Raw genomic sequence first — 72,089 nt, 5'->3', positions numbered from 1 at the left:
TGTCAGTATTATTAACTAGTCTTAACATTGCTTGATGTTCTTCAATAGACAAATTTCTGTTAGTATTTTTAAAGATCTCAGCCTGTTTGGCCTGTAGTTCTTTCAAGACTAACTGTTCGAAAATCTTTACATTATTGTTATACATAGGTTGGAATCTGGATTTCTTAAATTTAAATCCATTTCCACTATCTGCTTGTAATGTATCCTCCTGTGTAGCAAAATGACATTTCAGGTTTAACATTCTAGTAAACTTTTTTATATCTCTAACAACATCGAAATGAGACAGATAAAATGATGGCACGTAATTTAAACCTTTGTTTAGCAATTTTAATTCACTGGAATCAACATTATGTTTGGTTAAATTCACCACTAATTGGTTAATATCATTAACATTAGCAACCCCTGTTGCTTCTATTGAGTCCAGTGTCTGTGATAACCGGTCTGTAGGGCCTGAGGCTCTCATAACAGGTTCAGATCCATGTCGCTTCTTATGCTTGCGACCCCCCCTTCTAAAGGGGATTTGGTTCTTTTAACTGCTGGTCCTTCTGGCGATAGAGTATTAATAGGTTCTACTTCAGGCTCTGTATCAGTGTTAGAGCACCCTGATGAACCTTCCGAAGTACTATAAACAGTCTTGTTTTGTCGCAATATGGATTTGACCCTTTTGCGTTTTATTCTATTTGGCTTAACCGTATCAAAACGCACCTCTTTGTTATCCTTCTTCCAAGAGAATATTCTATCATTCTCAAAGTCATTCAGGTCCCTACGATATTTTTTAATCTTTCGACCCTTTAGTTCTTGCTCATATTTATCAGTTTCCAATTTAAATTGCTCATACAAATATTGATATTCACTTGTGCCCTCAAACACTAAGGTACGTTCCTGGCATTCTTTTAGTTTACCAAACAACTCAGGTAGTTGCTTTTCATAGTATTCTATCAGCAGTAACATAAACATATTAGAAACCTTTAACTGGGTTTCTCTCCATTTATTCATAAAGTTAGTATCATCTTTCCCAAGCCCAGGTTCCAACTGCACGCGTAGCCCTCTCGGTATAATCTTGGCCTGTGCATACGCTCTAAGTAATTTGTTATGCCATACAATGGAACGTACCTTTTTAGTTATGTCCCCCAATTGACGAAATTGCTGTCTCATGTCAATGTTATCACTGGTAGTATTAATCCTAGAACTGTTCCCTTCTGTATCGTACCCCACGAACATGGAGAAATCATCCTTGTCAGCTGTTAACTGACCAATAAATGTTTTTAAATCTTGTTGCGCTGCCATCGCCAAAACGACAAAATAGCGACTGTTTCCTCCAACTAACGGCTGCCCTTGTTAACGCTAAATCATGCGTTACTCTCCACCTTGCTTCCAGTCCTGCCTAGGCCTGGTACAGCGAAATATGAAACAGCATACGACCCAAAAAGAGATTTACTGCTCCCAAACTCGTCGTTGCCCGTTTCTGCAAAGTGCTCGGACCAAATCTCAGCTATACAGCTCACATAAATCCCCAATTCTAGTCCAGCACACGAAAAAAGACCATTACAGCAGCCGTTGTGGTGTATAGGCTTTATTCAGCCTCACAGTCTGCCCCACAGACCGGTTTCGCTTTACCCAAGCGTCATCAGTGTGTCATAAAACAGCGCCTGATACACATATTTATATGCTACAAACACTTAATTGTTTAAAGTCATCACGCTACCAGGAAGTAGTTGTCATAAAAATACATACGTAAATACTTGCTTATAAGCATATTTCATATTTCGCTGTACCAGGCCTAGGCAGGACTGGAAGCAAGGTGGAGAGTAACGCATGATTTAGCGTTAACAAGGGCAGCCGTGGAGGAAACAGTCGCTATTTTGTCGTTTTGGCGATGGCAGCGCAACAAGATTTAAAAACATTTATTGGTCAGTTAACAGCTGACAAGGATGATTTCTCCATGTTCGTGGGGTACGATACAGAAGGGAACAGTTCTAGGATTAATACTACCAGTGATAACATTGACATGAGACAGCAATTTCGTCAATTGGGGGACATAACTAAAAAGGTACGTTCCATTGTATGGCATAACAAATTACTTAGAGCGTATGCACAGGCCAAGATTATACCGAGAGGGCTACGCGTGCAGTTGGAACCTGGGCTTGGGAAAGATGATACTAACTTTATGAATAAATGGAGAGAGACCCAGCTAAAGGTTTCTAACATGTTTATGTTATTATTGATTGAATACTATGAAAAGCAACTACCGGAGTTGCTAGGTAAACTAAAAGAATGCCAGGAACGTACCTTAGTGTTTGAGGGCACAAGTGAATACCAATATTTGTATGAGCAATTTAAGCTGGAAACTGACAAATATGAGCAAGAACTAAAGGGTCGAAAGATTAAAAAATATCATAGGGACCTGAATGATTTTGAGAATGATAGAATATTCTCTTGGAAGAAAGATAACAAAGAGGTGCGTTTTGATACAGTCAAGCCAAATAGAACAAAACGCAAAAGGGTCAAATCCATACTGCGACAAAATAAGACTGTTTATAGTACTTCGGAAGGCTCATCAGGGTATTCTAACACTGATACTGAGCCTGAAGTAGAACCTATTAATATTTCATCGCCAGAAGGACCAGCAGTAAAAAGAACTAAATCCCCTTTAGAAGGGGGGGTCATAAGCATAAGAAGCGACATGGATCTGAACCTGTTATGAGAGCCTCAGGCCCTACAGACCGGTTATCACAGACACTGGACTCAATAGAAGCAACAGGGGTTGCTAATGTTAATGATATTAACCAATTAGTGGTGAATTTAACCAAACATAATGTTGATTCCAGTGAATTAAAATTGCTAAACAAAGGTTTAAATTACGTGCCATCATTTTATCTGTCTCATTTCGATGTTGTTAGAGATATAAAAAAGTTTACCAGAATGTTAAACCTGAAATGTCATTTTGCTACACAGGAGGATACATTACAAGCAGATAGTGGAAATGGATTTAAATTTAAGAAACCCAGATTCCAACCTATGTATAACAATAATGTAAAGATTTTCAAACAGTTAGTCTTGAAAGAACTACAGGCCAAACAGGCTGAGATCTTTAAAAATACTAACAGAAATTTGTCTATTGAAGAACATCAAGCAATGTTAAGACTAGTTAATAATACTGACATCATTATAACTAAGGCAGATAAAGGTGGGGCTACAGTTATTTGGGATAAAGTTGAGTATGAAACTGAAGCTACTAGGCAACTGAATGATTCCAATTTTTATTGCCCCTTAAAGGTGGATCCTACCGGTGAATATAAATCTATCATTGATGGTTTTTTATTAACAGCAGTGCAAAACCAGATAATTACGAAAGAAATAGCTGCACAATTGATTATTGAGAATCCTACCTCACACTATTTCTACCTGGTACCTAAGATACATAAAACTATACTAGCTCCCCCAGGCAGACCCATAGTAGCAGGAAGAGGTTCAATAACTGAGCCTCTGTCAGAATACTTGGAATATAAGTTAAAACCTTTACTATCATTAGTGCGATCCAGAATCAAAGACACAGGACAATTTTTACTATTAATGGAAGATCTACAGATATCCACTAGGAGCTTGTTAGGAACATTGGATGTACAATCCTTATATACTAACATTCCCCATAAAGCTGGTTTAGAAGCAGTGGAATATTGGATGGGTAAATCTGGTTTATATGCACAATCAGAGATGGATTTTTTGTTAGCACTTTTGAAGTTGGTTTTAGAACATAGTGCTTTCAAGTACAATAACAACTGGTATTTGCAGATCAAAGGGACAGCTATGGGGGCCAAGTTTGCCCCCACTTATGCTGACCTATTTATGGGCTACCTGGAGGAGCGGTATATATATCTAGAATCTTTTCCATTTCCTGGACAATTGATAATGTGGCGTCGTTACTTAGACGACTGTTGGGTAGTATGGGGTGGTGAGAAAGCACAATGGGAAAATTTCAAAATTTATTTGAACTCAAATTGTTATGGGATTAAATTTATTGGAAATTTGGATTTGTTTACTGTGGACTTTCTTGATGTTCATGTAACAAAATTATTAGATGGAACAATAGCTACATCATTACATCGTAAACCATTTTCTAAGAACTCTATTCTCCATGCTAAGAGTTGTCACCCACCCCATACTATTAATAACATACCCAAAGCACAATTCCAACGGGTGAGAAAAATTTGCTCTGGAGAAAGGGAATATGTTAAGTTTTCACATGATTTAGAGAATAGATTTAATGTTAGGGGATACAAAGGTAGAAGTATAGTTGAGGCTAAGAATAAAGTGCAAAGTATAGATAGGAAAGAGCTACTGAGAGAACGTAAAGAAAGCACAGTTGATAATAGACATAAGGCCAATACGGTTAGGTTAATCACTACCTATGCCACTAATACAGTTAAGATTAGACAGACAATTGATAAATACTGGAATATATTACACAATGATCCATATCTGTCTACTATTTTGGGTACTAGATGTCAGTTTGGATATAGAAAGGGCAAATCAATAGGACAACATTTATCAGGGTATAAAAAGGGATATGTAAACAAGACTACTAGTTCTGAAATTAAAGGAAGTACCTTTTCTGGTGCTTGTAAATATTGCAACTTGATGTCAAAAACAAAGTCTTTTACATCCATCAATACGAGCAAAGTTTTTGATATAAGATGTTTTGTTACCTGTAATTCATCTTGGGTGGTGTACATGGCTATCTGCCAATGTGGGGCATTCTACATTGGGCAGACGTCATGTAAATTTAAACAAAGAATTGCAGTTCATATTAGCGACATAAAATGTAAGAGAACAAGAAGTGCGCTATACAAACATATTTTAGTACACCCCAAAGCACATTTTGTTTTCGTTGGAATTGATAAAGTAGCAGATACCATCACAAATGAGGTAGATAAGCATAACATTCTGACTACCAAGGAACGTAGATGGATAGTAAATTTGGGAGCACTGTTTAAGCCAGGTTTGAATGAACACTGGTAGATTTTGGGATTAAGTACAATATTAAAGTATTAATGGTGAATAGGGATGGCTTAAAATGTTAGTTAAATGTAACATAAATTAACTATTATATGCACTAATAATTATGGGTAGATACATTACATACAGTAATATATTGGGTACTTTTTATACGTATCTTCATTTTTTTATATGTGTATATATAATATAATACACAATATAATGTAAATTATTTGTTGGTATATGTAAAATCAACACTTGATTGAAAGGTATATTTAATATCAGATACGATTATAGGTTAAAAAATATATAATAATATATTTTTGTATGTATGATTTATATGTAATCTATTCATGCTAGTTTTTTTGTGCAATCCCTTTATGTAATTTAGGTACAATAAGCAAGTATTTACGTATGTATTTTTATGACAACTACTTCCTGGTAGCGTGATGACTTTAAACAATTCAGTGTTTGTAGCATATAAATATGTGTATCAGGCGCTGTTTTATGACACACTGATGATGCTTGGGTAAAGCGAAACCGGTCTGTGGGGCAGACTGTGAGGCTGAATAAAGCCTATACACCACAACGGCTGCTGTAATGGTCTTTTTTCGTGTGCTGGACTAGAATTGGGGATTTATATATATATATATATATATATATATATATATATGGGTCCAGGACTAATGCTCGACCGGCCGTTTCACATTCTGTGAAACGGCCGGCATGCTTACGCGAAAGTGCTTTTCACCGAAGAAGCACTTTCGCGTAAGTATGCTTGTTGTGGAGATCACACTACAGTGAGGATAAGGGAAAATTCCCTTTTCCCACTGTAGGAGTGAGAATATAAAAGTAGGGGGGTGTGGGTGTGCAGGAGGGCTTGTCCCCCTGCAAAAACGTAAATGTAATGTTTATTTATTTTTTTTTTTTAACACACTTTAACGAAAGTTCTTTTTCGGTGAAAGCACTTTCGTTAAAGTGTGTTCTCTGATAGTGGATTTGGACTGTTGAATTTTCATTCAACAGTCCTAGATCCATATATATATATATATATATATATATATATATATATATATATATACATACACATACATAGAAACACACAAACACACATACATAGTCTAATGAGAATAGAAAAACATAATTACACATTTATATTTATTTCATTTACATTTTTTCTAAATAGGTAGGACAGACCTCAAATCCATTTTTTACCCATCACTCTGCAGCACATATAGAATCACAATACTGAAGCAATTAGAAAAACAGTAGACAATGACAGTGTATCAACAAATTTGATGAACAGCAAATCAGATAAACTCCTGTCAGTTAGATGCTTTTAAAGGTAGAGGCTCTGGTCAAAGTATAGAAGTACGGCATTAAATAGTTTCACTGCAGACGAGACCACTTGTCTTTATAAAAATAGTTATAAACAAGAAAATAAAGTCTTATGCTTTTAACTAAATACAAAACCAGTAACTTTGGGCCAGTTTTATTTGTAGCACTGTCTGGATTCATTATGGCCGGAATATTTTCTTGCCTCTTTCCCAAAGTTGTTCTTCACCTCAGTTTGTATTGCTCTCATATTTTCTTCTCTGGACTTTAATTTCCCTTTTATCTAAGGTCATCACTGTCTTCCTAGTCTTGACTCTACAATCTTTTTATTTTATTTCCAAATGCTCATTCCATGATCCCTTTCATACTATCACAGGCTGGTTCTCTCTGTTCTTAGGATAACAGATATAACTGAGCAAAACACTTACTACATTTAAAGGAAACTGCACTCTATTTACACCTTCTTGGGTCACAGACATTATTTACCCTGCTGTGCACACATTTTGGGGTCACACATATTATTCACAGTACTCATTACAGAACCTGATTGCCGCATCAGGTTTTTGAGCTAATAATAAGATCCTTTTCCACTCACTTTGGACTCCTTAATTATCCCTAGCTGAAATATTTTTCATATTTTTGCTTGTCCTGCCTTTCTTTGTGATTCAGAGATTAGTAGTGTTTACGTTAGTCATCTTTCCTGGACAAGTCTTAGCATGGTGTTAAATTAATCTGTTTTCTTCTAGGAAGTTCTAAAAACAGCCTATGGAGGCTCTTTCATTTATTGATTCAGCATGCTTAGATAATATAACATCTATCTATCTGGAGTTCTTTCAGTTGCTGCTTAAAGAAATGAATGTTATGTATTGCCCTGATTGGCATACTGATCAGTGCATCTGATCTAGCTTTTCTTTTCTGTCTGTCTAATGATGTAGTTTGCTACATTTAATTTTTATTGTTTTTTTTTTTCTATTTCAAATAAGCTTAACCATTTACAGGCTGTGGGAGACCAGTTGGTATAATGGTTAAGGTCTTGACTTCCATGCAAAAGATATAAGGTTTGATCCTGACATCCAGCCAATGCCTGTTTGGAGTTTTCATGTTCTCCCTGTGTCTCTTTGTGGTTCCTCATGCCTCCAAAAACATGCTGAGTGTTTCCATCTCAAGCTCAACAATGAATGGAGCTGTGAGCAGTAGTATAGACTGTACATGGTGCCCTATAGGGAGAAGAGTTGTATAAACAAATTGCTTGGGGCACCTCCTGTGGTATGCAGTATTCTCATGACAGGAGAACACAGATCACAGACTGTGCCATGGCAGGGGTGTAAAATAAGGCTCTAGTAATTAAGTCTTATTGACTAATGTCACCAGCAGTGATAAGTGGATTGGCCCACTCTGACCTATGCCAAGGACCCATGCTAATGGTAAGGAGGAGGCTGGACATCCTCCTTAAACAGCAGACAGGATGGAAGGCCAATGCAAAGCCACATGGAGACAAGATGGAAGGCCAATGCAAATCCACATGGCACTTGGCTTGGGATCCAGAGTCTACTACTCAGGAAGAAGACAGGCTGGAAATGGTGTGGGAATTGTGATGAGGAAGAGGTTTCAGGAGACAGTAAGGGATATCATCAGAATTAGTGACACACTCGTGGCAATCAGTCTCCAGTTTGATGATATGGCAGTGTTCACAATCTGAACCTATAACCCACAGCAGGTCTGCAATGGTGAGGAAAAGAGTGCATTCAGAGTTGCAGGACTTATGGGTGACTTGAATGCACATATCTGGACAGACAGAACAGAATATGAGAACTACCTGGGTCCACATGGGTGGAGCAACAGGCAACTCAGGCAGACTTCATCCTAGAAAAGAAAGGGCAGTGGGATAGAATCAATGACTGCACACCCACAGCATAAACCTGGTTGCCACAATCAGTTGCAAGCAGTAGTCAGGGGAGACTCTAAGTTCAGCAGAGACAAGGCTGAAGTCCTGGAAGTTAAATGGAGAGAAAGCACTGGCAATACCTCAAAACAGCATGTGTGAGAACTACAGAACAGATATGCGGCTGAGCCAGGTATGGAAATAAGGTACATAAGGAAAGCTGGTAGTGGAATGCAGAATTCCAGGAAATCACCAAAAGAAAGAAGGCTAACACGAAAAAGTGGGAAATAGAAAGACAGACCAGGCTAGGAAGGAATACTGATTAGCTAGCATAGAAGTTAAGGAAGAAGTTGTAATAGCAAAGAACAAGGCATCAGAGACATTCTACCAGCTTCTGGAAAGTAAGTCAATAGATGGTACAAAGAAACTATATCAGGTTGCTAGGCATTGACAGAGAGATAAAGAAGACAGTCAAGCACCCTTCATAAGGGATGTTAACAATGACCTGCTCACAGTCTACAAGTCCATCAAAGACAAATGGAATGAGTACTTCCAGCAACTTCTGAATGAATAAAACCCCACAGAAGCTGTACTTCCCCATAAACAAGAAAAAAAAACTAGAAGAATTGCAGCAGGGGCTAGCTGATCACTTAGATGATTCAGGGGTTAACAGAGGAAAATGAGGAAATGAAAACTCGATTAGATGTGGCAGAGTTGAGATTGGACTGTTTGGAGTACAAGTGTATTGATTTGGAAGACAGGATGCACCATAAAAATATAAAGTTGGTGGAGGATCCTTAAAAGTTTACAAAAGAGGATTGCAAAGGTGCAGTGCAGAAACTGTTAGTAGAATGGAGAGAGATGGACCTTGAACTGGTAAGGATTGAAAGGGCACATAGAATAGTTTTGCGGCAACAGAAAGATATTGTTATGCCCTACCCCCCCAACCAACTATCATAACATTCTCTACATTTTAGCTGAAGGAACAGCTGCATGGGTGGGGGTGTCCAACTAGAAGTTGATAGTGGGAGATGTTAATTTACCAAGACTACTCTTATGAGACTCAATAAATGAGAAGTGCCTTTAACCAGGTGATATGAGTCTGCAGAGAAAGGAAAATAAAATGCAGAATGTTATATCCCATGATACTGAAGATATACTTGCAGGGGAATATTAAGTCTTTTAGCAATCCAGAAGAAGCACAAAACCAGGTGGCAAAACCAGTACATCACAGAGATGAAAGAGAGAGCCATGCTGCATGAAGGTACAACTAGTCTAGAAGATGGGTCTGCAGCATACCTCTCAACCTGGAATCATCAAAAATCTGGAAAATGCCCATGAAAATTAGGCACAAATCCGTACGCTGATTACGGTAACATTTGCACACACAACTACATAACCCGCCCACTCCAATGGAATTGTTGGATAACAGCTTTCAAACGCAAACTGAAGAACAGACAACCAAAATATGGCACCAGAGTTCACCTGCAGCCATTCCAATGTACCATTACCTGGCTATTTCACCCATTTACCATAAACACTAATGTGTGCATACTGCTTTACTTCTACAATGATTATTTATTTTTACATTTTATAGCACAATGCAAAAACACAATTAGGTATCTGCTAAACAAAGCAATACTGTCTCACAATGAAAATAGACTTGGCATTAAAACTTTTCTGCCCTTGAAACTCACATTCATTGAAACAACATTGAAACCCACACCACATCCAAAGAAAATGCATCTGTCCTGCCCAGTGGTGGATAAAAATTACCTTTGGGCTGTTTTCAAAATCATGGGCCCCTTGCACACAAAACAAGAAACATACATGCGTTCTTTGATATACCTTCCTGACTTTATTAAATTATATTCCTTGTATAATACAGCACACTTGTTAGACTTAAGTTAGAGCGCATTTTACATTTATAGTTTGAACATTTTTCCAGTAGACGTAAGTTAGAGAGCATTTTAAATTTATAGTTTGAACATTTTTCCAGTACACAATGAAACAAAATACATGAACCAATAATGACAAAAATTGCCCAATTATGAACATTTCCATTATAAAAGTGTAAATATATAAATAGAATGACAGTAGTGTAAGCCATAGGCATCTTGCACAGCTTCTTGCACTTATTTTCAATTTCAATTTTTTTTTTTTGGGGGGGGGGACAAAAGGGCAAAAACCAGAGACACATTTTAATCATTGCTTGTATAATTTTGGAAAGTTGCTAGAATAAAACATATTGGCACCATGCATGTCACTGCCAAGCCTTGAACCCAGGCCCCTGTGTACGATAGTCAGAACAACATACCCTTATGCCAAATCATCAGCTTCTTGAAAGACACTTAGACTGAAACTTAAAAGGCTATCATTTAGTGAATTCAGTTCTCACTTCTCACCATAGCTCTCAACCTCTTAGCACAAAAAACTCAGACAAAGCCAATAATGGTGGGATGCAGAATTCAGTTCTCATTTCTCCCCATAGCTCTCAACATCTTAGCACAAAAAACCCAGACAAAGCCAATAATGGGGGAATACAGCCCCAAAATAAGGACAAATGTGAAATACTTATAAAGTTAGAAAATTGCTAGAATAAAAGGTGTGTGTTACCATTTATTTTCTGAAGAATATTAAGTCTGAAATTCAAATGTCTATTATTATTTAATGAATTCAATCAATCATTCAGTGCTTTGCAACAAAAATCTTTAAAAAACACAGATTTAATGAGGAACAGAACAAAAATATGAGGAATGAATTCACAAGTGGTGGTGGCTAGGGGCTTTAAGCTCTTTTTACCCTGTACCCAAGGTACAGGGTTTGAGCCTTTCTAGCCACCACCTCCATTCAATGGGGGCATTTACAGGCACACACACCTAGACCCTTTTATGTTTTAGTTTATTTCTGAATAAGAAACACGGGTTATCATTTCTATTAAATTCCTTCCCTTAAAGGAATATAAGACAGTGGCTGCTCATATGTATTTACAGCTAGAGTTCAAATAACTAATAAAACAAATTGGGTTCATAAACTGGATAAGATGTATTATTTATGATTTATTGTAGTTTAATGAGGAATATTTTAAAAATATAAAATATATTATTTATGTTTTATTCAGTTTAATTAGGAATCTTGAAAAAGGCATATTTATTCAAAATACCACATTCAGTAGCATGGGTTTGTATCAAAAATTGTGATAAGCAGGTATGGTGTTTAAAGTTACATTGTTATAATATATAAGCTTTACCCTGAACCGCAATGGCATTGCTTTTATACAGAAGTGCAGTATATGATGACAAATTCAAATACAGAAAAGATTTATACTTCTCCCAGTTAAATTTGCTTGCTTTGAGGATTAGGAAATCAAAAACCTGCCTGTCCCATTTTTCTGCCAAACTTCCATACATTTATTTAGTGCATTCCTAATCCATCACCCCTCATTCATCCCAGTCTCACTTATTATTTCCTCAGGAAAGGTCTTTTATGTGTCATCCATTAACTTTCACTCTGAAAACGCATCCTGCTCAATAATTATATATATATAAATAATGTTGCTGACATGTTGACCATCTCTGAGCTCTACACACACACACACACACACACACACACACACACACACACACACACACACACACACACACATCGTGGCAACTCCATGTTCAAACTTCTGCCCAGAACTCATACAGCAGTTTCAGTTAGGTACCTTACAGCGGCATCTCCGTGTTCTGCCCAGAACCCATCTGGCTCAAAAACGAGCTTAAATCCACCCATCTGGCTCAAAACAAGCTTAAATCCATAACGGTCGGCATAACGACAGAAGCAGCCTGGCAACAAGCTTAAATCCATCTGCAGTTGTAAAATGAGCTTAAAAATCCATAACGGCACAAGCAGTCCAGTGAGCTTAAATGGCCGGCAGTCCCAGTATTCAAACAGACATCCTCCCACGCATGTCCTTTGAGCTTAATTCCGACAGGCTGACGGAGCTGATGTCATCACGCACGTGATGATGTCAGCTCCAAAAGTGCGGAAATTAAAAAGTCTAAAAAACAGATGAAAAAAATCGGAATTGAAGGGTTGCCACTCAGGAATCATGGCACCCTATTATTGGGACCCCAAAACTCGGTAAAAAACAAGTAATTCAGGACAGTTGAGAGGTATGGTCTGCAGAAGGAGGTTTGACATTAGCAGAATATTTTCTGTTTTTCCAAAAGCACAGAGACTGAGAGAAAGGACCGCATTTTTTGAGAAGCTTGGAAACAAATACTGCATGGCAACACACTTTGACTTTACAAATCTGACAGTATCTTGGACTAATGTTAAATTAACTGAGAATGGCCATAATAGGATGTGAAAGACTGTTTAAGTTACAGACTATTTGAGCAGTAAGTGAACTAAGATGATTGGTTGATTTTTTTATTTTACTTTTCTCTTCTTTTTACTACATTTAATGGTACTGCATCGGATCATACAAGGAGTTGATCTGGTACCTCTGATATTTCATCCACTGTAGTGAGTGTTTAACTTTTAAGAATTATGTCAGGGTGTGAGGATATATATTGCCTTAAGATTTTGTTCTCAGTGAATCTATTAAGATTTTTTGTTGGACAGCACAGACATTAAAATTGAGATATAGAAATAATTGAAATGTGAAAAGAATTATCAGTGGGCTTGGTGGGGAAAGGTTGAAATGTGGGCTACACCATGTTGGTGAGATGGACCGAGAGAGTATATACTGATAGTAATACAGAGCTCACACAGTGGAATAGAAATGAATAAAAATGCATGTAATGCCATTGCATCATTGGACTTGAGTTGACTGGTTCAAACAGGAGGACAATTTTTTTATTAAATAAAAGTAATCTCACTGAATGTTTTAATAGCAAAAATAACAAAAAAGGGAAATGTTCTCTGGACTTTTTCATGTCCATGAGCTCCTAATAGTTGATACTGACACATCCCGGCTAATGCAAAAGGGGAAATCTAAGTGAAGACAGGACTTGGGGGGGGGGGGTATTCAATAGCATGGCAGACAATATAACAGAGGAGGAACATTCTTGCTATAAGAAGACTTAGGTTGACTTTAAAAGGGAAAGTTGACTTGAGTGCTACAGGGAACATGCAATTAGAGTGCTGAACAGGCACTAATTTAATAAAAATTGTTAAGATGATGGGGTATAAACTCGTCTAGTTTTTAGAATGTTTTAAGCCTCAAGAGAACAAGGGACATAAGAAGGCACATGTTGAAGAGGTCAGTTAGGGAATACTTCCAGTTGTGGACTTTAAATGAAGGAAAGGAAGTAAAGATAAGTATGGCTAAATATCAAAACAATAAATTAAAGTGACGAAGTCAGAGGAGACGGACTACAGTACATATTCTAAAGTAACAACCAGGCAGAATTGGAATAAGTGGCACACTAAATACAGCGAGTTACTAGTGGAAGGAGACAGGTGATTTTAACAGTGGGAGACATCGAGACATGAAAATTAAAGGCAAAGGGGAGAGAAAGATGGCAATGCCTTGGAATGAGAGGGAAAGAAATAGGTTGAGGGGAAAATAGAGAGTAATTGGTGAATATTAAAGAAAGATGCAAATAAAGTGTAGGAAATTGTCCATCCATATTCTCAGAATCTGAGAAAGAAAGCCAGGGAGAGCTAAGGGGTTAGCCTAAAGTGGTTTAGAATAACACTTACAATTTAAAAATGCTATAAACAAGCAGTAACAAATGCAACAGAAAGGATGCAACTGAACACTTTAGAGAACAAGCCGCAGCAAGTAGCAGAAAAAGCAAGATGAAGTAATGGAGCAGGCAGAGGAAACAGGTGGGAGGATGGCATAATGGTTAAGGTATCTACCTTGCAGACACAAGGTAAAGGGTTTGATTCTCACATAGAGTAATTGCCTAGGCTTGAAATATCCCACAAAGGTAGTTAACCTAATGCTACCCTACAAATACAGAAAAAGAAGCTGAATAAAGTTTTTTTTTCTCTTAGTAAAGTGGAAAGGGAGAGAGGAGGAACAGAAGAAAATTCAAGGTTAAGGAATGAAGGGGTTTGACCTTCCTAAATGATCTCTGTATTGGGTAGAATGAGCTGATGAGATGGGACTGGGAGTGTCCCTTATCAAATTTACAGTAGGGGTGGGCAACAGCAAAAGCAACAACTATAAGACTAAATAATTCTGTCAAACAAATAAATAAATAAAAACAGTGCAGTAAACTAGTGCATAACTGTTATACAAATCAATAAAAAACAATGTAGTACTGATAAGCAAAGTAAATACAACCAGTGCAGTACTGATTAGAAACACTGAACAATTAAAGTGCGAAAAATATACTCATGTAACTCTGTAATTCAGATTGTTTAAGAAGTATTCTCCATCAGCACAAATGGAGCTCAGCAAGATAAGCAGGGATTCAACTCAAATGTAATATTTTTATACTGACAGATAAAAGACCCTTGCAAAGTCACACACTGAGACAAAGAGATAGCACTGAAGCTGTTTGACCAGTTTTAGCTCTCTGGACTGAGTATACCAAAAACTCTCCATCAGGGCGGGCAACAGCAAAAGCCACAAACTATACAAAAATTCAACCACAGATCAGCAATTATATAACTGGAGACACAGAAAAGTAAATAATTCAGTCAAATAAATAAATAAATAAAAACAGTGCAGTAAACTAGTGCAGAACTGTTACACAAATAAATAAAAAATAATGCAGTACTGATACGCAAAATAAATACAACCAGTCCAGTGCTGATAAGAAACACTGAGCAATTAAAGTGCAAAAATATACTTACGTAGCTCTGCAATTCAGATTGTCTAAGAAGTATTCTCCGTCAGGCACAAATGTAGCTCAGCAAGATTAGCACAGATATCCCTCTCACCAGGCTGGATAAGGAGAAAGTCATGGTTAGTTGTGTGTCAGGGGCCAGAATCCACCATATCACACACGCACTCAAGTCTCTCAGCAACAGGTACTGCTATGACTCTGTCATAATCCATGTTGGTGTGAATGACTTGAGACGTACCTCCCTGGACTATATGAAGAGAAACATGATTGAACTCGCTGAATATGTGTCCCAGGCAGGTATGTCCTTAGCCTTAAGCTGCATTCTACCATCACCCAGAATGATGCCTGAATACAAACAAAAAATGATTGACTTTAACAATTGGCATAGTTTCTGGTGTTATTCCAGGGGGATCCAGTACCTGACAGCCTGGGAAGATATGAGCGACAGACCATGATGCTTTGCCAGAGATGGCCTGCATCTGTCTCACCTGGGCTTCAGGATTCTGGCAAAGGCTCTTGCCTCCCCTATAGTGCCTTTTTTAGGAAACTGGCACCAGTATCCAAAACTATACCAAATTACGAGATGAACATTTATATAGATGCGTGGAATCAGGAATACCTGACAGGACTAAATCATCCTCTGCAAGGAATAGTAAACCTGTCTGGTGGACATCTGAAATAAATAAATTCTATAACAGAAGAAAAAAATTGCTGACCAGGACCAAGAAGGAGCAGGTGCCCAATTGGAAGCAATCTCTCCTTAGCCTAAACAAGCAAATAAGAGCACTTGTGAAATCCTCAAAAGCAAACTTCGAGTCTAAATTGGCCACATCTACTAGAGACAATCATAAGGCCTTCTTCACATATGTCTGTAATCTCAAAGGTAGCACCCAAATCTGTTCAGAACTGATGGTCAAGGGCACCGCATATACAAATGCCGTAGATATAGCAAACCTGCTGGCTAACAGATTCAGTGAAAATGTCACCCCTCTGTCCCCCCATCAGTAAATCAGGACATTCCCAGTACCTGACCCCTTCTCCTTATATCTAGGGATCAGGTCATCACTGCTCTCTCAAAGGCAAAACATACAGCCTCCATGGGACCTGATAACATCCCAGGCCTCATCCTACATGAACTCAGGCAGGAATTTGCAGCACCATTAGGCACCCTATTCAACCAAAGCCTGGGTACCAGTTTTGTCCAAGCTGAGTGGAGGACAGCCACTGTCATCCCTTTACACAAAGGTGAAGCATTCACTGATCTGGGAAATTATAGACCAATAAGCCTAACTAGCCTGATCTGCAAGGTTATGGAATGGATTATCATGGACCTCATAAACAAGGACATTGGCAACCTCCAACCACTCGATCCCACACAGTTTGGCTTTGTCAAGGGGTGGTCATGTCTGTTAAATCTGGTCGACTTTTTTGAGTCAGTCACCAAAGCCATGGATGAGGGGAAGACAGTGCACACTGCCTACCTTGACCTGACCAAAGCCTTCAACACTATTCCCCACTCGGACATAATAGATAAACTCTCTCAACTAGGCATCAATCCTTATGTTACCAGATGGGTAGCCAACTGGCTCACTGATAAAACCCACATAGTCAAAATAGGGGAAGCCACCTCAAGCAGTAGACCTGTATCGAGTGACTTACCCCAGGGTTTTGTCTTGGGCCTCTGTTATTTAGGATATACTTTTCTGAGGTACAGGGCAAAACCAGTGGACTATGGCTACCAAGTTTGCAGATGACTGCAAGCTGGGAGATGTCATCAATTCCTCTAGTGACATGGACATTCTCCAAGAGGGTCTCACCCAAACAAATGACTGGTGCCAGAAACATGACCTCAAGCTGAATACCAACAAATGCATCATCATCCCCTTTAGGGAGAGAGATTTCCCCACACATTATCACATGAATAACATCGTTCTAAGCACACAGACAGTCGTGAGGGATTTGGGCACCCAGATTGATAGCAGCCTGACTTTTGACCACCATGTTGCTTCCATTGTACGGAAAGCTTTCTACATGGCCCACCTCATAAGTAAGGGTATCTCATTCAGGAACAAGGAGGTTATAACATCCCTGTGTTCTTCCCTTATAAGGCCGATTATTGAGTACAATGCCCCATTTGGTATGTACCTCGCAAAGCACATGCAGCAGCTGGAGAGACCACAGAGGTTCCTCACCAGGAGAATCCAGGCCCTCAAAAATCTATCTTACACAGATAGGCTAAAAGCCCTATGCCTCTACTCTGTTTCATACAGACTCCTCAGAGGTGACCTCTGTCTGGCATACAAGGCGATCTCAGACTCCGCCTTGATGGGACTGCTGCATATCTGCAAGTCAAGATCCACTCGAGTAACCTGCACACATGGCCTCAACTTGGCCTGTGACATCAATAGGACTTGCTGGCAGGACAGATTTGTTTCCCAAAGACTCCCCCATCAATGGAATAAACTCCCTCTCCACGTCAAGCAGAGTACCTCTTTACCCCTTTTTAAGTGCAATCTGGAGAACTGGATGGGAAATAGAAAATACATCCCTGGGATTCTACCCATGTCCCTGCTGGACAGGGGCATCGGGTGCTGATTTGTCTATGCATGGGCTAAACTCTTGGCTAGGCTTATAAGGACCTCAGGGCCAATAGCCTAGTAACTTCCTATGATCCTACAATCCTATGAAGGTAAGAAGAAAGAAAGTATATTTGTGTAAAGCATTTGCTCACCATCACAGTTATGACAGCATTTGTGGAGAGCAGGGTGTTTATCCGATCGATTCAGACAGGAGTACTCTCTGAGATGGGAGAAGAATAGTGCACATATGTATATAGTTAATAATGGAAAGGGGGGCTGGCGATGTCAATTTACTTCTGCTGTGTTTACAGTGATACAAGAGGAGATAATAAGAGGGTTGGCTGAAAAATATAAAGAGTTGAATGGAAAAAGGACATATGTGAAGTCCGACAATACAGGAGTAGAAAAACAGATGAATATTTGAAAGACACAACTGGCTACAATGAATAACCAAATAGATTCTTGGAATGTTAATGGCTTAATGGATAGAAATAAGAGAGATAGAAATTTGGGAATCTATATATATATATATATATATATATGTGTATGTGTATATATATATATATATATATATATATATATATATATATAGCTGCTGGTCATGGTTAGACAAAGATGACATTATACAGGAAAGTCAGTACTTCATGATGGTGTTGGGGGTAGAATTGGTACATCTGTCAGATCAAGCCATAATGTCTGTGGTATTAGAAGGACAAAGGGATGAAAGGTTAGCTAGGCACTGGAGAGTCAATGCAGTTTCATGGAGGATGGGAGTGAAAGGGAATGGATAAAGGAGTTTGTTGGAAAGACTTTAGATGAGACAAAGAGCAAAAATGGAAAAACATGGGAACACAAAAAAGGCAGATGAGTAAGATATTGCAAAGGAGAGAAGAAATGAGATGAAATGAGTCTATAATAGCAAAAAGTAGGCTGTTAGATTTGCTAGGGGAGATTCAATGAGAAAAGAGGAAGGGATACCAGAAAGAAGTAAAAGAGAGAGGGAAATTAGACAGATTCTTCAACAAAAGCAGGATAAAAGGCTGTGGGAAAAAAGAATAGCAATGGAAAAATTATTTAAAAAGGATAAACCAAGAGCAGTAAAATATTAGCAATGAGACTAAGGCAGCAGGAAGTAGGAAGGGGACTATCAGGTTTATCTTGAAAAAGAAAAAAAGGATGGGAGTAAAGTTAAAAGAAAATTTGGATGGGTTTAAAGAGTATTATCAGGATTTATATTTGGAGGCATCATTGAAGATGTGTCTGGGTTTTTGGAGACACAGAAAGACCTGTAACTTAGCCTGGAGGATAGTCCTAAGCTAGTAGCACAATTAACGGTAGAGAAGGTGATGGAAGTGTGGGTTAGAATGGCTAAGGAGTAATCTCTGGGCACAGATGGTCTATCATTAGAATTCTGGAACATTGTAAAAGGGAGGTGGTGAAGAGATGGACTAAACTGATTAATAGCATCTTCATCGGGGAATCAGTATCAGACCCTTGGAAAGAGGTTCTGGCTGTGGTCATTCACAAGTAAGGAAAGTATCCCAATATACTTGCTTCTTAAAGGTCAATATCTATCCTAAGCCACTGATTATAAATTTAATGCAGAATCAGGCTATTAGACTTACGAAGATTGTGCCAAAGATTATTCAGCAATATTAAACAGGTTTTGTTGCAAATCATAGAATGACTGTTAATTAAATTTTTGCCCTGCTATTAATGAATTAGATGTAAGGAGCTATTTGACACTGGTGTTGTTAGATGCTGAATACATGTTTGATAGGATAAGATGGAGTTACCTGTTAAGACTGTTGAAGATATGAAGATTTCCAGACAGTTGGGTAAATAGAGTCTATATTACCGGAGCGAAACTCCTTTTGAGCGAATATCAAAACACCGACATGAATTGCATGAACCGCGAGAATATGGAATGCACTAAACCGTGAAATTTTAAATTTTGAACTGTCATAGTCGGCCAACCCCACCACCCGCTACATACTACCTACCCAAATGTTTGTGTATTTCGGCTTTTCCCGGTTAGGGGTCGCCACAGCGGAACTCCGGTCCGCTAATGATTGGCAGTTGATTTTTATGTACCGGCTTGCCAGGCCTGACACACAACCTTTAACGAAGGTACGCCCATTCATGCATGTCTCCACGCAGAATATGCTCTAGCTGAGAATCGAACCGGACAGTGTCTTACTGTGAGGCGACAACGCTACCACAGCACCACCACCGCGGGTAGCATACCCAAATAAAATAAATAAACCACATACATACACTAACCAAACCCTACTTCTAACCCTAAAGTAAAGCACCAAAACCCTACTTCTAACCCTACACCAAACCCCACATACACAACTATCTATGCACTATCCTTAAACCCTCCCTAACCCTAAGGTCCGTAACTACCCCACACTTCCCCTACGAAAATATAAACAAACAAAATAAATAATCCACATACATACATTTACCAAAACCCTACTCTTAACCCTACACTAAATCTTACATACATTAACTATCTATGCACTTACCTTAACCCGCACCCTAACCCTAAGGTCCATAACTATTGCACACTTACATTATGGAGCTATACCACAGACTGGCCAACCATGGTAATTCGACATTTCCAAATTTGCGGTTTTGGACGTTTGCTGTAATGCCAGTCCACGCAATACGTGTCAACGTTTACGGATTCCCTTAAATGGACTTTCACTCTCATAATAGGGAACTGGGTAAATATGCTTTGGAACATATACAAAGAGGTCAGGGCTAAAGTAAAATTAAGAACAGCATTATTAGAAGAAATTAGGACACAGAGCGAAGCAAGACAAGGGTGCCCACTGTCACCTTACTTGTTTGCAATATTCTTAGAGCACATAGCAGAATGTATGAGAAAGGATAAGATATATATCTGGATTTTAAGAGAAAAAACACAGATAACAAGTTAACAGTGATAAATTGGGACCAAGATAAGGAAAAGATATGGCAGATACTACAGGCATTTGGAAAGGTTTCTGTGTAAAAGATTCATCAGGAAACAATGAAGATAGTCAATAGGAGAGCAAGAAAAAGAAAGGGAGGGTAGCAGAATAGAAGAAGAGGGGATGATTTACCTGGGAGTTTTGGATGGGATTGATAGTGGAGCAACAAATAAGGATCATATACAGTAAAATTGTGGAAAAGGTTAGAGTACAGTTGATTAAATGAAAGGGTTACAGCTGGATGTAGATCAAAGACTGGTAGTACTGAAAGTGTTTATTATGCCATGATTTATATATGCAGGGCAGGTTTTCGGGGTGTTGCCTGATGGTAACTTACCAAACAAAGTAAAACAGATATTCAAGGACTTTGTTTAGGACTGTGGAAGACTACAAGTAGACTGGGAAACAACAACTAGATGAAAACAAGAAGGAGGTTGGGAAGTTCCAGATTTAAGAGTGAATCTGCAGGCTGTTATGATAGTGAATGTTTTAAAATTATTAGACTGTAAATACTTAGCAGATTAGAATGACATGATTTGTTCTAATGAGAAGGTGAATTTTAAAACATGATTTTATTGATTTGATGTTAGAAGTGTCAAGAAATTAGTTAGCACTTCAATGGTCAAGAGAGGTACAAAAACTATTTTTAGAGTATATGGAAAAGAGAAGAATGTCAGAACAGGAGCAAGATTATTTTGACGATGGAGGTCAATGAAAGAGAAAGTGAGGAAGGTAATAAAATGGAGGTGGAGAAGGAGACAGAAGGACATAAAATATTTGTTGTATTAGAGGGGAAATATTAAAACACTAGGAGGTGATAAAGTTAGAATATGGTCTAGATGAAAGACTGGTATGAAAAATAGTGAAAATAGAAAAGCAAAACAGGGGGAATGGAATACAAAGCAGAAAATTGAAGAAACACAGAATCTTAGGATGAGGAGTAAATTGAGAGAAAATTAATCCAAGGGAAGGATAACAGAATTTGCACTAGATCCTCATTTTTATAAGTGATAAAAATGGTAAAATCTGTTTGGAAAAGGGAAAAGCTGATGAATAATAATCCAAAAGAAGAAGGGGGAAAAAGAATAGGTATGGCCCTATGGAAAGGGTGAGGGATTAAGGGAAGGATAGATTGCAAATAATTGAAGTGTTTGTGCATAAGTTAAGGAAAACATCAGCAAAAGGAGTAGATTAGAAATGGTGTACAGAATTATATACGCAGAATGCTTAGAAACATGCATTAATGTTGGTATAAAGAGAGATATTTTAAATTGGTGACTATGTAAGATCATTTTATGTACGAGAATTATTGAATGATTAACATTATGTGTGGATATTATTACTGGGTGATGGAAATATACAGTAATAGTGGGGTAGTTGACATTAATTGATAAAGTTTTGACAATGGCAAGTAATAGGCACTAAATGGAGAGTGAAAGACATATTGAGCTATCTTAGGTTTGGGAACATGGTTATGATTAATATTTCTTTTTTCTGTAAGACATTTGAATATTAGTTTAATAACATGTTTTTCACATAAATAAATACATACATAAATAAAAAGTGAGGTTAAAGGGAAGAAAATAATAAAACAGTCCTATACACTGTTTAAAAAATAATGTTTCTTTGCATGGATTTTAGTTTTTAAAGTACTACACCTATCCATCCAGCTGAGAATGGTACACTGAGGTTTTTAGTGGCTTGAACTTAAAGCCTTAATACAGTTGGTGCATTTTTTGTGCACAAATGGAGTTCCCGGATAACAAAATATTTCCATTGGTATCACTATAATTGAAAATAATAAGACTAGCTCCATGACAATAGATTAAGCTTTAGTCTTACATAACAAAATAGCTTCAAGTTATTTAGTTGTATAGTCAGAATAACCAAAACATATTTAAATCCACTAAAACAAATAAAAATAACACAGGAACAGGGCAAATAAATTGTTAAGCACTTTCACCCCGTTATTGTAAGGATTTCAGGAAATTTTCTTGTTTTGTAGTAGAAACAGTAGATAAAGTTAGATTTACTGGGTCTTTTAACAATTATTTGGAGAATTTTGAACTAAAATGGCAAATTTTCCTGAGAGCAGATGTAGCTCCAGCTTTAAATGACAACATTTCTGTTAAAAGCCATTTAAAGTATGTCAGCAACTAATTTTATAATAATAATTTTTTCATTAATTGCTGAAAGTTGACAGTGGTTTTTGGTAGACATATTATGTTTTAAAATAATATATTTAATGTAAAACATTTCAAGTATTTTATGGCATATATTTTTATGTGAATACTTTTTTAAATGGACCTGTCTGTTTAAATTGAAGTGATGTCATAACTGTATGTATATATAAGGAAATAGAATTGTGAGTGTGATTGTTCTGATGAAGTTCTGTATTAAACTGGATGAAAGCACTTAACAGTTTGTTTGCTCTGTTTTAGTGTCATTTTTATTCATTTTAGTGTGTTTCAGAGTACTGCTTTTGTTTTTGTAAATATTTAAATCCACTAAGTGTAGAAAAACGACCAAAAACCAAGAAAAAAATCCAAAACAGCCTAGTAGAAGGCAGGAAACACACCAGCAAAGGTTCCACTGTTTAATTCCACCAAGTAAGACACGAACATATAAAAACTGCAGATTAACGCTCTTGACAAAATTGCGTTTTTGTCTCCAATGACAAAGACTTCATCAAATAATGCCAAGTTGCAGTATGTTAAGAGCAAACCATTTATTGAGATTTATTTTGTTTTTGTAAATATTTAAATCCACTGCTGGATTGTACCAGTGTGGTCTAATAATGTCCAATGCAAAATGTTTGAATCACACTGCTGTGATACATATTGGAATGAAAGGATTTTTAAATCTTGATGTGGGGCTGCCTTATGGCACTAAGGGTATCCTGCACAGACATTCTCAATTGTTTTCATTACTCCTGGCCAGTAAAACATTGCTAGGGTCTGTGCTTTATTCATGTTCATTCCTAGATGTCCCCCTAGCACAAGGCTATGTGTAACATCAGGACTAGGTTTCTAAAAGGCTTGGGAGCTAACAGGTGGCATGTTAGTTCTCAGTTCTTACTTTGTATAATGTCACATTGCAACAACTTAAAATATGGGGAAAAAGTAGGAACATCTTTCACATCTTATTTCCCAGTAATTCTAGCATATTTCCATTGCTGTTTTCAAAATATCATCCTTCTTGTGCCTTTTTAAAGTTTAACTGACTTACCTGAAAGTCAGCTAGCTCTGGGGTTTCCTTAAGCTCACCCTGTCATGATTTAATAGGCACTGCCACCTCACATATCCAGAGAGGCACTGGAGTTTTAATGTCTACCCCTTCTCTTAGAAAATGCAACTCAAACTAGTATTCTTTATTGTCAGTTTCTATCTCTACCTTATTCAGTTTTCTGGTTTCTCTAATTCATGGCTACAATGCATAGAAATCTCTTTCATCTATTTAACATTCCTACAGTTTGTCTCAATAGAAATATCATTAGGGTTCTATTGAAGATTTTCATGTCTGTTAGTAGAAACTTAGTGTACACTACCCTCTCATATTTTCTTCTTTTTTATGTTCTTCATCCTCTGCTGCACAGTGACTGAATACCATACTCACAATCTGATAAACCTGCATAGCACAGAAACACCATTTAGGTGTCATAAGACACTATACCAGCTTGAAATACAGGCAGACGGTGGTGATTGCTATTGCATGGCAATACACGGGAAGACCTTTTTCTTCTCTAGGGTGCTATCTCTCTGCATAATTCTTATCTTCAATTTTGCTTTTTTCTGGACTTAATAGACATCTGTTGCCCAGAAACTTCCTTTAAATTATGTTTCTGTGCTACACTGATAAAAATATTCTTAGAACTATGGCAAAGTAGTACCTCTCCCTTTTTAAGGACATTGCAAAACCATTGAATACTTATTGTTGCATTTCTTCTTCTCATCATCCACCTACTGCTTAAAATTCTCCATTTCTGCATTTTTCTGTTTTATCTTTACAGAAAGTTTAGAGTTTAGTTAAATCACTCTGAAAATCAAGACTAGATGGAATCATTTTTCTTGTGATATATGTTTAAAAAGGCCTAACAATTTCAACATAATAAAAGTTAAATGTAAGTACTGATTATCTGACATGAAGATAATCTATTAGTATTACAGAGGCATATAATTAATGCACTTTTAGTCAAAGTAAATTTTATTGTCATTTAGACCTACACACATGTAGTGTCACTCATCTAGTCGGGATACAATAGACAAGCAGCTTTATTATGTACAAACACATTAGGATTGAAACTTATTAACTTTAACCTAGGTAAACTTATACACAAACTAGCTATTACACCCATACATGCTCACTCTCTGACTGACTCTCAAGATGGCACTGAGATTAGCACATGCTCATTACTTATATGCAAGTTCAGTCCTTGAAACACTTCTTAAAGATACAGTACACACAAACTGATCTCAAACCAGTACGAATAAGAGTCTACTAATACTATCAAATGCTGATTGTTCCACTCGAATTTATCAGTGGCTACTGTTGACCAAGATAGTTCAGGAGCTTGACTTAGCTGAAGTGGTTCTCTTTGCAAATGCAGTTTAGTACTATTGCATACTGAACAAGAAGAAAGTACTTTATCAATGTCTTTTACTAGAGAAGGAAAAATACTAGCTCTCTTGCCCTTCTTTTGGTAGATTCGGAACCTGGGTGACCACAATGCAAAATCTGGATATATTCAAGTTGTGAGAAAGTAAGAACAACAATTCTAGGACCTTTGAAAATAATGCATCTTCTATCAACATCTCATCTCTGTAAGGAGAATAAGCTTACACATCTGGTGGTACACTAGATTGCTTTGATGGCCATCCAGAGTTAATGTAGTGGCTGAGCTTTTGCAAAATTGGATCAGTGTTTGTATGATTTCTCTGCTCATCAAGTCTCATGGTAGAAAAATTATGCACTTCTATCATGACAAAGTCAAAATTCTCTGTGTCAAGCTGTTTTGTTGTATTTCTGGGTGATCTGGATAATGTATCAGCCAGATAAAGAAGTCTGTCTTTCGTACAGATCAATTTGAAGTTGTACTTTTGCAATTTGAGCATCATTCTTTGTAATCTCACTGGAGCTGAATGCATAGGCTTCTTTAGAATAGTAGCTAGAGGTTGCTGATCAGTCTCAATCTGAATAGCTCGACCATAGATATGATCATGAAACTTTGAACATGCAAATACTACTTCCAAAAGTTCTTTCTTGATCTGAGTATATTGCATTTCAGTTTTGGTAAGGATTCTAGATGGATTCTACACTGGTCTGCCTGGTCTGCCTTCTTGAAGAATAACTGCACCAAGACCAAATTTTGAAGCATCACAGGAAATAATTACTGGCTTATTAACATCAGAAGAGGAGGAGGAGTGTGAAAGCAGTGCCAAGGATTAAATGGTGGAAGTTAAAAAAGGGTGATTGTGAGGTGGAGTTCACGGAAGAGTTAAGACAGGCACTGGGAGGCAATGAAGAGTCACCGAATAGCTGGGTAACTACAGCAGAGCTAGTAAGGGAGACTGCTAGGAAGGTGCTTGGTGTGACATCTGGACAGAGGAAGGAGGACAAGAAGATATGGTGGTGGAATGAGGAAGTACAGGAGAGTATACAGAGGAAGAGGCTGGCGAAGAAGTGGGATTGTCAAAGAGATGAAGAAAGTAGACATGAGTATAAGGAGATGAGGTGAATGGCAAAGAGAGAGGTGGCGAAGGCTAAGGATAAGGCATATGGAGAGTTGTATGAGAGATTGGACACTAAAGAGGGAGAAAAGGACCTGTACCAATTGGCTAGACAGAGGGAAAGATCTGGGAAAGATGTGCAGCAGGTAAGGGTGATAAAGGACAGTGTGGGAAACGTACTCATAAGTGGGGAGAGTGTGTTGATTAGATGGAAAGAGTACTTTGAAGGGCTGATGAATGAAGAGAATGAGAGAGAGAGAAGGCTGGATGATGTGGGGATAGTGAATCAGGAAGTGAAGCAGATTAGCAAGGAGGAAGTAAGGACAGCTATGAAGAGGATGAAGAATGGCTGTTGGCCCAGATGACATACCAGTGGAAACATAGAGGTGCTTAGGAGAAATGGAAGTGGAATTTTTAACCAGATTGTTTAATGAAATTTTGGAAAGTCAGAGGATGCCTGAGGAGTGGAGAAAAAGTGTTTTGGTACCTATCTTTAATAATAAGGGTGATGTGCAGAGCTGCAGTAACTACAGAGGGATAAAATTGACCAGTCACAGCTTGAAGTTATGGGAAAGAGTAGTGAAAGCTAGGTTAAGAAGGGAGCTGATGATTAGTAATCAGCAGTATGGTTTCATGCCAGGAAAGAGCACTACAGATGCAATATTTGCTCTGAGGGTGTTGTTGGAGAAATACAGAGAAGGTCAGAAGGAGTTGCATTGTGTCTTTGTGGACTTAGAGAAAGCATATGACAGGGTGCCTAGAGAGGAGTTGTGGTATTGTATGAGGAAGTCGGGAATGGCAGAGAAGTATGGAAGAGTGGTACAGGATATGTACAAGGGTAGTGTGACATTGGTGAGGACTGTGGTGGGAGTGACAGATACGTTTAAGGTGGAGGTGGGATTACATCAAGGATCAGCTCTGAGCCCTTTCTTATTTGCACTGGTGATGGACAGGTTGACAGATGAGATTAGACAGGAGGCCCCGTGGACTATGATGTTTGCAGATGACATTGTGATATGTAGTGAGAGTAGGGACCAGGTGGAGGAGACCCTGGAGAGATGGAGATATGCTCTAGAGAGAAGGGGAATGAAGGTCAGCAGGACTAAGACAGAATATATGTGTGTAAATGAGAGGGAGGGTAGAGGAATGGTGAGGTTGCAGGGAGTAGAGTTGGTAAAGGTGGATGAGTTTAAGTACTTGGGATCAACAGTTCAGAGTAATGGTGAATGTGGAAGAGAGGTGAAGAAGAGAGTACAGGCAGGGTGGAATGGGTGGAGAAAAGTGTCAGGAGTGATTTGTGACAGACTGGTACAAGTAAGAGTGAAAGGGAAGGTCTACAAGAGGGTAGTGAGACCAGCTATGTTATATGGGTTGGAGACGGTGGCAATGACGAAAAGGCAGGAGTCAGAGCTGGATGTGGCAGAGTTAAAGATGTTAAGATTTGCACTGGGTGTGACTAGGATGGACAGGATTAGGAATCAGTATATTAGTGGGTCAGCTCAGGTTGGACAGTTTGGAGACAAAGCAAGAGAGGCGAGATTGCGTTGGTTTGGACATGTGCTGAGGAGGGATGCTGGGTATATTGGGAAAGGGATGCTAAGGATGAAGCTGCCAGGTAAGAGGAAACGAGGAAGGCCTAAGATAAGGTTTATGGATGTGGTGAGAGAGGACATGCAGGTGGTTGGTGTGAAAGAGCAAGATGCAGAGGACAGGAAGAAATGGAAACAGATGATCCACTGTGGTGACCCCTAATGGGAACAGCCGAAAGAAGATGATGATGATGATGAGTAACTTAATGTAGGTCGGGTGGCAATTTTCTGATTAAGGTCTTCAAACGCTCTCTGGTGCTGTTCCAACCAAGATCATTTAACATTTTTGCATGTCAGCTCTCTCAAAGGTGCTGTCAGCTCACTGAAGTCTGGTATAAAGTTGCCTAAATAGTTTACCATACCAAAAAAATGCTGTAGAGCTTGAACATTATCAGGCGCTGGCATGTCAAGAATAGCTGCTTGCTTTGGAGGAGTCTGGTCTTAAGCCAGTACTGGTAAATAAATGACCTACATATCTAACTTCTGGTAGTCTAAATTTGCACTTTAGAGGATTGAGCTTTAAATTCACTTCACGTGCTTTTTCTAGACCTCTCTTAAGATTTCTGTCATGCTCTGCTTCACCATTGCTACCAAGCAATAAATCATCTACTATTGGGGCACAAGGATAACCTGAAAAAATTTACTCCATTGTACGCTGAAAGACTTCACTTGCAGAATTTATTCCAAATGGCATCCTTAGGAATCTGTATCTGCTAAATGGGGTACTGAAAGTACTCAGTAATGATGATTTGCGAGCAAGCATCACTTGCCAAAACAAACTTTTTGCATCCAAGACAGAAAAAAACAATGGCGTTAGGCATTAGGGCTGCAACCTCTTCAACTGTACGCATTGGATGATGCGGTCTCCTTTAATGCTTTTTTTAAATCTCGTAGGTCAATACATATTCTGATTTTGTCTGAGCCTTTCTTGTGAGCTGCTACCATGGACGACACTCATTCAGTTGGTTCTGTGACTGGACAAATTACACCTTGCTTCACCATTTTATCCAAATGAGCTTTAATTTTTATCCTGCATAGCTATCGGAACTTTTCTTGCTGGTCTGACCACTGGACTGATCTCTGGGTCTAACTTCATAGAATACACAACTGGAAGTTTGCCCAACTTGTCATCAAAATCATCAACATACTCTGCAAAAATAGCTTCAGAAAATTTGGAACTAGGATATGTGCTTATATGATGAACTTCTTTGGTAAAAGAAAGCAGATTCATTCTTGAACTGTCTCTGAGACCCAATAATGACTGAACAGGTCTGCAGACTACATAGAATAACAAGCTGTAACAGTTGCTAGCCAAATTATGTGAAAGCACTACTAAGCCTTTGGTTTGTATTTCTTCTCCTCCATAACCAGCAAGTTTCGCACTGCTAGCCACATGGAGTTGTTCACCAGCTCTCACTTTAGCAAACGTATCTGCTCACATAACATTACACTTTGAACCAGTGTCTACTTTGAGTTCACTGTATTTACCATTGATCTGGATGGTACAAAATACTTTATTCTTTGCCAACAAATTCACTGCATTAACCTTTTTACCAATTGCTATATGATCAACTTGCTTTTTTGAGTGACCCTTATTAATAACTGTGTGAGATTTACTTGATTTGCACAACTTTTGAAAATGGTTCCATTTTTTACACTTGTGGTATTGCTGACCAAATGCCAAGCATTCCTCTCTTTTAGACTCATGACTGGTACCACAATTGTGACAGTTAACTACAAAGCTGGATTTGGGTTTTGCTGATTCATACTGATACTGCACTGAGCATGCTCCTTTAACTGAACTAGTCTTAGAACTTACTAGAAATCTATGTGGTTTCCTCATAGAACCTGCAGGATTGTGGCTGCCACATGCTTAGGTCTGCTTCTATTTGCCATGTGTTGCATGCTGTCTACATTTGCTCTGGAGCCTGCTGAAACCATGCTCTTTTCACTTGCAACCATACTTGTGTGCCTTTCTGTACTGTCACGAAGTAAAATCTTTCTCACAGCAGCACTATTAATACCACACATAAGCCTGTCCTTTATTTACTCATCTTTTAAGTCACCAAACTGACACATTTTAGCTTTGTTCCTCAGTTCAGTAATATAAGCTGCAAAAGTCTCCCCTGGTTCTGATCTCTTGTGTAAAACAAATGCCTCTCTAACGTAATATTTGTCTGGGGGGGGGGTTACACATTTCTCTGAATTTGTACTTCAAACACTCGGGGTCTTCCCTTGATTCAGCATGTACAACAATAGGGCAGTTTTCACCTTTTCCCTCATATACTGCTGGTGCATACACAAATGAATGCTCTCTTTCAATGGCCTCTGACCCAGCAAGGTTTGCAAAATGAATACCCTGGTGCATGCATCTTTGTCAGAATAAGCTACTTGTATAAAAATATTGTACTCTTGCTAAAATATTCTCCAATTCTCTGCAATATTCTAATGAAATACAAATGGTGAGGGCTTTCAAAATCCATCTGCCATATTAACACATACCAGTGAAGGATTTTGCAAATATGCACGAACACACACACATATACATATGCCAGAAATTAATGCCAGTATTCATAACTATGCCCAACAGCACAACACGCCTCTAAATAACTGAACTTTACGAAATAAGTCTCTTGGGCACTGTAATACTCTTGAAATTACAGTACTGCAAAAAATCACCTCTTAGTGTAAGAAATATTTCAAAATAACTGCACTGTGCGAAAGAACAGGACAGAAGAAGTTCAGACTAAGAAACATTTCAAAGTAACTGCACTTTGCGAATAAACAGTACACGGTACACTGAAACCTCTCCAAAATGAAAGTACTTTGCTAGATAATTCTTTACAGAGCACGAAACACTCTGTAATGGCAGGACTTTGCGAATAGACACACCCAGCACAAGAAACTTTTCCAAATGGCTGCACTTTACTGTACTTCACAAAATAGTTGTATTTTGCACACAAATAAACTTTTTGGAATACATGCAACGTAATAAGCACACATTGCAAGCACTTCTAGATACTTTGAATAACTCTAGTTATGCTATTCAGTGCTTTGATCAATGCAAACTAGTAGTTATGCCAAAGCACCGCACTTTGCCAAAAAACACGCAGTCGCCTTGCTTTATTTACACTTAATGTGCCCTTTTGGCCCTTATTATATTTGTTTTGCTCGTTTAATCTCTTCTCATGTCCATTATACTTTTCTTGTGCTTGTTTTACTCTAAACATGCCCGTTTTGCAATTCTGAGGTAATTCCAAACCCCTTATGTACTTTTCTGATGCTCATTTTTATCAGATCTCTTAATTTTAAACATTTTGTTTAATCAACAAACCTTTTATGCCTCTCACTTGTTTAATAATGCTGTCTCTGCCCTTCTAATGCTTTGTTTTATCTTTTTTATAAAATAAGCTGTTCACTCAAGTTTTCATTACCTTTGGTTCTTTTCTCGCTCTTTTACATGCTCATTTCTCTTAGTTTAATTTCACTGTCAACCCTGCACCTCATAGCTCTGGAAAGCAGTCTCTGGAATCCTGGTACTGACACCATGTCACTCTTCTAGTCAGGATACAATAGACAAAATTTTGTGGGTTCTGTTCAAGCAGCTTTATTATGTACAAACACATCAAGATGCAGGCTTATTAACTTTAACCTAGGTAAACTTATATACAAACTAGCTATTACACTCATACATGCTCACTCTCTGGCTGCACTCTCAAAATGGCACTGAGATTAGCTCGTGCTCGGTATTTATATACATGTTCAATCCTTGAAATGCTTCCTAAAGATACAGCACACCCGCCCTGTTGTACATGTAACCTAAACAAAATTTTGTACATCAGCTCAATTCTTGAGATTACAAAGGAAAGTGAAATAGCACATATAAGTAGAGGAATAGACATAATTAACAAATACAATACAACTCCCAATTCATGCAAGAAAGAGCAGAGCCATTTGCCAACATTCATATACAAAAAGAATACCTTCCCCTGTGTTAAATTAACTACCCTATTTAAAGTAATACAAACCACACTACAGATTGAAATGCCTAAGTTATTTCTCTAATATTGCACTTGAGTGAGCTAAATAATACTGACTATGGATATAATAAATAAATATTGCACTTATATGGAATATGTGTAAGTATATATTGCACAAATAAACAAAAATTGACTTATTATGTATCCAGACCCCTGGGACTAATGCCTGAGTCCACAAGTGTAAGCACTGTAGGGTAGAAACTATTACTGAATCTTGTAGTCCTGCAGTGAATGTTGCAATATCTCCTGCTCGATGCCAGATGCTTAAACAGTCCATGCACAGGATGCGTGTTGTCCTGTATTATTTTGATGGCCTTTTGGATGCTTCTTGCAGAATAAAGATGTATTTATGGAAGACTGAAGCATGTTACCTTCTCTGCAACCCTCACCACTCTTTGTAGCACCATCCTTTCTGTAACTGTGCAGCATCCAAACTAAACTGGGAAGTTGCAGGTGAGGATGCTCTCTATTGCACCTCTATAGAATGTGGAGAGAATATGAGCAGGAAGCTTAGCTTTTTGCAGCCTTCTTAAAAAGTGGAGGCCTTGGTGTGCTTTCTTGACCAGTTGGCTGGTGTTTCCCAACCACAAGAGATCCCCTGAGATGTGTAGACCCAGGAATTTCATACTCTTAACCCTCTTGACACCCTCACCATTGATCCTGAGCACTGGGTGGTTTGTTCTCCTTTTCCTGAAGTTAATGATAATCTCTTTGATCTTGCCTACGTTAAGGTCAAGGTTGTTCCCCTCACACCAACTGATCAGAGATGCCACCTCCTGCCTATATGCCCTTTCATCCTCCTTTGTGATGAGCCCCATGACTGTGGTGTCATCAGCAAACTTGATGATATGGTTGGACTTGTGCGTAGCATAGCAGTCATGGGTCAGGAGGGTGAATAACAGTGGGCTGAGAACACATCCCTGAGGAACCCCGGTGTTAATCGTGATGCACTTTGATGTGGTCTTACCTGAACACACCCTCTGTGGTATCTCAATCAGAAAGTCCAGAATCCAGTTACAGAGCTGTTTATTGATTCCTAAATGTGTCCGTTTTTCTGTCAGCTTTTTTTTAAGAAATCAGTGCCCAAAATAAGTGAATGATGCATGAAGATTGCACAAGATGTAAAAATGAAAATATGTGTAATAAAATTTTGCTCTTTTTAAAATACAGAAAAAGCAGTAATGAAAAAAAAAGCATTTGTTAGTAATAGTTCTATTCTTGTATCTATGCTATCTTTTTATAAGTGTTACCATACTGGCTGAGTCTAAAAGTTCTTGCAGATCTCTTCCATACTACCCTTTTATACATTTTATCATACTACCTGAGTCTAACAGCCCTTTCAGTTCTCTGCCATCAGCTAAAATATTGCATTTAATTAACTCAGCAATTGTACCATAACAGATTGCAGTATCAACTACTTTGATCACTATATTACATTATATAAGAATAACAACAACAGTAACATACTTTTTCAGAGATTATAGTTTTCATAGGTCTAACACTTGCTGTCACTACTACAAAATCTAGCTATGTGACCCTTTTCCATATACAGTGTGTGTCAAAAGCTGATACTCTGTATTTGTTTCCAACATTTGACAAAATTTTTACTACTGTTCCAGACTGCTCAGTTCTGTACATGGTTATACATAGTTTCATGTCTATCTGCTAGGACAATAAAACTCACAGAGTACTTAAGGTCAAATTGACACACCCATTTTCTTAAAGAGTAGAGAAAAATCTTTTGATTCTGTCAATTCTATCATTTCTGTTATTTCGTTCTTTTTTATGTTGACTACCAGTATCTATCATAAATTAATAATATGCTTTTAGTTGTGCATTTTTTAATAATTGTATTAGTTGCTCCAAATTATTATAATAATATAACAAATCATTAGAGTAAAATAATTACTGGCATTACATTAGATAGCTCATATATCTATAATAACCATTTTTGATTCAAACTGTATAACAGACATTCCAAATATGTACATATTTACAGGGATGCTGGAGACCAGTTTTGCACTCTTTAATATTACCTTTTAATATCTTATAAAGTTATGTTAATTCAGAATATATGTCACTATCTACCTTCATATGTTGCATTAATTACTGAACTTTAAGACATGGATTTGAATAGGCGATGTTATACAACATTCTTATTTTCTTGGCCTTAATCTCTTTATTCATTATTGCTTCCAAAAGTTAAAGAAAGTCATCAATCAGATCAGATTAACCTTTTTTTCCAGTTTCTTGTAATAACATTTTGTGCAATGGCTAGAATAGTCCATAATACATAATACTGGACCCTTTTTATTCTTGAGAATAAAGGAATATTGAATAAAACTAAATTTTCTGTTATGAAGAAAAATATCTGACCACAGGGCTTGTTAAAAATATTTTTTTTTCTGTAATATTTCAGCTTTATACAAGCATACATTATATGTATACAATTAACTTTTATTTCTAAATTACATCTCAAACAAATGCTTTGATTAACCTTATTAATCCCAGCAATCCTGTCAGGTGTAAAAAAAGGCTGATGAAAATATTTCCATATAAAACCCCTGAAACACTAAACTGGTGTCTTGCTAATAGAATATGCCATTGATGTGCTATCATTATCTGAGGTGTTGTTTCTTGTTGTTTCTTGTAGTATGAATCTCCATAAATTCACACTAAATTTCTCTTTACAATTTACAGTTTACAAATTGGATACTATTCTTTTGCAAGTTTTGCTTTCAAGAAATCCTCAAGTGTTATATTAAATATATTTGTTGCATTTTCCTAGTTCCTTGAATCATAATTCAATCACTTGAATTCATAGTTAAGAAGTGATTTAACTTCTGACCCTTGAAAACAGTTATAGTGTCCTATATTTTTTCTCCTTCCACTGACTCATTTTACTGCATTTGTTTGTCTTTTTGGCTTTTTCCCAGTAAGGGGTCGTCATAGCGGAACTCCGGTCCGCTAATGATTGGCAGTAGATTTTTACGAAACGCCAAGGTGCAAGCTCGACGCCCAACAGTTTTTTAGCTTTGATGTCAACCATAACACTCTTAAAAATGTTCAAAATAATGTTTATATATATATATATATATATATATATATATATATATATATATGTATAAATATATATATATATATATATATCTATATATATATATATATATATATATATATATATATATATATATATATACACATATATATATATATATATATATATATATATATATATATATATATATATATATATGAAGCTGTTGGAGAGTATACATTATATAGAAGAAAGTTAAATATTGCAACAATATTATTATTTATAATTCTTCTTGAACTTTGTATAATTGTTATTTTCTTTACATTAAATTGATTGCTTTATAAATCTTTCTAGCTAGCCCTATACATATCATATAGCCAGTGAACTGTTACTTTAATAGATGCTGCTTTTGCATAGGTTTCTATGTCACATAGTTTAATACCACCTTTATTTCATGATCTTATATGATGATTATAAACTAACTTCTATTTCATGGGATACCATAAAATCTCATAAGGGTTTGCTTAAATATACCCAACTGAGTTTTATTTGGTGGGAGGATGGCTGTTGGGAATGTATACAACATTTTGGAAAGTAATGTCATCTTTATCAGTTGAAGTCTCTCTACAACAGCGTAAACTTGCCTGTTCCATGCTTCTTTTACTTGGGTCAGATCCAGTTGTATTTTACTATAATTCCTATTTATTGTATCTTCCCATGACTTATCTCATTAGTTTAAACTCATAAAATACTATCTGATATTGTAATAAGATTATGACTTTGATTTAAAATTAGAATTTTAGTTTTATCATTATTAAAGTACAAACCAGAAATATTTTCAACATCAAGCAGAGGTTTATGTTGCGGCATGTTTTTTTTTTCTGTCCAGCTTTCTATCTGGGAAAAACTGAGCAGGCCTTGAAAACCTGAATATACCAGCATACATATGCAATTAAGAATGATGATTTAACAAATACTCTCAGTAGGCATGCAAAAGAAAGAAAATATTTTAAAAACTTTGTTGTTTTATATTTGGAAAAGGATTATACCAAATACAAGGGGTAGAAACTGGGTCATCATTTCTAGAACTTAGGGAACTACTCTAGCAATTACTATTGAATGTAGCAGAGTCACCAGGTATTGATGACCAGATTTGAGCAGTAGTGCCCTTGCTTTTCCAGCAAACACATTTTAAAATTGAATTTTTAAAATTAGTAGAGATTTGTATTTTTATTTGCTGTATTTTAGAAACTGAAAAGAATTGTTTGAACTGATTAATTGAAACTGTTTAATAATCAATATTTTTTGTTAACTATTTATTAGGAATATTTGGAAGTGTTTTTATTATAAGGTTATGCTTTTGTTGAAAATTGAAGCAGTTTTAAAGGGTTATTTTTTGTATTTGTGTTTTAAACACTGTGCATTTAATGTTGGTTCACTTTTACTTGCTCATGATTAAATAGGCATTAACATTTCAACATGATGTCATTATGTTTTTGTTATCTGATGAAGTTTCATGTGTAACTAGGGATGCAAATGCTTGTTAAAGTGTGACTTGGCTACTCAGGTCAACATTCTTTTTCGAAGCTATAGCTTTTTATTCTAGGTTGAAGGAGTTTAGTGGTTATTGTTTCCTTTCTGAAAATCTTTTTTTAACATCTTGTATTTTATTTTTCACATCCAAAAATTCATTCTTTTATTGTTTAATTTTCTTTCTGAACCATGTTAACACTCTTCAAATAATATAGATTTTAAAAACATGCCAGGTTATCAGTTTATTAATATCATTTTTGTTATAAGTTTTCATAACTATATCAATTTCTTTAGTATATACTATTTCATAATTACCTCTTGTTAAAACAGGTTGCAGTTTTGAATAAAAGCACATTATGATCTGAAATAGGGCATGTAATTATTTTAAAGTTACTAATTTTAGAGGTAATGTTCCAGAAGATGAGCACTTTATATTTCCTTGATTATGTACCACATACAAGTGAATAATATGTAAAATAAAATGAATCAATTTCCCTTAATACAAAGAGGAGTTCTGCCCAAGTTTTAAATACCTTAGCTGAAGCTAATATTCTTCACTGCTTAAAAGGCACTACACTCATTATTCCCAAAAATACTGTTACTACCTAATATTTCCCTTCGTATTGTTAAGTATTGTTTCCAGATGTTTTCTAGCTGTTTTGAACTCCATTCCATGAAACCAACATAATAACAAGAGTCCATATTTTTTATAATATTCTGGAAATTACTATTGCAAATGGACTTTTTATTTTCTTCTTTTTTTATTTATGCATTTGTTTAATTAATATTGAATTTGTTAACCAAGGTAGAGAACTGATCCTATCATTGGACGTATTTTAGTCTCAGCCCAGGAGAACATAGAAGTGAATGATAAAATGGAATATGCTTCGCTAGGGACGGCTTGCACCTGTCACCCCTGGGCTTTCGGATATTGACAAAGGCTCTTGCTACCCCCATAGTGCCTTTTTTAGGCAAGGCTCAAAAGACAAACCCACCTCCATAGGTATCACAAGGGATAAGAAACTAAGAGTAATGCTACTCAACGCCAGAAGTCTAAACCTCAAGATGCATGCACTCGAAACTCTCCTTAGCATGGAGAACATCGATATCTGTGCAGTAACAGAAACCTGGTTCAAGGCTCCCGAGAGCACCCCAGCACTACCAGGTTATACCTCATACCATGCTTTTCGGCCCCAAAACTTGGACTGAACCAGAAAAGGAGGGGGAGTATCAATATTCGTCAAAGATACCCACACCTCCAGGTTGGTGGCACAGCACGAAGCATCAGAGACTATCCATGTGCAACTAACAGTGGGTAAAACTGCCTTCCAGTTTATAGCCTGCTACAGACCACCCTCCCAAACCCAGGAACCCCACTCGGCCTTCCTGAGAACACTGGAAAATATGAAGGTCTCTCCAAACACCATTATATTGGGCGACTTCAACTACCCAAACATAGACTGAGAGCATTACTCTAGCTCCAACACCCTAGCTCAAAGGTTCCTAGAATTTATAAACTCAAATGCTATGGAACAACTTGTCACCACTCCCACAAGAGGGGAAAACATACTGGACCTGATCATCACCAACATGGGGACTCTATGCTCCAGACCAGAAGTGTATCCCTCACTGGTAAGATCAGACCATAAACTAATCTCACTGGATATTCACATCTCGACTCCAACCCCTGCCCAGAAAACCACAGTGAAAATCTTCTCTAAAGCAAATTTCACACTCCTCAAAACCGAGGTGGAATCCTTCAAAGCCTCTGGGCCTGTGGAAAATACGGCCCAGACCACAGAATCCTTTATAAACGCATTCTATGAACACCTTCAGGAATGCATGGATCATGTAATCCCAAATAAAACCAAGACCCAATCCTCCAAAGGCAGACGTCCTGTCTGGTGAACCCCAGCCATAAACAAACTATACAATAGAAGGAGGAAGCTACTACATGATAGAGCAAAATCCCAAAAAGGGAAGGCATCTCTGATCAGTGTTAGCAAAAAACCACGGGCACTCATAAAATCGTCTAAGGCCAGCTTCGAGAGAAAAATTGCACAGGACACTAAGGATAATCACAAGGCTTTCTTTAGTTATGTTAGGAACCTGGGTGGGAATTCCCAGATATGCTCAGAATTAGTCCAAAATGACAAAAAATACACCAAACCCACAGACATTGCCAACTTCCTAGCTGACAGGTTCAACGCAAACTTCTCCCCCCCTCCCCACCAAAAGGGAAAATATCTATCCCAGCAGAGTGCTGCCCCCCTGACATCTCAGATGCTCAGGTAAGAGCCACCCTCTCCAAAGCAAAAAACACACCATCAATGGGACCAGATGGTGTCCTGGGCTGCGTCCTACATGAACTCCAAGAAGAGCTAAACCCAAACATAAAACTACTGTTCAATCTCAGCCTTACCACAGGATATGTACCCAAACAGTGGCGTACAGCAACAGTGGTCCCTCTCCACAAAGGTGGTGCCTCAACGGATCCTGGAAACTATCACCCCATAAGCCTGACTAGCTTGGTCTGCAAAGCTATGGAAAGGATCATCATGGACCTCATAAAAAAAGATATTGGGGACCTACAGACACTGGATCCTACCAAGTTCGGCTTTGTTAAGGGCAGATCCTGTCTCTTAAACCTGATCGATTTCTTTGAAACAGTCACCAAGGCCATTGACGAGGGGAAGGTGGTCCACACAGCCTACCTGGACCTTGAAAAAGCCTTCGATACAATACCCCACTCGGGCATTATAGATAAGCTTACCAGCTTAATATAAACCCCTATGTCACTAGATGGGTTGCAAACTGGTTCAAGGACAGAACCCACATGGTTAGAATTGCTGGAGCCATGTCAGACTCCAAACCAGTTACAAGTGGCATCCCACAAGGCTCAGTCCTGGGACCTCTCCTGTTCGGTATATATTTCTCGGAGGTACAGGCCAACACGGAAGGACTGTGGCTGACCAAGTTCGCAGATGACTGCAAACTGGGTGCTATAATCGACTCTCCAGCCGGCACAAGCATCCTCCAAAAGGGCCTCATAGAAACAGACAACTGGTGCCAGAGCCATGGCCTCAAGCTAAATGCCAAAAAGTGTATAGTCATCCCTTTGGCAAAACAAAGTGCCCACAAATTACCATATAGGTGGTAATCCATTAAGTACAGAAGAAGTAATTAGGGACCTGGGGACCCAAGTTGATAGCAATCTCTCATTTGACAACCACGTGGCCAAAGTGGTTAGAAAAACATTTTATATAGCCCACCTAATCATGAAGGGATTCACATCTAGATCAGGGGAGGTCATCGTGCCTCTTTACTCATCCCTCATCAGGCCCATAATTGAGTACAATGCCCCTTTTGGGATGTACCTTACCAGACACCTGCAGCAACTGGAAAGACCCCAAAAGTACCTCACCAAGAGGATCAAAGGGCTCAAACAGATGCCATATGCTGCCCGGTTAAAGGAACTCCAGCTCTACTCAGTGGCATACCGCCTGCTCAGAGGCAATCTGTGCCTGACGTATAAAGCCATGTCCAACCCGGAATTAATGGGCATGCTGCACCTCAGAAAATCCAAATCCCATCGAACTACATGCTCGAGAGACTTGAACCTCAGCACTGAAATAAATAGGACATGCTGGAGGGACAGATTCATAACCCAGAGGCTCCCTTCACTCTGGAATAAAATTCCAGTCCAGGTTAGGCAGAGTCCCTCATTGACTCTCTTCAAGAGGAATCTTGATGAGTGGATGGGGGATCGTAGGTTTACCCTGGGTATCACTTCTGTGTCACTGTTAGACAGAGGCACAGTATACTAACCTCGACAAAGGGCATAGCAAAATTAATTTAAAATGGGTGGTGAAAGCCAAACACACTCTGGCTAGGCTTATAAATGCCCTAGGGCAGATAGCCTAGTATGAACCTATGAACCTATGAATATACATATATTATATACAAAGTGAATATCAGAGTTGGCTTGAGGGTATAAAGATAATAGATATCTGACATTATATATAGAGTGACTGACAAAACACATTTATATATATATATATATATATATATATATATATATATATATATATATATATATATATATATAGATATATATATATAGATATATATATATATATATATATATATATATATATATATATATATATATATATATATATATATACACATACATACAGAGTGGATAACAGAGATCACATACTGAAAGATTCACAATTAAGCAGTCACAGCAAGGTATGTAGAGGAAAGTAGGCTAAGAGGAGGTTATATTAAATGACCAGAGAGAAAGTGAGAGCAGTTGCATTTTCCTAGAGTCCTATAATGTGCTTTTAGTTCTGATTAAAAAATGGGATAAGAAGGATGTTCTTTAAGAAGAAAAGGGAGAGATTCCTAAAGGTTGGAACCAAAAAATGTGAAAACATGGTATGTGTGCTGAAACCTAGTCTGGGAGGTTTGAAGAGAAAGGCCTGAGTGGTTAAGATTTCTAAGGCTATATGAAGATTCATCCCTGAAAAGTCTCAAAGTGTCATTCTTGTTAAGTTTAAAAAGCTGAGAGGTGTGTGGAAAGTTTTATATTGTTAGCTTTTTTTTCATAGTTTCGCAGTAGTGTTCATTTATTGTGGGGAGAGTGATCTACCTGCATATAGCACTTGATGGATTAAATGGTAAATGCATTTCTTTTAGAAGCTCAGCAATCAGTGGGAGACCATATTCTGAATGAGCCAGTAAAATATCTAATACCGTAATTAATTAATATTTTAATAATACCTTTGGTATGATCCATCCTTTCTTCAGTAATATTAAGCCTCCCCTTACTCTTACTTTTATAATCAGATTGCACCAGTATTACGTACTGGGAATATTTATATTTATACCATGACCCCCTATTAATATTCCAAAACGTGCATGCTGATTGGCCAGCATGCACGTTGTAAATCGACTTATACTAATGGAAAAAGGTCCGGTCGCCCGGACTTTTTCCATTAGTATAAGTCTTTTTAAAACACTGTCTCGCTATGTTAAAAGAGTTTAACATAGCAACACAGGTTTAAAAAAAGCAACGGAGATCTCCGTTGCTTTTTTTAAAGCTGTCTCGCTATGTTAAACTCCTTTAACATAGTGACACAGTGTTTAAAAAGCAACGGAGATCTTGCTTTCTCCGTTGCTTTTTTTTAAACCTGTCTCGCTATGTTAAATGGGTTTAACATAGCGAGACAGCTTTAAAATAAGCAACGGAGATCTCCGTTGCTTATTTTAAAGCTGTCTCACTATGTTAAACCCATTTAACATAGCGAGACAGGTTTAAAAAAAAGCAACGGAGAAAGCAAGATCTCCGTTACTTTTTACGGTTTCGTTATTTTAAATGGGTTTAATATAGCGAGACAGCTTTAAAATAAGCAACTGACATCTCCATTGCTTATTTTAAAGCTGTCTCGCTATGTTAAACCCATTTAACATAGCGAAACAGTAAAAAAGCAATGGAGATCTTGCTTTCTCCGTTGCTTTTGGCCACAGCTCTGATGTACTGTGTAGGCATGCGCAGTACATCAGAACTGCCGCTGATGCCAGACAGCTGCGGAAGGCCAGCAAAGAGGCATTATACAATGCCATTATTTAAGAAAATTAATTGTTTCTTTTCTTAAATAATGTCATAGTATAATAGCAATAACCCACGCCTGGGTGTGGGTAATGCGGGATTTAACCACGGTTGTCTTTGTTTGGTCCCTCGGGCTTTGCCCTCAGGACCAAACCACGCCAACCGTGGTTAAATCCCGCATTACGCCTGTGAGTAATGCGGATAACCACGGTTGTCTTTGTTTGGTCCCTCGGGCTTTGCCCTCAGGACCAAACCACGCCAACCGTGGTTAAATCCCGCATTACCCACACCCAGGTGTGGGTTATTGCTATAGTATATTTGTTTATGCTATATGCATGGGTCTCCTGTAAATATAGAATATGAGCTTTATTTATACAAATGTATTTAAGTAATTTTCCTCTTTTGATACTGTTATTCAAGCTATTTATATCTAGTCATATAAAGTTTAAATCCATTTTAAATTATTTTTAGATCCTATTAAACTACTGTGCTTAACTCAGCAACAAGTTTGCTTTTGAAATCGTGACTCATCACTTTCCTTTTCCATGTTAAAGTTTTATTTTTCAGTGAATATCTGCCATGAATATTAACTTACATAATTGTGACCCCACTGTTTTGTTTCTAGAAAATATCCAACTATGAAATATGTGAGTTTATGTCCCTGAGATATCATCAACTGTGGCAGGTAATGCCTCTTTGACTTAATCATATTCCTGGTCATCAGTCTCTTCCATGTCCATGAAGGCTGTCACTGTTTCTCCAGTAAACTGGGCTGTTTCAATCCTGGCCAAATCAGCATGATCCCAAACATCCTAGTGACCATATTGCTCAAAGATAAGAAGCTACACCTTGTCCCTAATTCTGGGAAAGGTTTAATGGTGGTACTATGTCTGATGTAGCCATTAACATTGTCACAGTGACCATTCCTTCAACTGCAGTCACTGTGATCTGTAGTAACTGCTCTACTGTGGTCACCTTGGAGCAAGATCCACATACAGGTAAAGAAAAACAAATCTCAGCACAACACAACACCCTGTATCTCTCATTCTCTCTGACTCTCTCTCTCTCTTTGGGGAAGTTGTACTCATATTGATAGCAGCAAGTGTAGTCTCAGGACTTTGCCATTAATTACCTCGGCCAAAAATGCCTGGAGGATGTGGAGGATAAAGCAGCTGAGACCACCAGTCTTACAAAAATACCAGCTTATGATTTATAAATAAAATTAAATGCAGGTCCTTCTAAGCCCCCCCCCCCCCAAAAAAATGTATTTTGATTTAACCCAAAACAGACTAGGTACCTTTACTTTAGGGCCACATTCATAAACGCCTACACCAGTGAACAGACAACACAAGCATAATTCCCACCTTCCTCCTCCTAATTTTAGTTTTCCTACCAATTTTCCTTATTCCTTAAATGAGTATGCAATTAACGGTTTGCTAATGTGCAAATATCTTGTACAGTGTAATAAATGCTATGCATATTTATAGGTAACAGCTGATAACACTGGTGATCTGTGTTCCTCGTATCAAAAGGTGGATAATTTGCTTACCATTGTTAGAAGTAAATCTAGACTTAATGAAGATGATTGCACTTGTGCAGTTGGCATGGCTTGGAGAACTGTTATTTCTTATATTAATGACTGGACTGATGAACTAAATAATGTTACTCATAGAACAAATAGAACACATTTAGGAAATTATGCATCTGTTTTCTGTAAAGATCATTCATCCCCTATGAAACAAGATGATGCCCCTGACAACTTTGGAATCCTGGATGCAAGTATTCAGCAATCTGAGGATCCAGTTTGTTTAGGAGGTAACAAAAAAGAAAGAAAAGATGACGTTCACAACAAATAACAAGGAAGAAAAATAAACTGACTGTAAAGGAAATAGAATACATAGTAAAAAGGACACTGCTTTGTTATGTAAAACACAGGTTATAGGGAATGATAATGCTTCTATCAGAAGACCTTCAGTCTGCAGAAAAAGACATGATTTTTCCAACAGAGAAGGTAAAAAAAAAAAAGAGGCAAGGGGCAGATGAAAAGGAAGAAATCAAATTTTAATGTGGAAGGATTGAAGAACATTACTGCAAGAAAAGAGGAGAAAGACAGATGTTGACTACATGGCTCAAGCTGTGGATTTACAATACCAGCTGGATTGAGAGTTTATCACACATTGAAAACAGTGGGATTAATAAGACTAATGGTGATGAAGAACTATCCTTTGTAACAATTGATAAAGCAGATATTAGAAGCTGAAGATTCTTCAGAGCTGGCCAGCAAAGATATTCTTGTAATTGGAGATTCAATGATTAGAGGAACTGATACTTATATTTGCAGGGATGATAATGAACATCGAATAGTGTTATGCTTGCCAGGAGCAAAAATAGAATATGTGGGACAAGCCTTGGGGTGCCTTAATGTAAGTAAGTATGGATCAGTTTTATTCATGTTGGTACAAATGATGTCACCTGCAAGGATCCTCTGACTGTTAGTAGGGAACTGACAGCCCTCTCAGGTAGTATAGCTTGTACTGGTGTTAGGATGAGCCCTCTCAGGTAGTATAGCTTGTACTGGTGTTAGGACGTATTTTTGTTAGTAGGGAACTGACAGCCCTCTTAGGTAGTATAGCTTGTACTGGTGTTAGGACGTATTTTTGTTAGTAGGGAACTGACAGCCCTCTTAGATAGTATAGCTTGTACTGGTGTTGGGATGTATTTTTCACAAATCACCTGTAGAAAGGATAGTCAGGTCACTGTGAATGAAAAGATTTTTGGTAAATACCTACATGAAAAAATGTCCTGTTTTAAAAAATGGAAATGTGTAGAGCATCCAAGCCTTGTTCTGGGCACACGTGTTCAGACAGGATGGTGTGCATTTGTCAAGATCAGGGGACTGAATTTTTGCAGGAGACATTTTGCAATATTTGACAAACACTAGACAGGATTTTTGCCAGGTCAAAAATGTACCAGTTTACAGATAACAACATTTGATGCATCTCTGATGGTTGTTAATGCTAGGAGCATTAATAATACATTTGTATTGGAAAAATTGCTACGTTCCCACAAGAATGATGTTGCTATTGTTTGTGAAACATGGTTACAGAACAGTGCCTGGAAACCAGTTCTGTCAGGGTATAAATGTTTTTACTGTAACAGACATTCTACCAAAAAGTCAGGTGGAGGTGTTATGATAGGGATTATAGATAATTATGAGACCTGTGATTATTACATGTTCAGAGATGACACCAACACTATAGACTATGGAACTGTGACAGTAAAGACAACTCTGGAACATATAACAATTGTTGGAGTGTATAGACCACCAAAGTCAAGTGCAGATGACCTAGAGGAATTCATACATTTCTTCATGAAACACAGGAGGGAAGAATAATATTAGCTGGGGACTTAAATTTACTAGAAACAGACTGGAATACTATTGATTCAACAATGTTAGTAAGGAAATTATTCACAATGTATATTCAGGAACAACAGTTGCTTCAGATTGTAAAAAAATCAACCAGGAGACAGAACATACTAGACATTGTTTGTGTTCCTAAATAAATTACTGTTACTTCAAGTCAAGTTTTACCATCATTGATGTGCAGTGATCATGGAGTTATAAAGGTTAATTTGTTGCTAGATAATTCTGCCAAACTGAAATCTAAACCAATGCACAGAAGATTATTTACAGATTATATGTAAGCAAAACAGTCACTATGTAAAACTAACTGGAGAGATGTATTCAGTGGAAAAACTGCATATGGAATATGGACAGTTTTGAAAGAGAAGTTGAGAGCAAAAATCAAAAAAATGTTTAATATCAGGATCTAGGCAGGAGGATATATTTCCATAACAACAAGATACCTGATTAACACGAGAGACAAAAAATATAAAAAAATGGAAGAGATGTCGAACTAAAGGTCTGAAAGATACAATCTAAACAAGATATGTCCTAAGACAGAGCCCTGTGGGACACCTTGACTGTAATCAAGAATTGTACCTGTCCAATTGCTGTATGATACTTGCCATGTCCTATTTATAAGCCATGCAGATAGCCATCTTATCAAGAGTACATCAATACCTAATTTTTCTAATTTATTGATCAGTGCTTTGTGTATGAGCAGTCTCTGGGTTATGAACCTGTCCCTTGAGCATGCATATGTTGAAAATAGTTATATTACCACCTGTAACATGATGTTCTATAGCAATAAAATAAGAGCTATGAATGAAAAAAATGTGCTGTGATGTAAATGTAGATTTATTTTCAGCATTTGATAGGGTCATACACAAAGCATTGATCAATAAATTAGAACAGTTAGGTACTGATGTACTCTTGATAAGATGGAAATCTACATGGCTTACAAGTAGGACATGGCAAGTATCATACAGCAATTGGACAGGTGAAATTCTTGATTACAGTCAGGGTGCCCCACAGGGCTCTGTCTTGGGACATTTCTTGCTTAGATTGTATCTTTCAGACCTAACTTTTCATCTGAGGTGTTCTACAGTCTATATGCAGATGACCTGAAATTGGGTAAACTGATTACATGTTACAGATAAGGCATGTCTGCAAAAGAACTTGACTAAATTGACCATTTGGGCACAGGAGAATATTATGTTGATAAATACATCAAAAACTAAGCATATGGGATTTGAGAGACATAAATTGAAAGGTGAATATTGAATACAGCACACAGTGATTTTAACTGTAGATTCATTTAAGGGCCTGGGTATAGGTATATGGGTAGATACAGTTTGTAGTTTTTCTAATCATATCAACCAATCAGTTAATGGTAGTTATAGAACCGTGGGTTGTATAAAAAGATTTATAAAGTCTAGGAATGCAGAAATGATGAAATCATTGTTTGTCAGTTATATTAGAGCCAGATTTGAGTATGGAATAACAATATGGAAACCTTATAAGAATACAAGTATGAATAAACTGGAAAGAGTAGAGTGGAAATATATGGAGGCCATCCATGGATGTGAAAATTGATGTTATTATGAAAGACTAAAATATCTGAACTTGTACAGTGTATCTTATAGATATCTAAGAATCGATCTTATTCAGGTATGTAGAGCATTTACAGACAACTACCTCTGGGAATGTTTGAGGTTATCAAAAAGTAGTAGAGAATCGTCATACAACCTATGTAAAAGATTCTATAGGAATGAGAGGTGTACTAATTGGTTCTCTGAGAGAGCAGTTGATGCATGGAACAGACTACATAATTACATTAAAGCAGGCACTAGTTTATATATTTTTAAGGACAGCCTGGACACTTATTATGGGAACATGTGTTTTGGTATATTGGCAGGCTAGAAGGACATTAATGCCCATGTTTGAAAAATTTGTATATATGTAGGTATTTATTAAGCAAGCCAATCCTGCCTGTTAACATTTACTTACACAATGTAATATTTAAGAACCTAACTACCTGATTCTGAGGCTCTAGATCTGTGCACTAACTGCTGATATCACAGAAGAAGCCATACCACAGCTGTCAGAAAACACACAGTTGAAAGAATAACTTGAGCAGGTTGGTGAAATGCATGGGTCATCCCTTAAATGGGAGTGAAACAGTCATGGTATCAAGCTCCTCAACCTCTGTAAATGTGACCACTGCACAGAATTGTACATATCACATTTGTTGAGTAAGTCAGCCCTACCTGCTAACATTTTCTTCATAATCATAATACATACACACTGTTGGATTTGAACACCTGCCTACCTCACTCTACAGTCTTGAGAGCTTTGCAAAAACTGTTGACCCCACATAAGAAGTCAAATCACAGTTATGAGATAAAACACACACTTGAAGGGATAACATAAGCAAGGTGTTAGCATATATGTGGCATACATGTGTCCTCCCTTAAAAAGGAAGTGCAACACTGGAGGGATGAAAACCCTCTCCCTGTGTAAATGTTAGCAAAGAGTTGAATTGTACTTATTACACATGTTGAGTAAGCCAGTGCTGTCTGTTATATGTTGCTTATGTTCACACTCATACTAACTGCACAAGGCCAGTTTTGAACATCTGCCTGTCAAACTCAACAGTCTCTACATCTATCAACTAGATACTGAAGCCACACAAGAAGACATACACTGTTGAAGGGAGCATGGCACATGTATGATGGAATGGGTAATGTGATTTGTAAAGCAAACACCATCAATGTGTTGATTAGAATTCAAAACATGCTGTATTGATAAGTTATATATCCCATCAGAAGTACATTAAATGATTAAGTCTGTTATGCTTTTTATAACTGTCCTCATACTCTTAAAAGTATTGCTTTCTGTCACAGAGCTGGGCTAAGCATATTATTGTAAGGAACACCATATGAATGCAGCCAAGGGCTCATTGCTATCACTTTTTGCCATAGGATGTGAGATGTTTATTACCATTACTTAAATTCAGTTAGCAAAGCTGCTTGTTTCCAAGTGAAATGCAAAGGTAGTAGTAGGCAAATATGATAGTAATAAGTGGAATTTTTTGTATTAGTCAAAACTGTAATGTCCATATTTATGAAGTAATACATGTTACTTAACATTAAGTGCCATGGTAGGAAATTATATCTATGTGGGTAAGAGTGATGTTAAGCACACATTACTGGAATCCAAGGATTGATGGACTAACTGATATGTTCCACAGCAATGTTGCTGTAGGTGAAGACACAAAGGGCATTGGACTGTCGTGTGTATGACATGTCACAGGTGAAGAAATTATATAAAATGGCAGTCACAAAATGCTACTATAGGAATTAATCAGGAATGTGTTGGGAGATGGTGACAACTGTCACACAGTGGAGGGCCACCCATGCATTTGTGATTGTTAACTTCTGGATCATTGCAATATACATTACCCCAAGTACATGTATTTATGTATGCATCAATGAAAACTTATTGCTATGTGTTTACAATGTTCAGGGTTATAGCAAGGCATGCATGGAAATTATATCACTATTGATCCAGAAAGGACAGGCACGATTAGAAGAATGAATGCTCTTGCTAACAGGTCCATTGATGCCCCTTTTCCGATCAGGACCGATCGTTTCCCCAGAGGGAGATCAACAAGCTGAGGCCCCAGGAAACGAAAATACTCACAGGACAGGTACGGGCAACAGAAAAAAGCACTGAACTGACTGATTTGGTGTTTAACTATTCTAGTCATATTCTATCTGACTCTGATTTGTCATTATTGAATAGAGGGCTAAACTTCATTCCCTCACAACCAAGTATACAAGCAGAAACTTTTATTGATTTAAGGTTATTTGCTAGGAGGATTGCCATAAAAACGTTTTTTACAAACAAGAAACTTTTGCATGCTAGTGATAATAATGTCGTGGCATATGAGTTTAAACGAAAAAGTACTTTCTCTCCTCAGCTACCACCCATAGTAGAATGTTTTGTTAAATCTTGTGAAACGGATTTATATAAGTTCTATTCATCCAAGCATGTTATTAACAAATTTTGCAATTTAGACAAAAGTGAATTCAATTCACTCAAAGAATTACGGAACAACAAAGATATTATAATCACCTCGGCTGACAAAGGAGGGGGTGTTGTATTGTTGAACAGAGCTGAATACATCAGTACTATTGAAACCTCTCTTAGTCCTACTACTACCTATAGAGAACTGAATACAGAGCAGGTTGTGAACATAATTAATAACATAAGTGACAATTTGTATGATTTACTTATGTGTCGCCAAATCAGCAGTGAAATGTATGAGTTTTTACATATAGAAGAACCTCTCATACCTATGTTAAAGGGCCTACCCAAAATACACAAGGACATTAGCCCCATACCAATGCGACCTATAGTCTCTGGGAGATATTGGGCCACTTACAATCTGTCAACATTTTTAGAAAAAATGTTGAGACCTATTGTTGATAGGGTTGATACCATTCTGAAAGATACACAACATCTCTTGAAAGACATAGAATTGTTCCAACAAGATAGAACAGGTCTAGACAAGCCAATATTGGTTACTTTGGATGTTTGCAACCTGTTCACTTGCATACCCAATGAATATGGGTTGCAAGCCATTCGAGAACTAATGGTTAAAGAAAGTGGGTTCTCCGCAGACAGACAAATTCTGATTAGTCAATTGTTAGATATTGTGTTGCACAACAATGTATTTATTTTTAATCATAAGTATTATTTACAGACATGGGGTGTCGCCATGGGCACCCCATACACAAATTCCTATGCCAACTTAGTTCTATATTTTTGGGAAAAAACATATCTATTTGATAATGCTTGGATGAGAAAAATATGTTTCTACAGAAGATTTGTTGATGATGTGGTGTTATTTTGGGGGGGGACAATAGAGGAATTGCAGGAATTTGTCCTCTACTTAGAATCGACCACAGAATTTCTTAAATTTACCTTAGAACATTCCAGAATAAGTATCAATTTCTTAGACGTGAGTTTATATTTCAACAAAGAAGGTGCCTTAACGTCTAAACTCTTTAGAAAGAGATGCTGGAAAAACAGCATCTTAGAACAGAGTAGTATGCACCCAAGGCATACTTTCACAGGGATAGTGAAGGGCCAATTCTCTAGACTGATTAAGATCTGTCAAGACCCTTTGATACTCAAGGAAGAAGCAGACAATATGGAACATATTTTTTCAGAAAGAGGTTATAATTTGAACTTAGTAAAGGGAATAAGAGAGAGTATTATACACTCATCTCCACACCAATAACCCAATCCTGGATGATAAAATAATGAAGAGACAGGACATTAGACATAAGGTTCCTAAATATACAATGGAACATAAAAGTTGGGGATACAATAATGACAAGATTGCCTACTGCATGAAGTGCTCAAATGACAATGCTGATATTAGAAAAATTATAACTAAACATTGGAACATATTAACCATATCAGAAGATCTCAGAACTCTAGTGGGCCATAAACCTGTGTTTGCTTTCAGGACTTGTGACAATCTGAAGGATACATTCTCGAAGGACCCAAGTAATAATATGGGAGACAGTAATCATGCAATATTAGGTACTTTTCCTTGTAGGAATTGTAACATGTGCAAGTTTATCACTACTATACAATGTTATAGACACCCAGAAGGTTTCTTTGAGTTTAAACCAAGAAGCTATAATGATTGTAATAGTACAAATTTGATCTATATGGCAAACTGTACATCCTGCCAAGCCTTTTATATTGGGCTTACTAAAAGAAAACTAAAAGAACGTGTCTATAATCATATTTACGATATCCGTAAGAACAACGAACTAAATGCCCTAGCCAGACACATTAATTTAAATCCAACCCATGAATTCAAGTTTAGGGTTTTGCAAGTATTGAAAATGAATATCAGAATGGGGGACAATATCAATCACTTAGCGAAATTAGAACTTGACTGGATCCTTAGATCTGGGGCACATAGGGAACCAGGAATTAATAATTACATTTCCCTAAAACCTATCTTGGAACAGAGATAGTGCTTTTAGGTTGATTTTGGTAGATGGTAACTACAGGAAATCTGTTTCAGTTTTTAGCCTTCAATTATTAACTTGTCATGAGACATTAAAGATCCTCAGAACATCGTAGCAATTTTCGTATTTATTATGATCATTTATGGGACTCATAAAACGGTCAATTACAACATCATCTCTATGGATCTTACACCATTTTTTACTGCTAGAAGGTTATTACCAGATTGATTCATCGTGTCTTATATACTTATACATATTCAATCATGAAATAAGTAAGATTGAAAGTTCAGGTAGAAGGGGGCATGGAATATTCTAGACAGGATTAGGTGCCAATATTATTTATATTCTTCACATAGCAGTTTGTTTTTTATATGGCATTTGAAATAGGAACGATATATTTAGTTTTCATTGGGACATAAATTACATGTCCTAGCTTTATAATAGGCAATATGTCATTAGATGATTTGGCATGGTTTGCCATATGAATACAGACTTTAATATTGATATTATCTGGATATGTACATCTTCATATCTTATATTTTTGTGATTGAATTGTGATATTACGAGGTGTCATGCTGTTATGCTTTGCCCTGTTTGAATCAATGGTGACACTTGCCAGAAATGTTCTGATTGTTATATATTGTGCTCTGAATATTATTTTTATTTTTGACAGTTAATTAATGCATTTTAACATAATTTATGTGATCAATTTGCAATAGCCCAACAAGGAATGTTGGACTATTATGGTTTATTACTGACAAGTGAGATTAGCGGTTTTTAAAATAAATAAAATAAAAAACGAAATTTAAGAATTAGATTTAAAGTGACTACATATACTTTTACATTCAATAAATAGTTTTATTTATTAGTGATTTAGAAACATGGATTATTTGTAGTTGATTCATCATTAGGACCACTATATATATATTTTTTATATATTTTATATATATTTTTATATATTTTTCACATATTCACATGTTTTTTTATACATTTCATTTTTTATATTTTTTACATCATGTTTAAATGTATTAGAAGCGTGCTGACATTATTAAGACACAGTTTTCATGTTTTCGCTTCATGATAGCAAGATTTTATAAGAAGACTGCGTCAGCAGTATGCTATGAGCACTAACATTTTCCCTATACTGCTACGGCATACTTAGATTGACATTTTATATATTGGTGTATAGTAAATTAGTTTAAGGTTTTACGTTTAGAAATCAAGGTTGTTTTTGATAAGCGTGGCATAAAGCCAGAAATAAAAATAATTATAACCATTTTACAGAACATATAACAGATAGCTTTATTGTGATTTTGAATTTCGTAAGCTACGTTTACATCTCCTTTCAGAAGAACTTCACTACACTAACAGCTGATGTTGTTTATGAATTACAGATTCGGATTGTTCCCTTATATTTTTGGTTTATCTATGGGAGCGAACAAACATCCATCAAGTCAGCTTTTAGCTGAAAATAATGAATTGAAGATGCATAGTGAATGTCATGTTATATATTGTTTCTTTTCAGCTTTGTATCATGACTGGGCTATTAACAAATTGATGAATTAAGTATTAATTCAATTAGTTTAATTGGTGGTTGTTTTTTATTGGTCATCATTTACTATATAAGAAGCGTTTTATTAATGTTTAAATAGATTTGATGAAGCGTGCATAGAGCACGCGAAAGCGCTTATCTTCATTTTATTTTTATTTCATGTGTCGTTTGGAATAAAGTCAGAGTTTTTATCCTCACTTCTCGTGGTGTATCCTTGCAGTTTTCTTTTCGATTGTTATGCTATTTTGGTTTTGCTGAAGGATACTTTGGAAATATAGCGATATTGTTTTTCACATATCTTATAGATATCTAAGAATAGATCTTATTCAGGTATGTAGAGCATTTACAGACAACTACCTCTGGGAATGTTTGAGGTTATCAAAAAGTAGTAGAGAATCATCATACAACCTATGTAAAAGATTCTATAGGAATGAGAGGTGTACTAATTGGTTCTCTGAGAGAGCAGTTGATGCATGGAACAGACTACATAATTACATTAAAGCGGGCACTAGTTTAGATATTTTTAAGGACAGCCTAATCCTTATTATGGGAACAAGTGTTTTGGTATATTGGCAGGCTAGAAGGACATTAATGCCCATGTTTGAAAAATTTGTATATATGTGGCAATTGCAATTTTTGCAAATATATTAAAACAGGGTGCACACAAATTGTAAATGGCAAAAAAGTCACTTGCCATTATAAAGTTAATTGTAACACTAAATCTCTTGTCTACTTAGCTCAATGTGTCTGCTGTCCTGCATACTATATTGGAAAAACTGAGCAAAAATTCAAAGAGAGAATATACCAACACACCTATGCAATTAAAAAAAGCAAGGATGACAATGCACTCTCAAAACACATCATCTTAAATAAAGACCACAACTTCCTTTTCTCTGCCATTGACCACGTCCCTCATAATATTAGAGGTGGCCCCTCCTCCATCATCTTGGAAACAAAAGAGCTCGAGTGGCAACTAAAACTCGATGCATTTCAACCACCAGGTCTCAATGACAATTGTAATATCTCTTGTTTACTAAAATTAAGGAGTTACTTGAGATAATATCACATTTTCAGATCACCACTTCTGGTACGTACAAATAAAAAGGAGAAATTTTGACTTTTCAAATATGGGATTCCTTATAGGCACGACTTACATTTTTAACCATGGGCTATTACCCATGCTTCACGGTTCTGACCAGCTTACAGCTGCCTTGTTGCCATGATTGGGACCCGACAGGGTATTTCTTGTATGACCCTGTATACATCTTTGCACATTTTTTGTGCCTGTTGTTGGCTGTTACAATGAGGGGAGGTCCCACTGTTTTGGTGGTGTAACGGGTTTGGCTTGTAGTCCCTTATTTATTTATTTATCTATCCTTAACTTCATTTATTTCATTTTACTTCCTACACTGAATTTGTTGGGACTGGTGGCTTCGCCCCCACTGCCTTGCCTTGGCTCCCCACGCGAGGGGGCGTTTGTAACTCTTAGTGGCTGGATCTGGTTTATTGATTAATAGGGGTCTTCCTGGTTTCCTCTGCTTGTGATTCTTGCAGATTTCCTTACTCGGAGCTATCTACTATATGGCAGAGTGTAGATAGTACACGAGTATACGTCGTGCACTTGGATTACAGCCAGTATATCTGGTCTGATTATTGGGACACTTGATGGGCTGACGTTTTGTTTGGAGGACGGCCGCGTGTGCCTTGCAGTTGTTCTCTCCATCGTTCAATCAAAGGTGTATGTCTCTTGGGTTGGGATTTTTCGATAGCATTTGAAGCTTAGCCGTTTTGTTAGAGTGGGTTGGACTGAAGTTTGTCCTCTTGTAAAACCCACGTCTTTACATACCTACGGCAACACTTTTTGTTTGGAAATCGCCAGGTAGGACCGCATGATAAAATGTACAATATGCACTTAGAGACAGGATGTCTTTCCTTTTTTGCACAAACCTAACAGGTTTTTAACATTTTGTAACACGATTGTGCTGGCATCGGGACATGATGCTTTGCAGGTTAACAAGTTACATCTGATATATTTGTGAGGTATTATACCCGATCAGGGCATTATCTGATGTAGGCAACTGTAACAGGGACATGGTTATATCAAGCTTTCTTGTCCTGTTGTCATTTTACTTGACTGTTTGGTTATATACCGGCTTAGTAATTTATGCCGTTTTTTATTTAGAACTTTAGGTAACAACAGCTAGGACAGGTGCCGTTTGCTGTAAGTTACAGTTTGTACCAAATGTTTTATGACGGCAATGTGCCATCTTTTAATAGATTTGTTTTTATTTTTATCAACATGATAAAATGTTTACTTGCTAACTTGCATAGTTATACTCACTGTACCTTTAACAATGGGGCATTGCCTAACTTATTTGGCGCGCTTTCTTTGTTTTAAAAAGAAACTGTCACAGACTCATTTTAGTACTCTGAGGAAGCTATAGCAGGAGCTGTAGCGAAAACGTTGCTTGTTTTGGGATAATAAAAAGTACGTTTAGACTCAAATCGCTGAGTGGACTAGTGGCTTTCTAACTACTTCTGTTCCAGTCTGTTCTTCTTGGTTTTTTGTTCGAGCAACAGTTTGTTTTCAGTGTTTTTTGTTATGGCCACGGGGATGTTGGAAAGCCCTGGCAGCCCAAGTATCTTTGGGTCCCATAATGATCAGCAGGACAACAACAAGGACATGAATAACTTGTTAGCAGCTATCACTAAAAGACTAGACATGCTTTATGGGCGCATGGACCAACTGGACTCTAGGATTGGGCAAGGTCCACCCAACAATAGCACACCAGGTAACAGTGTTTCTTCACTGAACAGTTCTGACTTCATTACAGCGGCTCAACGGCCCATTCAGACACAATCTGGAGGTGCTCCCATTACTTCGTCTACTACATCAGATAGGACCAGACCTGGCCCTACCGACAGCAATCATCACCAGGTGCTTATTGGCGTTCCTTCCCTACAGGACTGGATTTCTGACGCTAATTGTGTCTCTTTTGGACAACAGCGAGAACAGGAACTACCGGCACACTCAGAAGTCAACTCTACGGACTCAATGGTGAGCAAACTCCATACTTTTGATAATAAACTGGTTAAACTTCGCAAACTGCAACTTGAAGTCTCATACTTCAAACAATGTTTGAATGATAAAATTATACCTAAGGGACTACGTAGCAATTTTGCCCCAACAGGTCTAATTAATGATGACTGTTTTCTTAATGACCTTAAAACACTTTTTGACCAGCAGGGATTCCAACTCCTTGAGTTAATTATTAAGCACTACTCACGGCACATTTCAACTCTAACCACTGAACTCAATGATCTTGACAATTCCATCAAGGAGGACTTGGACTTTAATAATTTCAAATATGACTACACACGCATTTTCAACAGCATAGATGCTCTTCTTTTGAAATTGAAGGCCAACAAGACAAAAAAATTAAAGCGGGACAACTTGGCATACCAACAAAATAAAGCATACGAAAAACTTTTTCCTCCTCGACCCTACCTTGTGAATGAACAATCACAAGGCATTGAACAGGGCAGGCTAGATGAAGACTTTGTTTCATATGAACTACCCTCAACATCACAAAATTTCTCGGGCTCCAATACAGCTCCAAAACGGAGCAATAGAATGCGGACTAACCAATTTAATGGAAATAAAACCAGGAACAACAACCCGGTACAACCTGGGCTAAACTCCCCTTTTCAAAATCAAAACCAGAATCCAGACAACACTGGTTTTTTAGGGAGAAGATACAACACCAGATATCAACAACAGAGAAGGAATTGGAACAACTGAGACACACTTCAATGGACAATAGGGGTGTCATCATACTCCCAACTATACCTTCCATTTTGAAAAACAGTAAAGGAGACTTTAAGATTTATAATTTCACTGAATTTAAAATAGAGCAAGAATTGATAGATCTTCTTGCCTTAGGTAACTCATTTGTCCCTACTTGTCACTTCAACCTCACAGAAACTATAATTGATGTTAAATATTTTACAAGAAAACTTAACTTAGGGTTATTATTTTCCTCTCCTATGCAGCGTGAATTAAACAATTTGAGACTATCAAGTGTGTACAATCCACCCTTACACCCCACGTTAGCTTTATTTGAAAAAGCTTGTGAGGTTGACCTCAGACATCTAGACACCCAAGCTAAATGCTTGGCTAGGAAACACAACTTCAACATCACTAAAGAGCAGCACAACTTACTTAGGGAACTTGGCAATATACCCATTCGAGTCCTTAAACCTGATAAGGGTGGGGGGTTAGTCATTTTTCACAAAGATGACTACTCAGAACGTATGCGAAAAATTCTCAACAGTCCAGCTTATAGTCCCTCTTCACTCAATGAAATGAACATCACATTTTCTAGGAATAGAGGTTACTTCAGGGACTTATTCCTTGCAGGAAAAGTTAGCAACGAGATCTATCACTTTATAGATATCACTTTACCTAAGACACCAGTAATTTTCGGCATCCCGAAAATTCATAAAAACTTATATGATCCACCAATTCGGGCACTAATTGATGGGAGGTCTTCTATGACCCACCCTTGTGCCCGACTGGTGGACAATATACTCAGTAAATACCTTAAAATGATACCTTGTGTCTGTAAGGATTCCTGGTCCTTTCTGGCTAACATCAACCAGTTAAAACTAGACCACAATTTCAACTTTTTGACAGTCGATATTGTGGACTTGTACACTTCTATTCCTCACCAGGAAGCATCAGAGTGGGTGGGTCTTCTGCTGCACGAACTGGGAGCCCCCCAAACGGAAACAGACACAGTCACTGAACTTATTGACATCATTCTTACATCTAACTTCTTCATATTTGAAAACCAATATTTCCTACAGACTCAGGGTATAGCTATGGGCTCACCCTGTGGGACTTCAGTTGCAAACATGGTAGTAGCCTACTGGGAGAAAAAATTTCTTCTTTCAAACCCCCAAGTAATGCAACATGTCACTTACTACACAAGATATTTGGATGATATTTTCATCCTTTTCCAAGGTTCTGAACAGGATGCTACTGCCATCATTGAATTCATGAATGGCACTACATCTTTTTTCAAGTTCACTTTTCACTTTTCTACTGACTCTATTGACTATTTGGACGTCTATCTTGAAAAAGCTGACATGAATAACACACTAATTTCATCTATACATAGGAAGCCTACTTACTGTAATTCACTTCTCCATTTTTCAAGCCAACATCCTTTTAGACAAAAAAGATCTATAGTCAAGGGTCAATTAATTCGAGCAGCTAGAATGTGTAGTACCTTGGACCTTTTTAAAAAGGAATGCAGACTTCTTTTTGACATGTTCTCAAACCGCGACTACCCAGTCGATTTATTGGAGGACTTGATCACAGAAGTCACGACTAAAAGACTGGAGGGCTTTTACAGACCACTACTTAGCAACATTTTTGGATACTCAGGGGATGTCTCCATAGCTGATGACTCAATGCTAACATTAAGTCCCCCAGTTCCCTGTGAGTCATCTTCTGGTAATGCAGAGAATAATTTCTCCCTTAGTTTTATTACAGTGTATAACATGGACTCCAGGATGATTAATTCCATCTTATTCAAAAATTGGTACTACATTTCTAGTCACAGTGGCCTAGGGGAAAAACTGGGGGAAAAACCAGTGATTGTTTACAGGAGGGGCAAAAATTTAAAGAACTTTTTAGAAACAAAAACACATCTTGATTTTCATTCACGGCAGAAAGGAAGTTTTCCATGTGGCAATTGCAATTTTTGCAAATATATTAAAACAGGGTGCACACAAATTGTAAATGGCAAAAAAGTCACTTGCCATTATAAAGTTAATTGTAACACTAAATCTCTTGTCTACTTAGCTCAATGTGTCTGCTGTCCTGCATACTATATTGGAAAAACTGAGCAAAAATTCAAAGAGAGAATATACCAACACACCTATGCAATTAAAAAAAGCAAGGATGACAATGCACTCTCAAAACACATCATCTTAAATAAAGACCACAACTTCCTTTTCTCTGCCATTGACCACGTCCCTCATAATATTAGAGGTGGCCCCTCCTCCATCATCTTGGAAACAAAAGAGCTCGAGTGGCAATTAAAACTCGATGCATTTCAACCACCAGGTCTCAATGACAATTGTAATATCTCTTGTTTACTAAAATTAAGGAGTTACTTGAGATAATATCACACTTTCAGATCATCACTCCTGGTCTGTATAAATAAAAAGGAGAAATTTTGATTTTTCAAATATGGGATTTTATAGGCATGACTTACATTTTTAACCATGGGCTATTACCCATGCTTCATGGTTCCGGTCAGCTCATAGCTGCCTTGTTGCCATGATTGGGTCCTGACAGGGTATTTCTTGTTTGACTCTGTTTACATCTTTGCACATTTTTTGTGCCTGTTGTTGGCTGTTACAATGAGGGGAGGTCCCACTGTTCTGGTGGTGTAATGGGTTTGGCTTGTAGTCCCTTATTTATTTATTTATCTATCCTTAACTTCATTTATTTCATTTTACTTCCTACACTGAATTTGTTGGGACTGGTGGCTTCGCCCCCACTGCCTTGCCTTGGCTCCCCACGCGAGGGGGCGTTTGTAACTCTTAGTGGCTGGATCTGGTTTATTGATTAATAGGGGTCTTCCTGGTTTCCTCTGCTTGTGATTCTTGCAGATTTCCTTACTCGGAGCTATCTACTATATGGCAGAGTGTAGATAGTACACGAGTATACGTCGTGCACTTGGATTACAGCCAGTATATCTGGTCTGATTATTGGGACACTTGATGGGCTGACGTTTTGTTTGGAGGACGGCCGCGTGTGCCTTGCAGTTGTTCTCTCCATCGTTCAATCAAAGGTGTATGTCTCTTGGGTTGGGATTTTTCGATAGCATTTGAAGCTTAGCCGTTTTGTTAGAGTGGGTTGGACTGAAGTTTGTCCTCTTGTAAAACCCACGTCTTTACATACCTACGGCAACACTTTTTGTTTGGAAATTGCCAGGTATGACCGCTTGACAAAATGTACAATATGTACTTAGAGATAGGATGTCTTTCCTTTTTGCACAAACCTAAAAGGTTTTTAACATTTTGTAACACGATTGGGCTGGCATCGGGACATGATGCTTTGCGGGTCAATAAGTTACATCTGATATATTCGTGAGGTATTGTACCCGGTCAGGGCATTACCTGATGTAGGCAATTGTAACAGGGACATGGTTATATCAAGCTTTCTTGTCCTGTTGTCATTTTACTTGACTGTTTGGTTATATACCGGCTTAGTAATTTATGCCGTTTTTTATTTAGAACTTTAGGTAACAACAGCTAGGACAGGTGCCGTTTGCTGTAAGTTACAGTTTGTACCAAATGTTTTATGACGGCAATGTGCCATCTTTTAATAGATTTGTTTTTATTTTTATCAACATGATAAAATGTTTACTTGCTAACTTGCATAGTTATACTCACTGTACCTTTAACAATGGGGCATTGCCTAACTTATTTGGCGCGCTTTCTTTGTTTTAAAAAGAAACTGTCACAGACTCATTTTAGTACTCTGAGGAAGCTATAGCAGGAGCTGTAGCGAAAACGTTGCTTGTTTTGGGATAATAAAAAGTACGTTTAGATTCAAATCGCTGAGTGGACTAGTGGCTTTCTAACTACTTCTGTTCCAGTCTGTTCTTCTTGGTTTTTTGTTCGAGCAACAGTTTGTTTTCAGTGTTTTGGTATATTGGCAGGCTAGAAGGACATTAATGCCCATGTTTGAAAAATTTGTATATATGTAGGTATTTATTAAGCAAGCCAATCCTGCCTGTTAACATTTACTTACACAATGTGAGATTTAAGAACCTAACTACCTGATTCTGAGGCTCTAGATCTGTGCACTAACTGCTGATATCACAGAAGAAGCCATACCACAGCTGTCAGAAAACACACAGTTGAAAGAATAACTTGAGCAGGTTGGTGAAATGCATGGGTCATCCCTTAAATGGGAGTGAAACAGTCATGGTATCAAGCTCCTCAACCTCTGTAAATGTGACCACTGCACAGAATTGTACATATCACATTTGTTGAGTAAGTCAGCCCTACCTGCTAACTTTTTCTTCATAATCATAATACATACACACTGTTGGATTTGAACACCTGCCTACCTCACTCTACAGTCTTGAGAGCTTTGCAAAAACTGTTGACCCCACATAAGAAGTCAAATCACAGTTATGAGATAAAACACACACTTGAAGGGATAACATAAGCAAGGTGTTAGCATATATGTGGCATACATGTGTCCTCCCTTAAAAAGGAAGTGCAACACTGGAGGGATGAAAACCCTCTCCCTGTGTAAATGTTAGCAAAGAGTTGAATTGTACTTATTACACATGTTGAGTAAGCCAGTGCTGTCTGTTATATGTTGCTTATGTTCACACTCATACTAACTGCACAAGGCCAGTTTTGAACATCTGCCTGTCAAACTCAACAGTCTGTACATCTATCAACTAGATACTGAAGCCACACAAGAAGACATACACTGTTGAAGGGAGCATGGCACGTGTATGATGGAATGGGTAATGTGATTTGTAAAGCAAACACCATCAATGTGTTGATTAGAATTCAAAACATGCTGTATTGATAAGTTATATATCCCATCAGAAGTACATTAAATGGTTAAGTCTGTTATGCTTTTTATAACTGTCCTCATACTCTTAAAAGTATTGCTTTCTGTCACAGAGCTGGGCTAAGCATATTATTGTGAGGAACACCATATGAATGCAGCCAAGGGCTCATTGCTATCACTTTTTGCCATAGGATGTGAGATGTTTATTACCATTACTTAAATTCAGTTAGCAAAGCTGCTTGTTTCCAAGTGAAATGCAAAGGTAGTAGTAGGCAAATATGATAGTAATAAGTGGAATTTTTTGTATTAGTCAAAACTGTAATGTCCATATTTATGAAGTAATACATGTTACTTAACATTAAGTGCCATGGTAGGAAATTATATCTATGTGGGTAAGAGTGATGTTAAGCACACATTACTGGAATCCAAGGATTGATGGACTAACTGATATGTTCCACAGCAATGTTGCTGTAGGTGAAGACACAAAGGGCATTGGACTGTTGTGTGTATGACATGTCACAGGTGAAGAAATTATATAAAATGGCAGTCACAAAATGCTACTATAGGAATTAATCAGGAATGTGTTGGGAGACGGTGACAACTGTCACACAGTGGAGGGCCACCCATGCATTTGTGATTGTTAACTTCTGGATCATTGCAATATACATTACCCCAACCCCAAGTACATGTATTTATGTATGCATCAATGAAAACTTATTGCTATGTGTTTACAATGTTCAGGGTTATAGCAAGGCATGTATGGAAATTATATCACTATTGCACTCATTAATACCCATCTGCAAATATGCCCGTAATTGTACCAGTTCAATGGAACAAACTGTGACACTGGAAAAGAAAATGTGAAAGAATATCATCCTCAGGTATATACAGCAGTGCACAAAGTGCATTTAAATGGACTCTTTATATCAGGAATACATTATGTCATTGAAGCATATACAGAGACCTGTGACATTATTTTAATTCAGTGAGAATCACTCACTGACATACAGTGCTGCCAAGCATATTTGTTCCACATGGCAAAGTATTAGCACATGAGTTTTTGCCACAGGATGAGAACTAGAAGAAGGCTCTGTTTCTTTATGTAAATTGTCATGCAAATGCTGAGGAGAGAATTAGAGATTTCTATTTATAAGCAATTTCTTGCCATGTGTGCCGAGTGTGAATCAATTTTTTGATGAGATCAAAGGAGTGAAAAGGGGTCGATAAGTAAAGTGGTGAAAATGGGGAGCACATAGAGAGTAAAACACTGGTGGAGTAATAAAGGAATAAGCCAAATGGTGGGAAAGGACCATACATGCAAAGAATTTGGGAAACTTAGATACTCATATCATAACTGATGCATGATAACTTAATAATGTTGTGTGAAGAATTTGACCAAATCAGCTATGTAATACACACATAGATACAGTGGAGAGTTATGTTTATAACATATTTTTTGGGAGTGGGACAGGTGCTCTTTTTATTGTTAAGATAGAAAGAAACATTAGGGAAGGCACTTAGTAATAACACGGGTAGGTATGTATAGTAGGTTAGGTAGCAGGCACACCTATAACCAACATACAAGACAGAGAGGGATGATGATAGAAAGAAGAGGAAGGGGCAATTCACTGCAAGATTCTTTCCAATGTGGGCATCAAGGCCCCTCTTCATAATCCCCTCTGCAAACCCTGTCAGCTCTTCTCAGATAACATAATCGTCTACTGCACCATCACTACTCCCAGTAGTTTCCCAGTGCACCAGCCATGGGGCAGAGCTACTTGAAACATGTGGTGCAGGTATTGCAGGTGTTGTGAAGACAACACTGCCAGGTTGTAACTAGATGTGCTGGGTGCCTCTGCAACTGGTGGTGGCACCGCAACAGCCACCTGTGGATGGATGGCTTTATAGGCAGTCTAGCTTCATCTGATGGTGGTCCTGATGAAGCAAGAAGGAATATTGAAATATGATGAAAAATAATAAAATAATTCTAAATAGAAGAAAGAATGTGGGGGAAGATGAAAAACAAAATGTATCATAAATATTCTGTAATGCTAATGTCAGAATCATTACATATTCCACATATATTTTTAAGAATATTTACATATAGACATGAGCATATGAGGACATAAATTACTGGTAGGGTAATGGTATCATATTATGGGTGATCACAATTATAAACACACTACAAAAATTGTAATTACTTTACAGCTGATTATGGATAACTGTTCAGTAAATGTATAGTGGGCATGATTACATGTTATTCTACAGTATGATTACAGCTGGTAAGTATTGAATTGTAAAATGGATATCACATACAAAGTTCCTCTTGCTCATAGGTTCATAAGTATTTACTAGGCTAACAACCACAAGGGCCTTTTAAAGCCTAGCCATGCATCCCAAATCTCTGACAAGTTCTGATACCCTTGATAAGTGTAAGAAGGGCCTGGGAGATGAACCATTTACAGGTTGCCTGTGTCCATTAGAAACATAGGTGCCAAACCAGGGATGAATTTCCTGTTCTCCATCCAATTGTCCAGGCTGCACCTGAATTGGGTTAAGGAGGATCTCTGCTTCACATGGATGGGGTGCCTGTTCAGAGATGGGGCAATTTCTGGGATAAATACCTGTCTTTCCAGCAGGTTCTATTTATACAACAGACAAGGTTTAAGTCTTTAGAATGGGTAATTCTGGTGCTGTTTGTTTTGTAGATATTCAGGAGGTCCATCAGAGTGGCATCTGACAATGACAGACAGACATAGATCTCCCCTCAAAAGCCTGTAGGAGACAGAATACAGGGATACAGCCATGAGGCAGTCTGCATAGGACATTTTACTTAAGCCCTGTATTTGTTTAGTAAACATATGTGGACATTCTAGTTGTTGAATATGCCTGGTTAGGTACATACCAAAGGGGGAAATGTACCCAATGATAGGTCTGATGAATGCCAAATACAGTCGAACAATGACTTCCTTGGACTTATATGCCATACCTTTGTTTATAAGTTGCGGAACATAGAATGATTTCTCCAGTACTGTAGACACATGATAGTCAAAGGCTAGATTACTATCTATGTGTGTCCCTAAGTCCCTGACTACTGGGTCATCTCTAAGAGGTGTGTTGTCAATATGATAGTTACCAGGGGTGGATGACTTACCGAAGGATACTATTATGAATTTCTTGGCATTTAGTTTTAGTCCATGATTCTGACACCAGTTGTTTGTCTGTGTCAGCCCCTCCTGGAGAACATTTGTATCAGTGTGGGATTCAATGACAACTCCTAACTTGCAATCATCTGCAATTTTTTTCAGCCAGAGACAATTGACATTGGCCTTGACTTCAGAGAAGTAAATGCCAAAAAGGAGCTGTCCAAGGACTCATCCCTGAGGGACTCCACTTGTGATTGGCCTCTTTGTAGAGATGGACTCCCCAATTCTAACTTCCTGGGTCCTGTCTGTTAGCCAGTTGGCTATCAACCGGTAGCATACAAGTTTGTACCTAACCTACTGACTTTGTCAACAATGCCCGAGTGTGGTATTGTGTCAAATACCTTGGCCAGGTCAAGGTAGGCAGTGTGAACCATTCTGCCCTCATCCATTGCTTTGGTGGCCTTCTCAAAGAAGTCCACCAGGCTGAGTAGGCATGAGCTTCCCTTGACGAAACCAAACAGGGCTGGGTCCAGTGTCTGGAGGTTTACTATATCACTATTGATCATTTCCATGATAATTCTTTCCATGGCTTTACATATAAGGCTACTGAGACTTATGAGTTTGTAGTTTCCAGGGTCTGTAAATGGCCCACCTTTGTGCAGATGGATGACTGTTGCTGTTCTCCATTCATGAGTTATGAAGCCTGTTTGGAGGCTATAGTTAAATAACAATTCCAGAAGCCCTGATAGGTCATGTTTCCTGCTATTTAGAAGGCATCCTGGGATATTGTCTGGGCCCATTGATGCAGTGTTCTTGGCCTTAGAGATAGCATTAAGGACCTGTTCATTAGTGATAGCAGGGGGAGTTATAGTTGATGGTATTTCCTGAGGGAAGACTGAGGGGGAAATAGGGATAAAGTTGGAGCTGAATTTATCAGCCAATAGGTTGGTTATATCTTCTAGCTCAGTATAGGTGGCTCCATTTACAATGAGCTCTCCACACAATTGTATATTGCCTTTAAGGTTGCGGACATAGCTAAAGAATGCTTTGTGGCTGCCTTAGCCTGGGAGGCCAAATTCTTCTCAAATTTGGCTTTGGTAGACTTTATTTGAACTCTAAGATATTTGTTTAGTTGAAAGGCCAAATGGTACAGTGGTTAAGGTGTATGCCTCTCAACCAGATGGTGCACGGTTTGATTCTGGGTGGGAGGTTGGCATAATGGTTAAGGTGCTTACCTTACAGGCACAAGGTGCAAGGTTTGATTCTCACAGGGGGTAACTGGCTAGGCTCAAAATGGCCCACAAGGGCAGTTAGCCTAGTACTAATCTATGAACCTATGATGAGAGTGATTTTATGCTGCTGGGTGCTGCACCTCCTAATTTTTGCCATGATTTTCTTCCTCCTGTTGTACAGACTATTTATTCTGTGATTCCACGAGGATGGTTTGTTTTTTGAGTTAGTTCTTTACTTTTTCCTGGTGGGTACAGCTGCCTCTATGCAGCTATTAACATGCTTGTGTAGGGTTTTTGTGAACAGTTCTGCATAGGCAGCAGTGTTCTCAGGGTTTATGGGGGTTTGAAATTTTGCCAGGTTATCAATTAATAGCAGGAGGTTAGCCCTAGAGAAGTTCCTAAAGATCCCAGGTTTAGCTGGGGGTCCAGGTTTTATTTTTACTTCAAAGGAGACCATTTTGTGGTCTGAATGTACCAGGGAAGACATTACAGTAGGTGATGTGCAGCACTCTCCCATTTTTGTGAGGACCACATCCAGTATGGATGCACCCCTGGTTGGTGCACTGAGTATCTGGTTCAAAGAGTTTGTTTACAAAATCCAGAAATCTCTGTGCCTGTACGTTTGGTGTCATGTAAAATTCCCAGTTAATAGTGGGGTAATTAAAGTCATCCATGAATATGGTATTGAGTTGGATGGTTAGTGTTTCTAATAATTTTAACTATATGGTATGGTTTCCTGGGTCATAGATGGGGACTTTTAGCTGGCAAGGAAATTATGTTGGGTTTTCCTTTTGGTGATCTGAACATGGAGCAGCTCAAATGCATTGTCCTATTTGACCAGCCTTGAGGTATATTCATTTTTGATGTAAATAGATACATCTCCACCTTTAGTTCCTGTCTGTGTAGTAGCTGGTGTAAATGTGTGGAAGGCATTATAACCTTGTACTGTTGGTGTGCTCTATGGCTTTAAACCGTGTCTCAGTGACTGCAGAGACATCAGCATTCTCTAGGGTAAAGACAGCTTTTAAGGAATGGAGTTTTTTGTTTAGACACCTAGCATTGTGCAGTAACACCTTTAGATTGTTTTGGTTTTGATTTGCTATGTCAGAAGTACTTTCAGTTTGGCATTGCCTAAAAAAGGCACTATGGAATAAGACAATGTTTTAGCTAATATTCAAACACCTAGATGGAAGAGTTGCAGACCATCCCTGGCAAAGCAGCATGGTCTGTTAATCATCTCCTTCCAAGCTGACAAATATTGCACCCCCTTAGAATGACACCAGAAGCTAAGCAAATTATTAAAGTCAATCATCGTTTTCTGGTATTGTGGCATCATCCTTGGAGAAGGTAAAATGCTGCTCAGTGCTAGGCTCATACCAACCTCAGACACATATTCTGAGAGCTCCATGATATCTCTCTTCATATAGTCTAGGGAGGTGTGTCTCAGGTCATTTACTCCCACATGGACTATGACTGCGTCTTATTAGTACTTGTGGTCTAATGACCTGAGTGTGTGTGTGTAAATGTGGCAAATCCTAGCCCCTGATAAGCAACTGGCTGTGAATTTTTCCTTACTCAGCCTGGTGAGAGGTACATCAGTCTGTCTCACTATAGAGTCATCAATGACCAGGATGATGGATTGTGTAGTGGCTTGCCTAAGGGCTTAGAGGTAGAGGGTCCATGAGATGTGGCTCTATGTGTTGATGTGTGTGTTGTTTAGAAAGAGTGCATTTGGGGCTGCTGAGGGTATTTATTATGTTTACTTCATCTAGCAGGTATGTGGTTTAGGAACATTTAAGTGCCTCAGTATATCTGGATCTATATGTCTGCTTTGAATTGTGTGTGATGAGTGCAGAGTGTGTACAACTGACAAACTTATTGACATTAGGAGTACTTTTATCTGAGAGCTTTGCTTCCAGTGAAATTGTGTAAATACACATCTCACATATCATGTCAGTTTATTTGAGAATTAACTGGTTGTCAGTAAACATGAGGCAATTTCTACATGGCCTCAGGATGCCCATATCCACTAAGCTGGTAACGGTGATAGTGGAAAAGTTCATATCCATGGCAACAGACCCTTTTTTATTGATCAGATAAATGGAGTGAGAATATAAAGCAATGCCAGGAGTATTTGGTTTGCAACTCTGGGCCCAGTGCTTGTTACTGTAAACTAGTTGTCCTGTGTACAACTAGGTATTGGAGAAATTTCAATCATGCTTTTACAAGAAAAAAATGTCACTCAAGGTGTCTGAGTCTGTACAGGGCCTAGCCAAACATGTGAGGGGAAACATATATGCAGATCCTGAAATTTTTTTCCTGAAGTTAGAACCAAATCAAGCCCAGAGTTGCAAACCAGAGATTCCTTGATTTCATCAATGCAAATGCCTTAGACCAGTTGGTCAACACCCCCACAAGAGGTGAGAATATCTTGGACTTGGTATTAACCAACATAAGTAACCACTGCAGCATCCCTAAAGTGTCATCATTCCTTGTAACATCTGAACATATAGCGGTCACTTTCAAAGTCACCATCTCCCCCACCCTCTCCTCTCCAAAGCTGATTACAACTTCCTCAGGAAGGCAGAAACAGCTTCACAGCCCCCCTCTCCTTCCATAGGAACTGGCACATATGTCCAAACCTACACCAAAGTACTATATGAGCATTTATATAGCTGCATTGAATCAGGAATACCCAACAGGACAAAATCCTCCTCCTCAAGGAAGCATAAATCAGTCTGGTGGACATCTGCAATAAGTAAACTCTATAATAAAAGGTAAAAATTGCTATCAAGGACCAAGAAGGACCAGGTGCCTAACTGGAAGCAATCTCTTCTTAGCCTGAATAAGCAAATAAGAGCACTAGTGAAATCCTTCAAAGCAAACTTCGAGTCCAAATTGGCCACACCTACTAAAGAAAATCATAAGGCCTTCTTCACATATGTCTGCAATCTCAAGGGAAGCACCCCAATCTGCTTAGAACTGGTGGTCAAGGACACTACATACACAAATGCTGTGGGTATAGCTAACCTGCTGACAGATAGGTTCAGTGAAAACTTCACCCCTCTATCTCCCCCATCAGTAAAACAGGACATCCCCAGTACCTGCCCACCTCCCGTTATCTCTAGGGAGTAAGTCATCACTGCCTTCCCAAAGGCAAAACATACAGCCTCCATGGGACCCGATAACATCCCAGGCTACATCCTACATGAAATCAGGCAGGAACTTGCAGCACCATTAGGCACCCTATTCAACCAAAGCCTGAGTACCTGCTTCATCCCAGCCAAGTGGAGGACAGCCACTGTCATCCCTTTACACAAAAGTGGAACATTCACCAATCCAGGAAATTACAGACCAGCCTAACTAGCCTGATCTCCAAGGCCATGGAGTGGATTATCATGGACCCCATTAATAAGGACACTGATAGCCTCCAGACACTCGATCCCACATAGTTTGGTTTGGGGAGGTCATGCCTGTTAAATTTGGTCAACTTCTTTGAGACAGTTACCAAGGCCATGGAAGAGGGGAAGTTGGTGCATACCACCTACCTTGACCTGGCCAAAGCCTTCAATACTATTCCTACTCAGGTATAATAGATAAACTCTCTCAACTAAGCATCAATCCATATGTTACCAGATGGGTAGTAAACTGGCTCAACAATAGAACCCACCTAGTCAAAATAGGGGAAGCCACCTCAAGCAGTAGACCCGTAATAAGCAGTGTAGCCCAGGGATCGGTCTTGCAGTCTCTGCTGTTTGGGATACACTTTGCTGAGGTGCAGGCCAAAACCAGTGGGCTATGGCTGACCAAATTTGCATATGACTGCAAGCTGGGTGCTGTCATCAATTCCAATAGTGATGTGGACATCCTCCAAAAGGGTCCCACCCAAACAAATGACTGGTGCCAGAAACATGGCCTCATACTGAATACCAGAAAAAGTGTCATCATCCCCTTTGGAGAGTGTGATGTCCCCACAAATTATCACATTAATAACAAGGTCCAAAACATGCAATCAGTTGTGAGGGACCTGGGCACCCAGGTTGATAGCAAACTGACTTTTGATCACCATATTGCCTCCATTGTACGGAAAGCTTTCTACATGGCCCACCTCATTAGTAAGGCTATCTCATCCAGGTACAAAGTGGTCATAACATCCCTGTATTCTTCACTTATAAGACCCATTATTGACTACAATGCCCCTTTCAGCATGTACCTCACAAAGCACATGCAGCAGATGGAGAGACCACAGAGGTTCCTCACCGGGAGAATCCAGAGCTTCAAACATCTACCCTACATAGACTAAATGCCCTGTGCCTGTACTCAGTCTCCTACAGGGCAACCTCTGTCTGGCATAGAAAGCAATCTCAGACCCTGCCTTGATGGGATTGCGGCGTATCCGAAAGTCAAGCTCCGCTCGAGTAGCCCACATATGCAACCTCGACCTGGTCTGTGATATCAGTTGGACTTGTTGGTAGGACAGATTTCTGTACCAGACACTCCTCCTTTTGTGGAATAGACTCCCCTCTTCATGTCAAGCAGAGTACCTCATTAACCTTTCTTAAGTGCAGCCTGGATAACTGGATGGTTAACAGAAAATACACCCCTGGGGTTCCACCTGTCTCCCTGCTGGACAAAGGCATAGGGTGCTGATTTGTTGGAACATGTGCTAAATTCTTGGCTAGGCTTGTAAGGGCCTCAAGGTGAATAGCCTAGTAACTTTCTATGATCCCATGATCCTAAGAAGCAGTGCTTACTGAAACAAAGAATTAGCTTGTCAAGAATGATGAAAAGAAGGGAGTACCATGAATGGCTGCTGCTTGGCTACTACTAGTGCTGGTCTCACCACAGCTTCACTCTGCTGAGATACAATGCTTGAAAACCAAAGAAAAAACAAACTTATGAAACTCAAAAAGCCAAAAAAAAACACACCAGACCAGCCAAAGGTGAAGTAATTTAATAGACAGGTTATCATTTAGCCCAGGGAAAAGATGTGCATTAAATCTTAATTGCCAGATTTGTCTGTTAAATGCATTTTAAGATTGAAATCATGTTTTAGATGAATGTATTTTTGTGGTACTTGATTTGTATTCATCTTTTAACTTGACTAAAAATGTTTGTATGATTTGAGAAATTTAGGAGCAATAAAAATGTTTGGGTTTAGTATTTGTTTAAGAGTTAATTAATTATCTAATTAATTAATTTATTAATTGATGTTTTTGGAGGGATATATAAAGGGTTTGGTGTGATTATTGTTTTGTCTGATGAAGTTTGCTTATGAAGTAAACAAAAGTGCTTACTTCACCTTTGGCTGGTCTGGCATGTTTTTTTTGGCTTTTTGGGATACAGTGCTTCTTTGTTTCTTCTCTTACATGAAGCAAAATGTTAGCACCAATCGCAAAATGAGAAGCAGGCCACAGCCTGTTTGGTGATCCACAGTATTGTCCCAGATGATGCAAAGGTCTGTAGGCTAGTTGTAGACTTTTCTGGTAGATGCCTTGAATAACAACCAGACCAATCAGAAATGTTAAGCACAGACACATGAAGGCATCCTTAGTGCTTTCCCAGTCAAAGAATTTGCTAGTGAGCTGTAACCTATTAAACCACCAGCAAAAATGAAAAAATAAAAACAGGCAGAAATATCCATCAACTGAGTTCCTCACTGATCGATCCTGAAAAGTCCCCCCTTAGTGATAACAGTCTTCAACCTAGCATTATAGACAGTTGGACTACCCTTGTTTTTCCTGCCAACCTTGTTGACTTGGGTCTCTTGAGGCAGTGTAGCAATTGCCTCATGTGCACCGACAACTCTCTACTAATAACTCACTATAGTACAGAGTGCAAGAGATGTACCTACACTAAGAATCTTAAATCCATGCTCTCTCGCACTCAAAACAGTAACACAGAAGAGGTTGTCAACCCACCCACCGCTATACATGCACATAGTACCAGTACTCATACACATAGTATGCATC

The sequence above is a fragment of the Protopterus annectens genome, chromosome 5.part0, assembly GCF_019279795.1.
Source record: "Protopterus annectens isolate FY-2018-M chromosome 5.part0, PAN1.0, whole genome shotgun sequence".
NCBI classification, from domain to species: domain Eukaryota; kingdom Metazoa; phylum Chordata; order Ceratodontiformes; family Protopteridae; genus Protopterus; species Protopterus annectens.
This window is presented reverse-complemented; position numbering follows the sequence as displayed.